This window comes from Oncorhynchus mykiss, chromosome 9 (genome assembly GCF_057628025.1).
Source record: "Oncorhynchus mykiss isolate SJ-2025 chromosome 9, ASM5762802v1, whole genome shotgun sequence".
NCBI lineage: Eukaryota > Metazoa > Chordata > Actinopteri > Salmoniformes > Salmonidae > Oncorhynchus > Oncorhynchus mykiss.
The window spans coordinates 21736463-21808551 of NC_143030.1; the positions used below are offsets into that span (position 1 = coordinate 21736463).

General features: G+C 43.7%; 2 protein-coding genes across 2 annotated transcripts; both read left to right on the forward strand.

Moving 5' to 3' along the window:
- Positions 1 to 17914: 17914 nt before the first annotated feature.
- LOC110531663 (transmembrane protein 256) lies at positions 17915 to 26353 on the forward strand. The gene is made up of 4 exons (XM_021614981.3): positions 17915 to 18507; positions 18905 to 18942; positions 24328 to 24408; positions 25887 to 26353. Exons 1-4 carry the CDS (start codon positions 18426 to 18428, stop codon positions 26028 to 26030), a joined length of 345 nt encoding a protein of 114 aa, XP_021470656.1. The 5' UTR covers positions 17915 to 18425; the 3' UTR covers positions 26031 to 26353.
- Positions 26354 to 34457: 8104 nt separating this feature from the next.
- LOC110531664 (nucleotidyltransferase MB21D2) lies at positions 34458 to 57040 on the forward strand. Its single transcript, XM_021614983.3, has 6 exons — positions 34458 to 34616; positions 35411 to 35625; positions 48646 to 48830; positions 49049 to 49249; positions 49375 to 49758; positions 50399 to 57040. The coding sequence occupies exons 2-6, from the start codon at positions 35424 to 35426 to the stop codon at positions 51002 to 51004; spliced, it is 1578 nt and encodes a 525-aa protein (XP_021470658.1). The 5' UTR covers positions 34458 to 34616; positions 35411 to 35423; the 3' UTR covers positions 51005 to 57040.
- Positions 57041 to 72089: the final 15049 nt, after the last annotated feature.

A 72089-nucleotide genomic window follows, 5' to 3' on the forward strand; every position in this document is an offset into this window, starting at 1 on the left:
TTAATTCCAGGTTGTAAGGCAATAAAATAGGAAAAATGCCAAGGGGGGGATGAATACTTTCGCAACATCACTGTATAGGACAGACACAGTCTAACAAAATCTAACAAACTTCCTTTAGATTTTTAGGGGAGGGGCTATGTTGTTCCATGTAGTGAATCTGTCATTCAATGTGTTTGTATTGGCTTATAACATTACAGCCAAATATAATGTACAAAATCTAAAATCTAAATGATCCTTGGTAAGGCCTTCTTAAAACAATTCCATATAGCTTAGTAGAACCGCTTAGACCGGGCTTAGATTCTTATGGGTTATTAAAGTTAGATCAAGCTGAATCAATGTCTGCAAGATCTCACATAATGATCGTAGAATTCCACATAACAGAACTGGATATTTTACCCATGTGAGAGAGAAATGCTCTGGTGTTTTTGTCTACAGTAATTTCATACTATGCTATCATATTCAGTTCTGTTATCTAGAATACTGTGATCATTATGTGGTTTTGCAGACATTAATTCAGCTTGATCTTACTTTGATCTAACTTCCCCTGAGTAGCTTGTTCTCTGTGCATAAACAATATTGTCGTGACTTTACTTTTAGTAGTCTGATGACTTGTCACACCCTGATCTGTTTCACCTGTCCTTGTGATTGTCTCCACCCACATCCAAGTGTCGCCCATCTTCCCTATTATCCCCTGTGTATTTATACCTGTGTTCTCTGTTTGTCTTTTGCCAGTTCGTCTTGTTTGTTCAAGTCAACCAGCGTTTTGTCTCAGCTTCTGCTTTTTCCAGTCTCTCTTTTCTCATCCTACTGGTTTTGGCCCTTGCCTGTCCTGACTTGAGCCCGCCAGTCTGGCCACACTGCCTGCACCTTACCCTGAGCCTGCCTGCCGACCTGTACCTTTGCCCCCCTCTGGATTACCGACCTCTGCCTTACCCTGACCCTGAGCCTGCCTGTCGTCCGGTACCGTTGCCCCACCTCTGGTTTACTGACCCCTGCCTGCCTTGACCTGTCTAATGCCTGCCCCTGTTGGAATCATGATTCAGTACTTCACTAATTGGTTTAATTATTAATTTAATAGCTAACTAAATAATAACAGAAAAAACATGCACCTTTTACATGAGACAAAGGTCCTTAGTGGGCAGACTAAAATATGACGTCTTGTTACAAGGAATGAAGAGGGGTGAGGAAGAGAGAGAGAACAAAAGGGACATTTATCGTGGATACATTTTCATCCGAAGAGGAGAGGTGAAAAGGATCAGAGGACCAATATGCGGCGTGGTAAGTGTCCATGGTTCTTTTAATACGTAAATGTACACATGAACAACTGAATACAAAAAACAAGACACGTGAAAACCCCAAACAGTGCTATCTGGTGCAAACACAGAGACAGGAATAGTCACCCACAAACACACAGTGAAACCCAGGCTACCTAAGTATGATTCTCAATCAGAGACAACTAATGACACCTAATGACAACTAATGACACACACCCCACCCCCCCCCCCCCCCCCCACCCCCCCCCCAAAGGTGCGCAAAACCTTAACCTATAGGGGAGGGTCTGGGTGGGCGTCTGTCCGCGATGGCGGCTCTGGCACGGGACGCGGACCCCACTTCACCATCGTCTTAGTCCACCTTATTGTCCGCCTCCGTGGCTTTCTAACCAAGGCCACCCTTCTCAATGACCCCACTGGACAGAGGGGCAGCTCGGGACAGAGGGGCAGCTCGGGACAGAGGGGTGGAAGCTCTGGACAGAGGGGCAGCTCGGGATAGAGGGGCAGAAGCTCTGGCGCCTCTGGGCTGAGTGGCTCTGGCGCCTCAGACTCCGGCAGCAGCGCCGGACAGGCGGGAGACTCCGGCAGCAGCGCCGGACAAGCGGGAGACTCCGGCAGCAGCGCCGGACAGGCGGGAGACTCCGGCAGCAGCGCCGGACAGGCGGGACCACCTGCAGGGAGGAGACAGAGAGACAGCCTGGTGCGTGGGGCTGCCACAGGAACCACCAGGCTGGGGAGACCTTCAGGAGGCTTGGTGTTAGGAGGAGGCACCTGAAGGACCGGGCTGTGGGGGAGCACTGGAGCTCTGGTGCGCAGCCTTGGCAGCACTTCCCCAGGCTGGACAACTACTCTAGCCCGGACCCTCCAGAGTGCAGGCACAGGTTGAACCGGGCTGTGGGTAAGCACGGGAGATCTAGTGCTTACTACTCGCACCTCTCCCTTAGGCTCCACTCCCACATTTGCCCGGTACGAGCGGAGCGCAGGCAGAGGACGCACTGCACCATCCCAGCGCCCCGGAGACACAGCACGCAGAGCCGGCGCAGGATACCCTGGACCAAAACCGCGTACCGGCGACCAGACCCGCTGAGCAGGCACCATACGCCCTGGCTCGATGCCCGCACTCGCATGACACTCTCGGGGGGCTGCCCTATAGCGCACCGGGCTATGGACACGTACTGGCGTGCGCTTAACCGCATAACACGGTGCCTGACCAGTAACGCACTGCTTATAATAAGCACGAGGAGTGAGCTCAGGTCTGCTACCTGGCTTAGCTCCACACCTCGTGTGCCTCCCCAAAAAAATTTTGGGGCTGCCTCTCGTACCTGTCGCACTGCTGTGCTGCCTCCTCATATCGCCGCCGCTCAGCTTTCGCTGCCTCCAGCTCTGCTTTGGGGCGGCGATATTCCCCAGCCTGTGCCCAGGGTCCCTCTCCGTTCAGTATCTCCTCCCATGTCCAGGAGTCCTGTGATGCCGGCCGCTGTTGTTGCTGCTGCTGTCGTCGCTGTCTTTTCAAAGGAAAATAAAGGTCAGAACGTGACACTCTGGTCAAAAAGGACGGTTCCATCAGGCTGACATGCCCACTGACCTCACTCAGAGCATGGCTACTTAAGGTGCAAAGGATATGATTGGAGGTTATCTATTAAGCCTCCTAAAATCCCATTCCTACATTAACAAAAAAAATCATATTATATGCACAATGTATTGGATGGAAACTTGACAGATAAAGGGGATATACTTCTGAAGTTACAGTATTTCGTCCATACCCTTTTTAATGACTAATATGACATTAGTTGTCTAATGCTCCCCACTGACCATTCCCCACATTCTTATGTTAGATTTATTGTTCCACTATCCACTTTTGACCGTGTTATAGTTTTGGTGGGAAAAGCCTGATAACAAATACATTCCTCTGGTGGATTTTACTGGAGGTGGAGAAGGAAAGCCTCTTTCTCCTGTAATTTACAACAGGGTGTGAACTGTTGACCACCCAGCAGTAACCATTGCCAAGCTGATCTGACCCATTGTGATCCTCACAGGACAGGCATGACAATATAAACATGTGCCGAATGTGATCCTGAAAAAGTCAGATCCATGGCCACTCCCTTATAAAACAATACAATATGTAAAAACACCGCTGGAGATAGAACTCACCACTGTAACTGTGCCTTCGCTCTAGCCATTTTGTTCACCTCCCTGTTGTGCTGTCTATCTGTCTCAGCATGTTCTCTGCTGTAACTCTCTGTGTCTTCTTCTTCTCTCTGTCTGTCTGTCTGTCTGTCTGTCTGTCTGTCTGTCTGTCTGTCTGTCTGTCTGTCTGTCTGTCTGTCTGTCTGTCTGTCTGTCTGTCTGTCTGTCTGTCTGTCTGTCTGTCTGTCTGTCTGTCTGTCTGTCTGTCTGTCTGTCTGTCTGTCTGTCTGCAAAAGCCTTATACTTTATAAAAGCCAAGTTAACGAGGCTATATTGCAAATTAGTGCCTGTCATATGTGTTCCCCTGAATCAACACCTACCCGAAGTGTTAATTACTGTTACAGGGCTCCAGACTAACATTTTCCCCTGGTGACACTTTTACAGTTGGTGGCACCAGCCTCAGACCCAATCATGAGTAATCATCTCATAAAGTCATTCATCATGCTTTGTTAAGAATGTAAATAGACTATTCTAGAAAAAAGTTGTTTAATCTAACACATCCAAGAAGAAATGCATGACTCAAGATATTTTGTGCAACCTAATCCAGTGATTGTCATGAATTTTGGGTTGCCAAGTAGACTATAGTTGCTATATTTTACTGTCAAAATAGGACTCCTTTCCTGATTTTTTTGGTTGAATAGAGGAATTACATACATCTTTATAATAGCCTATGCTATTAGTACTAAGACCTGAGGAATTGGAAACTCAAAACACATTAACTAGATCATTCACTCTAAATATAATACCCACTGCTAATAGCCATGTATTAATCCAACAGTAAATGTACTGTTATAAATAAATGTTGCAGTTATAGGTCTCATGGGTAGTAGCCTACAGGCCTATGCCCTCACAACATTTTGCGCAATATCACATTTTGTGGTTGTAACATAACTGCTATTGAGCAGAATATTGAGAGGTGAGAAATACTAATTATATTTACAGAAAGCTGAGAACCTCCTCTCTTCGACATGGACAAGGGAATGAAGCTTCCAAAGCTGTGCAACTGCATTTTGAAATGTTATATGATCAGAACACATTTTTCTCTCTAGTAGTCCATGAAGGGAGAGGATAGTGCCTCACTCATTACAGCAAAAGGCCCGAGCAAAACAGGCACAGAGGGAGGGCACACACCTTCATTACAGGAATCATGAAGATAATGCACTTTACTGTTTGACTAAATCATGGTTTTAGATGCCCAAAAATAGGACGTTTTGAGTGAGGTGACAATGTAGAATGTGCTCTTTCTACGTTTATAGGCAACCTTTCCGTTTTTTACAATCCATGATCTTGGCTGTCTAACTGATGACGGAGTTAGAGCAGGTCTCTTCAGAGATACCAAATTTGACTTTAAATGTGTGTTTGTGTGACCTCAGCTCAGCCTATCAGGAAACCGATCAGGAAACTGATCAGTGGGCAACGGCCGGCCCATCTTGGTAGGGGAGCCTGGTTTCCCACTGATCAGCCATTATAGATTAGTATAAAATAGAAATTGAGCAAAAATCTTAACAGGCCCATTTATGTGTTTCAATTTCGACCAGCCCATCCAACAAAAAAACAGTCCAGCTCATCTGGCATTAGCCAGATTTGCCAGATTGCCAATCTGCCCCTGCCCAACAGTAAATCCACAACTCACTTTATGGATGCATGCACAATGTTCCTAGAGTAAATAGTTAACTTTGTCGCCAGACAAAACTTGTGTCCTCTTCTTGCAACCTCAATAAAACTCTGAGCTAGAATGGGCAGGTGCAGTGTCCACATGCCAAGCCCACTGATTGGGCTGAAACCAAAGGGCTGTGATTGTCAGCTGAGATAGATAGATATCTACCCTAAAGGGACAGTGGGGAAAGTCACATGCACAGGCATGGCCTTTTAAACTTCTCCATAACGTATTGGTGTTGTGTCTAGTGTGTGTGTGTGTGTGTGTGTGTGTGTGTGTGTGTGTCCGTGTCCTATGTGTTATCTGCTAAGTGTGTATTCTGTGTAAAGAATGCTGACGTTTTGCTGAGAGAAGAGCTGTGGGGGTCGATCTTTTATTCATGACACGAACATCGTAAAATCACACACACATATACACACACAGACACAAACACACACAATCATGTGGCGGAAAAATGTGCTTGCTCAATATTTCCATGAAGGGGCCTCATCTCTGAAAGACCAAGTGAAATGTTACACACACACCAGTGGTTTAGATTACTGTAGGGGTGCTACTGCACTGATGAGCAGGGCCATGTCCTCCTGGAGGCCTTAAGCAAAATTTGGTTTTGCAAACTTTGCGGCAAAACATTTTAGTGACTGTAGATATCTTGACGGCGGGGAGAAAAGTGTACTGCAATTCTACACATTTTGCCATGGGAGAGAAACTTTTTTAAAGCTAATTTCTTGAAATGTTACAGTTTTTTTCCATGACAAATGCCATGTTAATATGATATCTGAGAGTGACTAAAAAAATCAATGGGGGCCCCTTGGAAGTCAGGGCCCCTGGGAATTTAGTTTAAATAGCTGGCTAGACTAACTTACCAATTTAAAAATATTTTGCTGGCATGGGCTAATTGAGTGACTGTCAGTGACTGACATAAAAAAACAACTGCTTAGGCACAACCGAATTCCTAAAATGTATTATATTGTTCTAACTCTCAACAGTAAGGTGAGACCTGACTGAGTTCCCCCCAAAAAATGTACCTTTTTGAAAAGTAAATAGGCCAACATTTCACAGGAAATTAAAAAGACTGGGTCTGACATAGTGCTGACAGAGGTAATTGTTTTGATTTATTTACTTAATTTCTCTTACATATTTACAGTGGGGCAAAAAAGTATTTAGTCAGCCACCAATTGTGCAAGTTCTCCCACTTAAAAAGATGAGAGGCCTGTAATTTTCATCATAGGTACACTTCAACTATGACAGGCAAAATGAGAAAAAAAATCCAGAAAATCACATTGTAGGATTTTGAATGAACCTGGGTTATCATGCTATCATGGGTGACATTATATGACACCATTGCATTGGATGACTGAACAATTAAATACCGCTCAGGCCTAAACACATTGGTTAGCACCATACATATGATGATCTTAGATCATCTCTTCCAGTGCCACAGTACACCATTTATAAGAGGATACTGATCCAGAGTCAGTTACTGTACAGATAAAGAGTTGGTTCTATTCTATGACACTAAGGCCGCGTTTAGACAGGCAGCCCAATTCTGATATTTTATCCACTTAGTGGAAAATATCTGATGTGAAAGATCTGATGTGATTGGCCACAAAACAAATGAGTGGGAAAAAATCTGAATTGGGCTGCCTGAGCTTGTGCTCCCCTGAATTACTGTGGTACTTAGTCAGAACAGAGGAGCTCCTCTTGCTCCTATTCCTCTAGTCTAGAAATTGGCCTCTTCTTCTTGTCTTGTTCACAACATATAACATGACAGGGAGGCTCAGTGGGCCCACAAATAAGCCTGTCTTTTTTTTCTCTCTCCCCAACATAAACAAGGTGGTGATTGCAGCTGTCTCTGCATTTTTTGTCTCTCTCAACGCTGAATGTGTGTGTGTGTGTGGGGGGGGGGGTATACTGTGTGTGTGTGTGTGTATACAGTTATTGTGTGTGTGTGCGCTTCTGTGTGGTGTATGTTTGTGTATGTTTGTGTGTGTCTGTTTGTCTGTGTGTGTGTATGTTTGTGTGTGTCTGTTTGTCTGTGTTTGCGTGTGTGAAGGCAACAGACAACAGACAACACTGAACTAGGCTTGTACCCTCATCTGATAACCTGTACGTCTACCTGAGACCCTCGAGGAAACACAATCACAACCCTGCTCCTATTCTAATTCACTTATCAAATGGAAGTCATTCTATGGATGAGAGAAGGTAATCATTGCTCTTCTTAGCTATTATCTGACTAGTTAGTTATAATAATATGTGTCTTGGCCTCGTAATTGAACTTGGAGAGACACACGCGCACACACACCTTCAGGAGTCCAGCTGTCTGTCAACATCACGGTGCCCAGATTGAGATATTCAGATGGCCTAATAAGTAAGCAGTGAGTCAGATGGGGTTTCATTAGTGAGAAGGAGGAGTGAGAAGGACGGGAAAATAAGAAGACGGTCCAGGAGAAGTGTCTGATATGGTTGACCTCATGACTATACAGCCCTAAGACAGGAAGTGACTGGATCACCAAACAAAGGGAAGAAACGTCTGGTCTGGTCAGACTTGATTGTCTAACTAGAGATGTAGTTACACTGTAACCACCAAACCATCAACACACTAAGCAGCTACAGTTTGGAACACTATAGGAACATCACACAGATAGACCGATGGATGGATTAAAGGAGCATTATGTCGAATTTTTGCATTGTAATGTCATAAAATGTCCATAATATATCTGCAGTAATAGTGAAATGTGTGTTTAAAATTAAAAATATAATGCTTTGGGCCCTTACAAAATGTTATTAAGAATTTCAGTTTTCCTATTGGTGCGTCTCTTGTTTTCGAATTGGAGGGCTGCACCCTCTCTCGTCGAACAGTGTCACTCGGAGGCATGGTTATCTTCTTCCAAGCACAATCAACATTGGTGGATTTCTTAGGCAAACGTCCAGCCCCACTGGTTGCTGATACAGGTGCCAAAAAAAGGAGAGGTTTAGCCAAGCGACTAAATGATAAGGCTCGGAGAAAAACCTGAGTAAATATAGGTAACAATTTTAATCGCTGGAGAGAAGTTATGGTCCTAAATGGGCTGAATTCTGATGCAGAGATGGCCTGTTTTTTGCTTGACAGGCAACGTTACCAAGATGTTGAGCCAGCTAAATGAGCTATCTAGCTAATGTTAGCTGTGACGTTTGTGAATGGAGAATCGGGGTTAGCTTTGTGCTATCTAAATTATATGGCTGTCTTGATAAATAACTAAGGTTTGCATAGTATTTTACGATCGAAACCAGTCAGGATATAGACATAAGCTTGTATGTTTCGGAGAGTCATGATAATTTAGAACCTACTTAAATTTTTTGCGTTGGAGGCTCGCTACCGTTTCATGTGCATTTCTCCGTTTGAAAGTGATAGAACTGTAATGGCGCTCAGCTAACTAGCTAACATTATGTAGCTCGGTAGAAAGTTGACAAGCAAGCTTACTAGCTAGGTTTTGTGACATACATTAGCAAGCTAGCTGGCTAGTTAGATATAATGTGATATAATACTTGGACATGCGCATAGTAAAAATCTAATTTCTCACCTTCTAGTTAGGCCCCACCACAATCCACTCCAAGGAAAGTGTTACCTCTGCCTGCTTTATCAAGCATTAGAGTGGCATCCAGCACCACGCTGTCAGATATGTGAGAATGCATGCTTCATTTCAATAGGAGAATAGCTAGATACTTTTTTCCTATTCCTTTCAATGATGGCTATTGGGTAGTGTGAACTTTCTTGTGTGTGCATCATTTATGGTTGGTTTCTGTGTTTTTGTGTCCCTCTCTTTGTGCTTACCTTCTTTGAGTAGCCAATGTGGGGGTGTATCTCTCCGGTACTTTCATGTCTCCGTTTCTAGTATTCAAAATATTTGCCAGTAATGAAGATACTATATGCTTGGAGTATAACCGACTGTCTTTTTCTAAAGGGGGATGAGTTTCTGGAGGAGCCTGCAGTGGTTGAGCTAGATGGGAGCACCATGGAGGCGACAGAAGTCGAAAACAAGCTACACTAAAGTTTTTTTTGTTAACTATTCCCAGACATTGTCACCCTATGCAGTGCATTCGGAAAGTATTCAGAACCCTTGGCTTTTTCCACACTTTGTTACGTCACAGCCTTATTCTCAAAAAAAAAATGTTTTATTTTTTATCCTCAGCAATCTACACACAATACCCAATAATGACAAAACAAAAACAGATTTGGGGATTTTTTTGCAAATGTATTGAAAATAGAAAACTGAAATAGTATTCAGACCCTTTACTCAGAATTTTGTTGAAGGAACTTTGGCAGCGATTACAGCCTCGAGTCTACTTGGTCATGACCTTACAAGCTTGGTACACCTGTATTTGAGGAGTTTCTCCCATTCTTCTATGCAGACCCTCTCAAGCTCTGCCAGGTTGGATAGGGAGCGTCGTTGAACATCAATTTTCAGGTCCCTCCAAAGCTGTTTGATCAGGTTCAAGTCTGGTTGGGCCACTCAGAGACTCGTCCCTAAGCTACTCTGGCTTTGTCTTGGCTGTGTGCTTAGGGTCGTTGTCCTGTAGGAAGGTGAACCTTCCCCCCAGTCTGTCCTGAGCACTCTGGAGCAGGTTTTCATCAAGGATCTCTCTGTACTTCGCTCTGTTCATCTTTCCCTCGATCCTGACTAGTCTCCCAGTCCATGCCGCTGAAAAACATCCCCACAGCATGATGCTGCCACCACCATGCTTCACCGTAGGGAAGGTGCCAGTTTTCCTCCAAACATGATGCTTGGCATTCAGGCCAAAGAGTTCAATCTTGGTTTCATCAGACCAGAAAATCTTGTTTCTCATGGTCTGAGTGTCCTATAGGTGCCTTTTGGCAAACTCCAAGTGGGCTGTCATGTGCCTTTTACTGAGGAGTTGCTTCTGTCTGGCCACTCTACCATAAAGGCCTGATTAGTGGAGTGCTGCAGAGATGGTTGTCCTTCTGGAAGGTTATCCTATATCCACAGAGGAATTCTGGAGCTCTGTCAGAGGGACCATCGGGTTCTTGGTCACCTCCCTGACCAAGGCCCTTCTCCCCCGATTGCTCAGTTTGGCCGGGCGGCCAGCTCCAGGAAGAGTCTTTGGTGATTCCAAACTTCTTCCATTTAAGAATAATGGAGGCCACTGTGTTCTTGGGGACCTTCAATGCCGCAGACATTTTTTGGTACCCCCACCAAAAAATAAATAATCCTGTCTCGGAACTCCACGGACAATTCCTTCGACCTCATGGCTTTGTTTTTGCTCTGACATGCACTGTCAACTGTGGAACCTTCTATAGACAACTATGTGCCTTTCCAAATCATGTCCAAATCAATCAAATTTACCACAAGTGGACTCCAATGAAGTTATAGAAACATCTCAAGGATGGTTAATGGAAACAGGATGCGCCTGAGCTCAATTTGGAGTCTCATTGTAAAGGGTCTGAATTCTTATGTCAATAAGCTATTTCTGTTTTATATTTTTGATGCATTTGCAAAAATGTCTAAAAACCTGTTTTCTCTTTGTCATTATGATGTGTTGTGTGTAGATTGATGAGGGAAAAAAAATGTTTAATACATTTTAGAATAAAGCTGTAACGTAACAAAATGTTGAAAAAAGGGAAGGGGTCTGAATACTTTCCGAATGCACTGTAGTTTTTGGAGTTTAATGTTACCTCATTTAATTTGTTTAATTTCACCTCATCACTCGACATTCTGTGTGTCCAGTGGTTAGCTGGTAGACTGCTGCTGTAGCTGTATGAAATGGCTGACTAGCTAGCTAGCTATGCCTATGTTAACAAATCCACAAAGGCGGAGTAACTCTAGGCTTGTTGAGAAAGGGGGCAGGGGTGGGGAGGGGGAGAGTTGTTTGAAAATAGCCTAACTGTCGTTGTAATACGCCTAGCTTCCACAATGTAGGAGAAAAATAGCGTTATCTCCTTTAACATCAGCTCACCATGCTCCTTCACACATGTAGAACCCTCTGTGGAAAGGGTTCTACCTGGAACCAAAAAGGGTTCTAATTGGAACCAAATAGGTTCTACCTAGAACCAAAACGTGTTCTTTAAAGGGTTCTCCTATGAGGACAGCCAAATCACCTTTTTGGTTCTAGATGTCACCCTTGTACAGTACAGTTCATTGATATGGGTCAGGCCAAGCAGAGACATATACAGTAGATGAACAAGTACTATAGCAACTGACATCAATGAGCTACACAATTTAAATCTACAGGTACACAGCTTCATCTAAAATCAGGTACAAACAAACACATCAATTAAGTTTCCATGCCAGCTAAATGTCGATTAAGCATGAGATGATTGAAACCATGGGTTTAGTGTGCTGCTAGATGCTGCTGAGTGAAGAGACGGGAATGTACTTATTTTAATGCAATAACATTTACTTAGCCTGTAACAGAGTTGCTGGCCTGTGCTTTTTCTAATTGGTGCCAGTGGCTAAATCCTATCCATTTGCATCGACCTCCTTTGAAGACAGATGCAGATGAGCCAAACAAGTTCGCTAATTATGCCGGAGCGGAGCACGCCGAGGAGTGTGTGCGTGTGTGCTCTGATTGCAACGGAGTATGTATGCCTGTGTGAGAGAGATAGAGAGAGAGAGAGAAGTGTAAAGTGTATGTGTGTGGCTGTGGAGCCAAGGGGATATACAGCGTGACATTTAACCAGAGTTCACCAGACACACCAATCATGAATGGAATCCCAAATTAAACTAATGCTATAAATTTACATAACTTTATACCACTGCACAAACACACTGCATGTCCAGCCCGGCGACCCCACTAGAACACCCTCAGTAGGTACCAGAACTATACTCAATGGCTGTAGAAGGAATCACCTATTGGGAATATAATTCTGACAAATAAACTTTAAAATACCCCTTATGGACAATATGGTTTTATCCACAAAACCCAATGTTCTTCCATCCCATCAAACCAAACAACAAGCAACAGTCCAGCTAAAATATGCAAATGGACACACGACTCTACACCCCAAGATACCTAATCTCCAGTCATTGGGCTGGGGTGCGTGATGTGCTGGTTGTGTCCTGGCCGTCTAATGGCTGGTGTTGTTTCCCCCAGCACATAGACTAATGGCAGCCTGTGCACTCTGTGCACTCTGGTTGACACACACACACACACACTGTCAAATTGTCCTGGAAATTCTAATCAATAATGAGGAGAGACAAGGTCAATCACCAATCAGAATATTACTTTATTCAGAACTTATTAATAACAGAGATTAATTATTGCAATAATGAAGCTTGTCGACGACCCGCCAGTAGGTGATTCATTGAGAAGCCCAACGAGCGGATTTTAGCCTCGGCATTTCATACTAAAGTTCATCCTCCTAGATGTTCATGACAAACAACATATGTATGGAATGGGTCACAATGTTAAAATTTGTACGAAAGATACAAATAATTCACAGCAAACAGCATCTGCAGTAAAGACTTCTCCTTGTGTAGAAACCAGGGCCTGGCCCAGAGCCATCTCTCCCTGGTACCTTTCAGTCAGGCACACAGACACTAATCATGCTATGGAATGTTGTCTTTATCACCAATCCATTGTAAATCCACTGTCTGTGGTAAATCCCCCAGAGGCCCACTTTCAGTTCACACAGACACAATAGAGTTATAAGAACCCTCTATTCTGTTGCATAAAACAACCATTTGATGCAATAATAGTATTATAACATAATCTTGTCATTTCTGTTCTCACACACACACACACACACACACACACACACACACACACTCCACTGTACATTGGGCTTATGTGTGTGATGTATAGTGAAGCAGCGAGTGAGTGTAGAACAAGCAAAGTGGTGGCAGGATGCTACTGATACACTAGGAGCAGGACAGTGAGATGTTAACCCCTCTGGAAGATTTACATGTGACACATCGTTAGCACTCACAATTGGATGCAGTCTGCCCTCTAAAACGTATGCAAAATGCATTCTCCCGAGAAAATGCTTAGACATCTTGGACATCTATCAGCATCTTGATGAGAGAACATATTTTAGAGAGGATCTACCCACTATGGAACATACTAAAAGTGATAGTTACCCTTTCATTGTCAAGGCATTTCTTTGTTCAGCTGTCAATGTATTGTTAATGCTTTTTATTTTTTTGAAGAGTAGCTGCTGCAATAGCAACAGCTAGCGGGCAGCCTAATAAAATAGCTATATAAAAAAATAATGAAATAACTTAGGAGTTCATTTGATTGACGTAAAGCAGGTCAGGCAGAATGAAGAGAACTAGTAGAGGGCTACTTGAAATGACACATACACACAAAGCTGATGTAAGCCTATTTAATTCCCAGGAACAACTATTTAATAACATTTCTGTTACAAGACAAAAATAGTGCTTTTGTTTGCTATGCGTATTGAGCTCACTGTTCAGTTCATTCCCTGGTAGTTTTTTATAGGCAATGTTCTGTGTCGTGAGCTTCATGGCTTTACTCGTGTTGAATGGCTCTTTGAATAGCTCCATCACGACAAGGCAGGCTCACACCACGCACACGCACACACACACACACTCACACACACACACACACACACGCCAGGGGCAAATTGCCTGAAGATATCTGCCGCTGAACTGAAGAGCCCTAAGACGGAAGAAGAGAGGCTCTCTGAAGTGGGATATATGTTTGCTTTTGAGGAACCTTACAGGAGACAGCTGCTGTGACTTACAGACCATTTGCTGCTTGTGAGGGAAAACAAGATGTAAAGCAATACTTTTCTGTGGTCCTTCCTCCGTCTGTGTCTGGCTGGCACGGGCCAAATTGAAAAGAACCTGTGGACTGTAATGAAAAGAGATAGGGTTTTGTGGTGTAATCGTGCAAGCAGGGGACATATATTGGCTACACACATGCAGACACTGGCAGGATTACACACACAACTCAAACATATGCATATACACCAACACACGTACGCACCCACACACCTACACACGCGTTAACGCACACATGACACACTTACAGGGATACAATGAAGCCCTTTATCTACTTCCCCAGAGTCAGATAAACTTGTGGATACCATTTTTATGTCTCTGCGTGCAGTTTGAAGGAAGTTGCTAACTAGCACCATCAGTAACTAGTGTTGGGGCAATGATCGGAAGTCTAACGCCAGTTAGAATTGGCTTGCAAAATTACCTCTAATTTATCTCATTCACACCAATGCAAACTAATCATGACACACGAACACACTGCCAGACCCCCTCAGACAGATATAGGAGAGAGAGAGAGAGAGAGAACGAGAGAGGCCTATCTCACAGATGAGGGAGGACGGGAAGCCACAAGGCTTGTTTTTAATTAAAAGCTCATTAACAAGTGTTAATGACAAACATTGTATTAACATTCCTTACACATGCTTCTCAGTCACCCAGGATTTGATAGGATTTGATAATACATGACTGTTTTTTGGGGGGTTCTCAGCTACATGTATGTGCTGTGACCCTCATTAACATCAAACTGCTAATTGGCAAGGATGTAGGCCTACCCACATGGAAAAATACTATAATGTATACTATGTAAGGAATACTATAGTGTTCCCTGTAATGTTTTTTTCATGTGGGTAGGCCTACATTATTACAGTTGTATTTACAGTTTCCTGTAGTATTGTAGTATGTATTTTTTGTTGCATTTTCTATGGTAATTACTGTAGTGCTTTAGTGGACAGTAGTATACTGTTGTATTTACTGTAGTGCTTTGTAGACTGTAGTATACTGTCTGATGTAACCTTGATGAAACCTACAAGAGAAATTTTTAAAAAATGACATTTTCCATAACCTGTAGGTAGGTAGGTATGGGTTCTGAACGGAGAGTTCAGAGCTCTTTTTATGCGTTTTTGCAGACTGTATTGTTTTTGAAAACATTCCTGTAGTATTTACAACAGCATTTTGTTGGGGATAATACTCTAGAATTCTACAGTATACTACAAAATTCTATACTAAGTGCTACACATGATCGAGGGATACTACAGTGTATAGTATAGTATTCTACAGTATACTACAGTTGACTAAAGAATCCTATAGAAAGTACTGTAGTATTCTGTAGTAAAAGCTTTCTGGACAAATCTGCACAGTGGTTGAGACAGTAAAATAGCGCCCCCAGCTGGTCAACACAATTGTTCCACTTCTCAAGCAGGAAGGATACAAGCAAATGTTTATATGATGTGGAAAAGTAAACAACATTATCTTTCCAACATTTCCTGTTGACAGTGAAAATAGCCTATATTCAAAATGTATCGTAACAAAGAAAAGGAGCTCACTGCTTCTGAAACATTAGCATTTTGAATTGTAATTGTATGAGCCATGAAGTGAACACTAACGCAACTCTCTTCATTGAGTCCCTGTAACTTTGTCAAGTTTTAGTGTGTAGTCTGTAAGGCAATAATGGAGGGTTGGACAAACTAAGCCTTCTCTAAAGCTGGGTAACGTTTTAGAGTGAAAATGAAAATGGGAGAGTAGTGCTATAAATAATTGATGTGAACTGCATTGCTGTAATTCAAGCAGTCCTATGAATTATGGATTTCAAATGTAGCTCTTAAAACAGTCAAGGTAAAAAAGTTTGTTTTATATTTGTATTTAATTTTATTTTAGCTGTGAATTTGAGGTTAGGCGGGTCATAGACAAGAGTGTGAAAGCTTTTATGCAGCCACTCTCCAACTCCCAAGGTTAACATTTTTAAGGCCATGCTGAGACAGGTCCCATTTTACCTGTGTACCTACAGTACATTGTCCAGCAGACAAAGGACAACTATTGCCTACGCTCACATGACTGTGTTTTGTTGACTGTGCATAAGGCCCATTCAGAGCTAGGGGAAAAAAGTGTTCAAGGTCTCAGCCGCTTCCGCTTGAAACGAGCTTCAAAATGTCCTGAAATTACAGGAGATCGTCCCTTTAAATGAGTTTAAAGATAGAGTAAACACGATGATGGAAAATTAAGTGGGGGGATGTCAATGTTTTGACCCCTAGTTGGCCCCCCTAGACCCCCACACCTCCCCAAAACCATCTTTCTGCTCCATATGGAAATGTTTTTAAACTGCAGTGCTTTATGTTTCATGCTGTATGTAGCCAACAGTTTTTCAATTGAATATTCCGAAGTCTCTATAGAAAAAAAAGTGTATTTCCATCGAATTAACTTGTTGCAGATAAAAGGCTGTGCGTGATGACATTGTCGCATACAAATAACGTTTGCAATTAAATGCCCATGTACCAAATAAAAAATGCAAGTTAAATGGGTTTTCATTGCATTTTGAACTCTACTGAGGGTTTTGTTACAAAATAATGTTATGTTATGTAGCGGAACGTGCCCACTCACGTGCACTCTAACCAACAGCTCGCAGATACCGTGTGAGTATAGCCTACATGAGGAGATTTTATTGACAAAAGAGTGATATTATTTGTACTTGTCAAACGGCAGCCAAGCATCGATCATCATGTCACCAGAATGAGACCCTCGATATTTATTGGAAAGAAGCATCGAGCTCATCGCCATGCACCTTCACCACCCTATGAAGTTCATCACAACTTATTTAATATGTACGTAAAGGTAGACTCAGCGATAGGACGTAGATGCAGAAAGTAAACAGCATAGTGGATCAATTCCGGTAACAACTAAGAGCGTGGAAGCTTGAGTCTCAACTTCTCCTCTGTTTTGGTGCCTGGATACCATGCTGTGAACAGCGTGAAGTGAACCCTGGCACATGCACATACAAATCAAATCAAATCAAATCAAATTTTATTTGTCACATACACATGGTTAGCAGATGTTAATGCGAGTGTAGCGAAATGCTTGTGCTTCTAGTTCCGACAATGCAGTAATAACCAACAAGTAATCTAACTAACAATTCCAAAACTACTGTCTTGTACACAGTGTAAGGGGATAAAGAATATGTACATAAGGATATATGAATGAGTGATGGTACAGAGCAGCATAGGCAAGATACAGTAGATGGTATCGAGTACAGTATGTACAAATGAGATGAGTATGTAAACAAAGTGGCATAGTTTAAAGTGGCTAGTGATACATGTATTACATAAGGATACAGTCGATGATATAGAGTACAGTATATACGTATGCATATGAGATGAATAATGTAGGGTAAGTAACATTATATAAGGTAGCATTGTTTAAAGTGGCTAGTGATATATTTACATCATTTCCCATCAATTCCCATTATTAAAGTGGCTGGAGTTGAGTCAGTGTCAGTGTGTTGGCAGCAGCCACTCAATGTTAGTGGTGGCTGTTTAACAGTCTGATGGCCTTGAGATAGAAGCTGTTTTTCAGTCTCTCGGTCCCAGCTTTGATGCACCTGTACTGACCTCTCCTTCTGGATGATAGCGGGGTGAACAGGCAGTGGCTCGGGTGGTTGATGTCCTTGATGATCTTTATGGCCTTCCTGTGACATCGGGTGGTGTAGGTGTCCTGGAGGGCAGGTAGTTTGCCCCCGGTGATGCGTTGTGCAGACCTCACCACCCTCTGGAGAGCCTTACGGTTGAGGGCGGAGCAGTTGCCGTACCAGGCGGTGATACAGCCCGCCAGGATGCTCTCGATTGTGCATCTGTAGAAGTTTGTGAGTGCTTTTGGTGACAAGCCAACTACACTATGTGTGACTGTGTGAAAGCAAAGTCTTGCATCTTGCATCTTGCTCATCTCAATATCTGCGTTGCTGCTCGAGTCAACCTAAACTGCATGCTTTCCCGAATATTAGTGGGAGGACCACACAACATCGCTTGACTCCAAGTTTGCTTCGATATATGATAGTTATTATATCAACATTTGCACATAAAGTCATTTCCACCACCATTTCTCGAATTATTAATTTTACATGCCTTTTCCATCAGACCTGTCATTACATTTTTTATCCGACATACTTTACTCAAATACATTTGTAAATTTATTGGGGGGGGGGGGGGGGGCGTCATGTCCCCCCATCCCATGAGGCAATTTCGCCTGTGATAAATAGCATAACTTTATAACAATGTCTGAAGATAACAGAAAATAACTGTTTATGTGCAAATCAGTGTCGTGCTAGTGGTGCCATTCCATACGGCTTTGTCTGAAGAGATCTGACAATATTATTAGGCTATACAAGGATATTTTCATTTGCCATAATGAGCCACACTTATATAAAAGTTATATAAAATGTATGCCGGACATTGGAAACCGTAACACGATGAGCGCCATTTTGGTTCAGTAAACAATTCTACCGGCGGATGTTCTCTCCCAGAAGAGCGCCCTACTGCCTGCAGTTTCCTTTATCTTTCACAGTCATTTAGCGCCTTGTAAAATTGAGCAATGACCGCGTCTTTGGTTGTGCAGAGGTTAGCAGGAGTGTCCGGGGCGCTTGCTGTCACGGCTGGGGCATACGGAGCTCACGGTAGGATTTCACGTCTTCGTAATTGTGCGGGGCATAACAACCAGATTAAGTGATTGTGTAACGTTAGTGAACTTTAAAAGTTAGGCATGTTGTTGTGTATGCGCTGCAGGACAGGCTTATGTCACTCATTGGGCCATGTCACTAGTGCTAAATAATAATGTAATTAGCTATATGTAGCCTACAGTGTGCTTTCCGGCTGCAGTTTTCATGCTACTGTAAATGATGCACATTAACCGAATGAAAAGGTGTATATTGCAGGCTCCTGATGGCTAAACATAAAGTTACACAAATAGGCTTCACTGTTCTTGATATCACATGACATGACCACCTGTTTTGTGGTGCTGCTATTACTGTAGCTGTCCTGGCCCTTTACAATATCTCCTATTTGTTTATTTAGGTTTCAAAAACAAAGATCCAGGCGATTACTCGATCGTGGTAAGTGTTGTTTCATATGCTATTTAAGTAATAAGGCACAAGGGGGTGTGATATATGGCCAATATACCACGGCTAAGGGCTGTTATCTTGCACAACGCAACGCGGCCGTGGTAAATTGGTCATATCACACCCCCTCGTGCGTTATTAATGCTTAAAAAGCATTTGCTATTATAAACTGGTTACCAATGTAATTAGAGCAGTAAAAATAAATGTTTTGTCATACCTGTCATACAGTTGAAGTCAGAAGTTTACCTAAACCTTAGCCAAATACATTTTAAACTCTGTTTTTCACTATTCCTGACATTTAATCCTAGTAAAAATGTCCTGTTTTAGGTCAGTTAGGATCATCACTTTATTTTAAGAATGTGAAATGCCAGAATAATAGTAGAGTGATTTTATTTCAGCTTTAATTTCTTTCATCACTTTCTCTGTGGGTCGGACACTCAATTAGTATTTGGTAGCATTGCCTTTAAATTGTTTAACTTGGGTCAAATGTTTTGGGCAGTCTTCCCACAATAAGTTGGGTGAATTTTCACCCATTCCTCCTGCCGAGCTGGTGTAACTGAGTCAGGTTTGTAGTCCTTGCTAGCACACACTTTTTCAGTTCTGCCCACAAATTTTCTACAGGATTGAGGTCAGGGCTTTGTAATGGCCACTCCAATACCTTGACTTTGTTGTCCTTAAGCCATTTTGCCACAACTTTGGAAGTATGCTTGGGGTCATTGTCCATTTGTGACGAAACTTCAACTTCCTGACTGATGTCTTGAGATGTTGCTTCAATATATCCACATAATTTTCCATCCTCAGGATGCCATCTATTTTGTGAAGTGCACCAGTCCCTCCTGCAGCAAAGCACCCCCACAACATGATGCTGCCACCCCCGTGCTTCACGGTTGGGATGATGTTCTTCGGCTTGCAAGCCTCCCCCATTTTCCTCCAAACATAATGACGGTCATTATGGCCAAACAGTTCTATTTTTGTTTCATCAGACCAGAGGACATTTCTCCAAAAAGTACGATCTTTGTCCCCATGTGCAGTTGCAAACTGTAGTCTGGCTTTTTTATGGTGGTTTTGGAGCAGTGGCTTCTTTTTTTGCTGAGTGCCCTTTCAGGTTATGTCGATATAGGACTCGTTTTACTGGGGATATAGATACTTTTGTACCTGTTTCCTCCAGCATCTTCACAAGGTCCTTTGCTACGGGGGTGGCAGCATCATGTTGTGGGGGTGCCTTGCTGCAGGAAGTACTGGTGCACTTCACAAAATAGATGGCATCATGAGGGTGGAAAATCTGTCAAGAAGTTAAGCTTGGTCGCAAATGGGTCTTCCAAATGGACAATGACCCCAAGCATACTTACAAAGTTGTAGCAAAATGGCTTAAGGACAGCAAAGTCAAGGTATTGGAGTGGCCATCACAAAGCCCTGACCTCAACCCTATAGAAAATGTGTGGGCAGAACTGAAAAAGTGTGTGTGTGATCAGGGAGGCCTACAAACCTGACTCAATTATACCAGCTCTGTCAGGAGGAATGGGCCAAAATACACCCAACTTCTTGTGGGAAGCTTGTTGAAGGCTGCCCAAAATGTTTGACCCAAGTTAAACAATTTAAAGGCAATTCTACCAAATACTAATTGAGTGTATGTAAACTTCTGACCTACTGACCTAAGACAGGGAATTTGTAATAGGATTAAATGTCAGGTATTGTGAAAAACTGAGTTGAAATGTATTTGGCTAAGGTGTATGTAAACTTCCGACTTTACACACACACACACACACACACACACACACACACACACACACACACACCAGTCAAAACTTTGGACACATCTACTCAAGGGTTTTTCTTTATTCTTTTTTCTACATTGTAAAATAATAGTGAAGACATCAAAACTATGAAATAACACATTTTGAATAATGTAGTAAACACATTTTGAATAATGTAGTAACCAAAAAAAAGTGTTAAACAAATATATTTTAAATTCTTCAAAGTAGTCACCCTTTGCCTTGATGAAAGCTTTGCACTCCCCTGGCATTCTCTCAACCAGCTTCATGAGGTAGTCACCTGGAATGTATTTAAATTAACAGGTGTGTCTTGCTAAGTTAATTTGTGGAATTTCTTTCCTTCTTAAATGCGTTTGAGCCAATGTGTTGTGACAAGGTAGGGATGGTATACAGAATATAGCCCTATTTGGTAAAAGACCAAGTCCATATTATGGCAAGAACAGCTCAAATAAGCAAAGAGAAACGACAGTCCATCATTACTTTAAGACATGAAGGTCAGTCAATCTGGAAAATTAAGAACTTTGAAAGTTTCTTCAAGTGCAATTGCAAAAACCATCAAGTGCTATGATGAAACTGGCTCTCATGAGGACCACCACAGGAAAGGAAGACCCAGAGTAGAGGTCGACCGATTATGATTTTTCAATACCAATTTATTGGGGGTCCAAAAAAGCTGACACCGATTTTAAATAAATAAATAAATAATAATACAAAAAATATATATTTGTAATAATGACAATTACAACAATACTGAATGAACACTTATTTTAACTTAATATAATACATCAATAATATTAATTTAGCCTCGAATAAATAATTAAACATGTTCAATTTGTTTTAAATAATGCAAAAACAAAGTGTTGAAGAAAGTAAAAGTGCAATATGTGCCATGTCAGAAAGCTCACGTTTAAGTTCCTTGCTCAGAACATGAGAACATATGAAAGCTGGTGGTTCCTTTTAACATGAGTCTTCAATATTCCCAGGTAAGAAGTTTTAGGTTGTAGTTATTATAGGAATTATAGGACTTTCTCTCTATACCATTTGTATTTCATATACCTTTGACTATTATATGTTCTTATAGGCACTTTAGTATTACCAGTGTAACAGTATAGCTTCCATCCCTCTCCTCGCTCCTACCTGGGCTCGAACCAGGAACACATCGACAACAGCCACCCTTGAAGCAGCGTTACCCATGCAGAGCAAGGGGAACAACCACTCCAAGTCTCAGAGCGAGTGACGTTTGAAACGCTATTAGCGCGCACCCCGGTAACTAGCTAGCCATTTCACATCGGTTACACAAGCCTAATCTCGGGAGTTGATAGACTTGAAGTCATAAACAGTGCAACTCTTGAAGCACAGCGAAGAGTTGCTGGCAAAACGCACAAATGTGCTGTTTGAATGAAGGCTTATGAGCCTGCTGCTGCCTACCATCACTCAGTCAGACTGCTCTATCACATCAGACTTAGTTATAACATAGTAACACACAGAAATACGAGCCTTAGGTCATAAATATGGTCAAATCCGGAAACTATCATCTCGAAAACATGTTTATTCTTTCAGTGAAATATGGAACCGTTCCGTATTTTATCTAACGGGTGGCATCCCTAAGTCTAAATATTCCTGTTACATTGCACAGCCTTCAATGTTATGTCATAATTACGTACAATTCTGGCAAATTAGGCTACCAAACTGTTGCATATACACTGACTCTGCGTGCAATGAACGTAAGAGAAGTGACACAATTTCACCTGGTTAATATTGCCTGCTAACCTGGATTTCTTTTAACAAAATATACAGGTTTAAAAATATATACTTCTGTGTATTGATTTTAAGAAAGGCATTGATGTTTATGGTTAGGTACACATTGGAGCAACGATACGCACCGCATCGTTTATATGAAACGCAGGACACGCTAGATAAACTAGTAATATCATCAACCACGTGTAGTTAACTAGTGATTATGATTGATTGATTGATTGTTTTTTTATAAGATAAGTTTAATGCTAGCTAGCAACTTAACTTGGCTAACTGCATTCGGGTTACAGGCAGTCTCCTCGTGGAGTGCAATGTAATCAGGTGGTTAGAGCGTTGGACTAGTTAACTGTAAGGTTGCAAGATTGAATCGCTGAGCTGACAAGGTAAAAATCTGTTGTTCTGCCCCTGAACAAGGCAGTTAACCCACCGTTCCTAGACCGCCATTGAAAATAAGAATGTGTTCTTAACTGACTTGCCTAATTAAATAAAGATTAAATAAATAAAGAAAAAATTGGCCAAATCGGTGTCCAAATATACAGATTTCCTATTGTTATGAAAACTTAAAATCGGCCCTAATTAATCGGCCATTCCGATTTAATCGGTCGACCTCTAACCCAGAGTTACCTACCTCTGCTGCAGAGGATAAGTTCATTAGAGTTACTAGCCTCAGAAATTGCAGCCCAAATAGATGCTTCAGAGTTCAAATAACAGACACATCTCAACATCAACTGTTCAGAGGAGACTGTGTGAATCAGGCCTTCATGGTCAAAGAAACCACTAATATAGGACACCAAACATGAGAAATGGACATTAGACCAGTGGAAATCTGTCCTTTGGTCTGATGAGTCCAAATTTGAGGTTTTTGGTGTCTTTGTGAGATGCAGAGTAGGTGAATTGATGATCTCTGCATGTGTGGTTCCCACTGAAGTATGGAGGTGTGGGGGTGTTTTGCTGGTGGCACTGTCAGTGATTTATTTAGAATTCAAGGCACACTTAACCAGCATGGATACCACAGCATTCTGCAGAGATACGTCATCCCTTCCGGTTTGGGCTTAGTGGGACTATCATTTGTTTTTCAACAGGACAATGACCCAACACACCTCCAGGCTGTGTAATGGCTATTTGACCAAGAATGAGAGTGATGGAGTACTGCATCAGATGACCTGGCCTTCGCAATCACCTGACCTCAACCCAATTGCGATGGTTTGGGATGAGTCTACCGCCAAGTGAAGGTAAAGCAGCCAACAAGTGCTCAGCAAATGTGGGAACTCCTTCAAGACTGTTGGAAAAGCATTCCAGGTGAAGCTGGTTGAGAGAATGCCAAGAGTGCGTAAAGCTGTCAAAGCAAAAGGTGGCTACTTCAAAGAACATAAATCAAAAAAATCAAAAAATAATATATATATATTTTTTTGTTACTACATGATTCCGTATGTGTTATTTCATAGTTTCGATGTCTTTGCTATTATTCTAAAATGTAGAAAATAGTACAAATAAAGAAACATTTGAATGAGTAGGTGTGTCCAAACTTTTGACCAGTATTGTGTGTACACACACACACACACACACACACACACACACACACACACACACACAATTATAAAACAGGGAAGTTTGGGTACTTGATGCTGATTGGCTAGAACAGCATTCCAGCTGTGTTTGTCAGATGATATACCACAGGTATGATGCAAAAAGTTTATAAAGGCAATAAGGGGTTTGTGCAATATGGCCAATATACCACACTCCTTCTGGGCTTATTGCATTAAAATAACCAATATGAATATAATGCAAAGTTATACAACCCTGTCAACTTATTTGTCAGACAGTTCTGGTCTCTAATGTATCTACCTCTCCTCAGCTGTATGAGACGGCCAACAAGTACCACTTCTACCACAGCATAGCTCTGCTGGGGGCCTCTCGCTGTCGGAAACCTGCTGTGGTATGTACTGTATACCTCGCTCCAATTCTAATTACAGAATTAACTATCGAACTCTAGTGTTGTAACAGAACATACGGTGTCTTCAGAAAGTATTCCTACCCCTTTAGACTTATTCCACATGTTGTTGTCACAGTCTGAAATCAAAATGGATGAACCATCTACACACAATACCCAATAACGACAAAGTGGAAACATGTTTGTTGAAATTAAATCCAGAAATATTTACATAAGTATTCACACACGTTGGAATCACTTTTGGCAGTGATTACAGCTATGAGTCTGTCTGGATATGTCCAAGTGCAAGTAACTGGCAAGTAACTCCAGTGTATGTTTGGCCTTGTATTTTAGGTTGTCTTGCTGTGTGTGTCTGTAAGGAATGCAGAATGAACCAGGTTTTCCTCTAGGGTTTTGCTTGTGCTTAGCTATATTCCATTAGATTTTTATCCTAAAAAAAACTCCTTGCTGATGACGATCAGACCCATAACATGATGTAGCCACCACCATGCGTGAAAATATGGAGAGTGGTATTCAGTAATGTGTTGGATTTGCCCCAAACATAACACTTTGTATTCAGGACATAAAGTGAATTTCTTTGCCACATTTTTTGCAGTTTTACTTTTGTGCCTTTTTGCAACCAGGATACTTGTTTTAGAATATTTTTTATTCTGTACTCTGTAAAGGCTTCCTTTTCGTTCTGTCAGTTTGGTTAATATTGTAGATGAACTACAATGTCGATCCATCCTTAGTTTTTCCCTTTGACAGCCATGGAACTCTGTTTTTAAAGTCACCATTGGCCTCATGGTGAAATCCCTAAGTGGCTTCCTTCCTCTCTGGCAACTGAGTTAGGATGGACGTCTGTATCTTTGTAGTGACTGGGTGTATTGATACACCATCCAAAGCTATTTTCAACCCGTCTACCAATAGGTGCCCATCTTTGCGAGGCATTGGAAAACCTCTTTGGTTGAATCTGTTTGAAATTCACTGCTCGACTGAGGGACAGATAATTGTATGTGTGGGGTACAGAGATGAGGTAGTCGTTCAAAAAAATCATGTTAAACATTTCTTGCACACAGTGAGTCCATGCATCTGAACTTATTCAGGCTTGCCATAACAAAGGGGTTGAATACGTATTGACTCAAGACATTTCAGCTTTTCATTTCTAATTAGTAAAAATGTCTAAACAATTTCACATTGACATTATGGGGTATTGTGTGTAGGCCAGTGACCCAACATATACATGTTGTAACAACAAAGTGGAAAAAGTCAAGGGATGTGAATACTTTCTGAAGGCACAATAATTATGTATCTCTGTGGTTTATTATAATCCTCCGTCCGCATGTATTCTCCATTTTTGTTTGCATTAGTGATTTGATGTCCAAGTACATGTATTTTCAGATACTGTATGCCACATTCTGAGAAGGCTGTGTGTACGTCTTAAATGGTCAGCACACAGTCACTTTCCCCTCTTCTCTCTGCAGGCGGGCGCCCTCCTGGTAGTGGGCATGGGGGCGTTCTGTGGCGCCCTGTATCACCAAGCCCTGACGGAGAACCCTGTCCTGAGGAAACTGGCTCCTTACGGGGGCATGTTCCTGATCGCTGGCTGGCTGGCCATAGCCATCTGAACTCTGTCATTTTATCCACTGACCCCATACTTGGACCCTACTGGTGGTGAATGACCTTTCTCTACAGGACACAAACTGACTTATGTTCAGAGAAGAAGGGGCGTTGGTAAAATGTCACTTATCTATACCCTGCTGTTGTTCTGTCATGGGTGTAAAGAGAAGATAAGGTTGTGAGGGATCACTTTTGAAAATGTTGACGTACTTGTGACTTAAATTTCTCTTGTTTTTGTGTGTGGGTGTTAACGCACCCACGTTTCAGTTTGAATGGATCCAAAAGAGTAATGTATATTAATCCTTAATCATAAATAAACCTTTTGAAAAGAGTTGTCACTTCTCTGTAACCCCTTATTTGTTCCTACTGAGGAAGCCTTCTGATAGTGAATGTCTCTGGCCCATCAGCATTTAATCTTCTAAGTACCGGTGTACAGAGAACACGGAGTTCATTAACCACTGGCCTCACTTTAGCCGGGGCTACGTTCCTTCAAACCTATCTGTATTCAAATTGGAAGTGAAATCCATTGAAGCGCTAATTCCTTCCTTCATTCCATCCTCCCGTTTCCTGATTGTAGGCTGTGTGTGTGAAGGCCGTCTGCGCGAGGATCTTTTGAAAATTGCTTTATAAATCTCCAGGTCAATTTGCAGGGGGGTGGCTCGACGCTCATAAGCCAGCCGACTGACTCGGGAGTCCATTGAAAGTAGAAATCCTATTGACTAAAGCACATCCCAGTGAACTTTGATCACGACTCATAAAATGCTCATTAGAAGGCTGATTAGTGGGCTTTGGGGAAAACGGGGTCAGGCTATCAAACTGCGATTGTTATCTCTGGAATGGAAACACTGGTTACACAAGTTAGTTCATTTGGGCTCCTGAGACAAGGAGAGGAGGCAGGAAAATGTATGTACTGTTTGTGTGGGAGGGCTGCTGGAGGCTCATGTATGCGCATTTTAAGTTGATAATGTGAGATGGTGCCACGGACAAAGGAGAGAGATCTGCACCATCATAATGTGTTCAGAATCCATTCACACTCACCCAGCCACATCACATTGTGCCTGTTTCCCTCCACCTCCTGGTTGCTGACATTTTGGGCGTGCAGCGTTGGGACTACACACACACACTCCCAAACAGTCACTCATTACTGAAGCAGCACAGTGTCCCCTCGTTAGAATTGACAACCCTGATCACAACGTTCTGCTCCAATACGCTGTGTTTAAACTCCCTTTTTTTGGTTTCTCAATCTCTAGTCTCTCTTTCTCCCTCTCTCTCAGGCTGTGTCCCTCGCTCTTGGGCTCAGTCTCTCCCTCAGGGCCTGTGCTTCACACTTTCTCTTTTCTCTTTTGGTCTCTGTTCACTATCCCAGTCTTTGTTTTTGCAGGCCAAAGAAATCACTGGCCTATGAGGATTCACCCGGTGAGTTTATTGCCTCAGCAATAAACTCTGCCGTTTATTCTGTGTCCTCACTCTGCTTTTATTATCCTAATGTTGTGAGGCTGGGCACAGACTGTAAAGCAGGTTGCAATGCAATTAGCCCTTCGGCTAAGGGGTTAGGAATGGTGTTCTAGCTATAACTGGACCTCTCTGGTGTAGTGGGCGGGAGAGATTGTTAATTGTATCTCAAGGGAGTTTTGCTTCACAACCCTCTACTTTTGTTACACTGTAGAATGTATTAATTAGTTTAAAGTATATATTTTTTTGTTTCTCTCTCACACCACCAAACTCGGTTAGGTAATTACCTCAGAACTGGGCTGTGTCCCAAATGGCATATTCCCTGCATTGTGCACTATTTTTGACCATGGCCCTTAGTGCTTTTGTCAAAAGTAGGGCACTCTGAAGGGACTCTACGGCCAATTGATATCTTTTTTTTGGCATGCAGAACAAGCTTCTTTAGGGAGAGCTCTACGGCCAATTGATATCTTTTTTTTTTTTTTTTGAATTTTACCCCTTTTTCGTAGTATCCAATTGTTGTAGTAGCTACTATCTTGTCTCATCGCTACAACTCCCGTACGGGCTCGGGAGAGACGAAGGTTGAAAGTCATGCGTCCTCCGATACACAACCAACCAAGCCGCTGCACACAGCGCACATCCAACCCGGAAGCCAGCCGCACCAATGCGCCGGAGGAAACACCGTGCACCTGGCCACCTTGGCTAGCGTGCACTGCGCCCAGCCCGCCACAGGAGTCGCTGGTGCGCGATGAGACAAGGACACCCCTACCGACCAAGCCCTCCCTAACCCGGGCGACGCTAGGCCAATTGTGCGTCGCCCCACGGACCTCCCGGTTACGACAGAGCCTGGGCGCGAACCCAGGGCTCTGATGGCACAGCTGGCGCTGCAGTACAGCGCCCTTAACCACTGCGCCACCCGGGAGGCCGGCCAATTGATTTCTTGGTTGTGGTCAGAATGAGCGTGAAGCTGGGCTGGTGTAAGACTATCACTCACACAAATACAAATAGTCTGTCTGAATGCTGGTGGGACTGAGAGGAGAGAGAGACTGACGACTAGGTGGGAAGATGTGCTTCTCAGGATATTTTCCTCAATAAAAGTGTGAAATGAAACTATGCCTATACCACCCGACACGATTACCCAAAGCCTCTCTCTAATACATTGAACACACACTATACTATTGAGAGAGAACAGCAGCAACTAATCCTCTCTCTGAAGCATCAATTCACAGTACACAGCAGCCCACACATTGAAGCGGAATAAAATGTAATGGCTGTTCAAAGCTCTCACACCACTGCTCCCTCCTGACCTTTACAGACCCTTAAATGGTCAGCACTATCACACTTTCAGGTAGATCATCATCCCCTCACTTCAATGGGCACCGCGCCTCCGCATTAAACACTGGCCAAGTCCCAAATGACCTACATAGTGCGCTACTTTTGACCAGGACCCATAGGGTGCCATTGAGACTCAGCTACTGCCTCTTTCAGAGCAGCGCACACCTTTCTCTCTATCCCATTGTATTACTGCAATTGAGGCTTCTATACAGGTTAGACACACTGCATGTCAGGCTAAGAGGAGTATGTATGAAAATGCATATAAAAATACCCCCAGCAACCACCCAATGATTGCTACCTTTGATGGAATGACTGAGGCTGCAGAGTAATGTTGACAAATAAATAGACAGCATTCGCACAGAAATCGTATGTCATAGACATAAACTGTAGCTATAAGTGCTGCCCCTCTCTGCCCTGCACCTCTCTCTCTCTGTCTCTCTACCACTTTCCTCACTTTGTCTTTGATGAATTTGCTGATGGATAGAAGAATTTTGAGAAGTGGTTCAACAGATTCCAGTTCCTGGTTGGCTCTAGGTCCTCTCGAGTCTCTCCTCCATTACCTCCACTGGGCAAATTATCTGCATTGTCAGCCTCTCTCTGATATGGCTTCAAAGGAGGAGGTATTTCAAGGTGACACCGGCAAAGATGGGGTGATGGAGGAGAAACTGGCAATGGTTTGAAGATCTTTTGATCACTTTGCAAATCTCTCCCGTCCTGAAGAAAAAGGGCAAAGGAGGAGAGGAAAGAGTTCAGAAGCTGTGAGAGGCAGAGCATCTCGTTCTGCAAGGGGAGCCTGTGGTGTCCCTTTGTCTTTTAAAAGCAGAGGGCTAGCTCAGGCGCCATCTCGCCCCCTTGTTCTGCATACGAGTAGAGGTGTCACTTCACGTCAGCTGTATGGAAGCTTTATTTTGCATATTAATTTTTTTATTTAACCTTTATTTAACTAGGCAAGTCAGTTAAGAACACATTCTTGTTTACAATCATGGCCTACCAAACTCCTTCCGGCTTGGACGGGGGAATAAAAATATAGGACAAAACACACAATGACAAGAGACACCACAACACAACCTAAAGAGAGACCTAAGAAAACAACAGAAGGTAGAGACAACAATACATCATGCGTAGTAACCACAACTGTCAATAAGAGTGATTGGGTCTTTGAATGAAGAGATGGAGAAAAAAACTGTCCAGTTGGAGTGTTTTTTTTGCAGCTTGTTCCAGTCACTAGCTGCACCGAACTGAAAAGAGGAGGGACCCAGGGATGTGTGTGCTTTGGGGACCTTTAACAGAATGTGACTGGCAGAACAGGTGTTGTATGTGGAGGAAGAGGGCTGCAGTAGGTATCTCCGATAGGGGGCAGTGAGGCCTCAGAAGGTTTTATAAATAAGCATCAACTTATGGGTCTTGCAACGAGTTTACAGAGATGACTTGTTTACAGAGGAGTATAGAGTGCAGTGATGTGTCCTATAAGGAGCACTGGTGGCAAATCTGATGGCCGAATGGTAAAGAACATGATCTATAATGATCTATCTATAAATGATGTCTCCGTAATCTAGCATGGGTAGGATGGTCATCTGAATCAGGGTAGCTGGGGTGAAAGAGGAGTGGTTACGATAGAGGAAACCAAGTCTAGATTTAACCTTAGCCTGCAGCTTTGATGTGTGCTGAGAGAAAGACAGTGTACCGTCCAGCCATACTCCCAAGTCCTTGTATGGGGTGACTACCACAAGCTCTAAACCCTCAGAGGTAGTAATCACACCAGTGGGGAGAGGGGCATTCTTCTTCCTTTGTTTTGGAGGTGTTCAGAACAAGGTTAAGGACAGAGAAAGCTTGTTGGACACTAAGAAAGCTTTGTTGTAGAGTGTTTAACACAAAATCCAGGAAGGGGCCAGCTGAGTATAAGACTATCATCCAACTGCTTGAGCTATGTTGTTGATGTAAGTTGAGAAGAAAGTGGGGCCTAGGGTCAAGCCTTGGGGTACTTCCTTGGTAACAGGCAGTGGCTGAGACAGCAGATGTTCTGACTTTATACACTGACCTCTTTGAGAGAGGTAGTTAGCAAACCAGGCCAAAGACCCCTCAGAGACCCCAACACTCCTTAGCCGGCCACACGAATGGATTGGTCTAGCGTATCAAAAGCTTTGGCCAAGTCAATAAAAATATCAGCACAACATTGCTTAGAATCAAGGGCAATGGTGACATCATTGAGGACCTTTGAGGTTGCAGTGACACATCCATAACATGAGTGAAACCAGATTGCATACCAGAGAGAATAGTATAGACATCAGGAAAGCCAGTCAGTTGATTATTGACTGTTGAAGTTTTTCCAACACTTTTGATAAACAGGGCAAAATAGAAAGGGGCCACCTTGATCTCCCCCTTTAAATAAAGAACGCAGAGCTGCCTTACAAGCAATGGGAACCTCCCCAGAGAGGTGAGACAGGCTAAAAAGGTCAGAGATTGGCTTGGCGATGATAGGGACTGTAACCTTAAAGAAGAAAGGGTCAAAACCCTCCGATCCAGATGGTTTCTTGGGGTCAAGTTTAAGGAGCTCCTTTTGCACCTCAGACTCAGTGACTGCCTGCAAGGAGAAAGTTTGTAGCTGGACAGAGGAAAAAGAGGGAGAAGCATCAGGGCTAGTCTCATAAGAAGGGGTGGGAGATGAGGAAATGTTGGACGGGCAAGGAGGTATGGCTGAGTCAAATAGGAATCCTGACATAATGAGGTGGTGATTAAAGAGCTCAGCCACGTGCTCCGTGTCAGTAACAACCACATCATCAATATTAAGGGTCATGGGCAGCTGTGAGGAGGAAGACTTATTCTTTAACCGTTTTCCAGAACTTCTTAGGGTTAGACCCACAGAAAGAGAACGGCTCCTTAAAGTAACTAACTTTGGCCTTCCGGATAGCCTGAGTGCACTTATTTCTCATTTTCCTGAATGAGAGCCAGTCAGGCTCGGCACATGCATACTCAGGCTATCGCCAAATGGAATTCTTCAGGTGGGTTAACTCAGATCACAGTCGAACCAGGCGCTGAACCTGTTTTTAATTCTAATTTTGGGGGTAATTCTAATTCTAATTCTAATGTGGGGGTGTTTGTTAACAATACCCCTGAAAATGTAAAAAAAAGAAAGTCCAAGCATCTTTGACAGAGCTAATTCTATACCAATTTACAGAGGCCAGGTCATGAAGGACGGCTTGCTCATTAAAGTTTTTTAGCAAGAATCTTTGACAAATCAGGATAGATTGTTTTACTGATTAGCCATTACGAACACAGGTTTTAAAACAGTGATCACTAAGGTCATTACAGGAATCACCAGACTGATACATGTCAGGATTATTTGTGAGGATAGCATTAAAGAGAGTAGCATTTTCTGGGTATTTGGAGTCATACCTTGTGGGATTGGTAAAAATCTGAAAAAGAGAGAGAGTCCCATTGTTTTAGGACTTGGTCATGTGGTTTAAGCATGTCCCGGTTTACGTCACCCAGCAGAACAAATTCAGACTTAGTGTAAGGGGCCAGGAGAGAGTTTAGGGCAGGTAGGGTACAGGCCAGTACTGATGGTGGACAATAACACCCAGCAACAGTCAACAAAGAACAATTTGAAAGTCTAATGCTTAAAACCAGCAAATCCAATTGTTTGGGGACAGACTTGGTGGAGACAACCGAGCACCGAAGGTGTTCCTTGGTCAAGATTGCTACTCCACCACCTTTGGAAGATCTGTCTTGCTGAAAAAGTTATAACCAGTGTTCAAAACACTTTCTTAATCACGTCTCAGTAATGACCAACACATCTGGATTGGAGCTGTGAGCCCACACTTTCAATTGATACATTTTAGGTAATTAGCTTCTAGTGTTCTAATGTGCAGGAAACCCAGGCTTTTACGAGAGTAGAAATCAATTAAGCAGATATCAGAGCACAAGTCACAATTGAGCACAAGTCAGAATATCATCAGCAGTAATACAATCAGGGCACGGCAGAGGACACAGAGAGCTCTGCAGTGTTCATTTTTTTTATGAAATTTGAATGTGCATCAGCAGCAAGATCATATTGTATAGCAATTTCAACAGGTAACATGAGTACCAAGCAGGTGAGATGTGGTTAGAATAGGATGGGAGGCCAAGAGTCTGTGTAACCAATAGAGTGTCCCGAGTGTGGGAACAAACCGTCTGTTCTATGGTCAAGTAAACAAGCAAGTTCATAGTCAACAAGGCACACAGGAGACATGAGGCAAATCGCATAAAGCTCAAGAAAAAAATATAACGACTTGGGGTTAGCCATTGTAAGTTCAAAGAGTCACTCGACCCCAACAGTGCTTGTGTGCTGGAGGCGAGCGAAAGCTCGGGAGAGAGGGGGTAATGTGATGGGGGTACCTGTACCAGACAGGGGGAGACAGGCCAGGGCAGACCGTGAACAGATCGCCAGGTGAAATCCAAGCTGCAGTGCAGCAGGCAATGGAAGTAGGTGTCAAACCCACTTGGGAGAAGCTTTTCTTCGGGAGGCAGATTCCTTGTAGAAAATCCCAGCTAGCTAGCTAACGTAGCTGGCAAGTCTCTGTCCACCATTTTTTTTCACATGGAAAAGTAGGTTGTTAGCTAGCTATATCTCTTCAGCTTCGGTGAATGTCCTTTATGACATCCAAACAAGGTTTGGACAACAGTCCTGTGGCTGTTGTATTTTGGAGACTGCGAGGAGGATGTTTTCTGATGTGATCAAAGCAACAATATTGTTTTCTTATTGAGGTAATTTACAACTGAAGTGTCCTGGCTGCATATCAGTTCAAAATAGAGATGAATCCAGGGGTTACTATATTGTAATGACCTCTGCACAGAGGGAGGGGGCTTCAACGGCCTCTGCATTTGGGTGGGGGAGGCTGTGAAATTATCCTGCCATTGTTGGGCTCAAGGGCTTTGACACCTCTCACTTCAAACCTAAGTGCTAATTGAAGTTGCAGTCAGATCTGTTCTGTCCTAGCAAGCTTGGTAGCCTTAACTTAGCATTCAGCCCTTATAAAGTAAAATATATAATTGTAATGTATTTTTCTGCTTGGCTTTAAAAGTAGCTTCAGAGTAAACATTACTCACTCAGTTCCAAGTTGAATGGTGTTTTCAGGTTTCTGTTGTGCTTCTTTTGCTGGTCGTTGGTTTGCCAGAGCATTTGCTGTATTGACATTGGAATTATCATGTAAATTATAGTCCTATTAATTGCATGCAAATGCTTTATAATCATGTTAACCACCATGTTCTATTGGGAAATAATCATCTTGATTTTTAATTGTATTAGATTTATTTTTAATCGCATTAGACTCCAACAGATTTGATAATCATAGTACCCTATCAAATCTCTGACCAGGGCTGTGCTGCACTGTCCTTATCTCAAGTGATCCACGTTACAAGTAGTCCAGGGTTTCCCAATCCCCCAGCACTACACAGCTGTTTCAGATAACCAACTCATCCACCAAGCTTTGATTATTTTAATCAGCTTGTGTAGTGCTAGTGTAAAAAACAAAACGTGCACCCAGGTGGGGCCTCAGGACCGAGCATCGGGAAAACCTGCAGTAAACTACAGTGACACAAATGTAATCATAGGCTTCAAATCAGCTTTGTAGTTTTGGGGCGATATGACAAACACTACTAATCCCAAGATTCTCAGTGCAGCGCCGTGATTTCCGGGTTCTGTGTTGCTAGGGGGAAGGTGGCGCAGAGGACCTGTTGGAAATGACGGTAGAAGAAGTCGGATTTCAATATAAAGTCCAAAACAGTAAACCTGGAAGATAGCAAAGAAACTTCACCAGACCTGCGTGCTAAGGGTGTGTGTGCGCGCGCGCTTGTTCAAATGTGTATTTGTGTAGTCAAATAATGCAACGCTGCGGTGTGTGAAGGAATCGCTGTCTCGCTTGCTGCTAGCTCAGCTGTGTTGTTGCACTTATCCCCACCTGTGTGGGTAACACGCCAACCGGCTAGCTAGCTAATTTATTATCGAAAATCGACTCCGGTGTCTTCTCCGAATAATCTGAACTAGTTAGGAAGTCTAAACTGTTATCCAAATATGGCTGTTGTGTTAAGCTAATTTGCAGTTAACTTGCTTCCTAGCTAGCTGAATAACTGGCTAACGTTAGACTCATAAATTAGCCAGCTAATTAGCATGCTAGCCAGTTAGTTAACTAGCTAGCTAATTGACCTAGTTTTGAGGACAACGCCCATGCTGTCACTGCTTGACTACTGTATACGTAGTGTATGAGATTAATATTACTTTTGATGTTCATTTGAGGTCTGCGTTTACTGTGGATTAACAGATCAAAACAATGACACTTAGTTTAACTTGTTAGCTAGCTAGGTAAAATAGTTGATATGATTAGCTAATAATCAATGTGTGTGTGATTCATAATCATAACAATGGTTCACAACCCTCCAAGTTCCTGGTGTCACGCCCTCAGAATTCCAATTAATCCAGTTAGCCAGTAGTCAGTGCTAGGACTGAGTGTAACAACAAAGTTAACAATCAACTTTGTTTGCCTCTCACACACAATATGCAAACAACTGTCCTCTCCCCTCCATGATAAACATTCCTGACACCCGTCTGCCCCTTCCCTCTCCTTCATAGGGTGTGACTCACCATGGAGTCCCTGATGAGTGCGGTGGCCCCCCGGACCCCGGCCCTGTTGAAGAAGGCCTCTGAGGTGGACTTCCGGTCGGGGGCCACGCTGGAGCAGCTGTCGGCCCAGGTGTCTGAGCTGGTCACCCTGGAGCAGGGGGACTTCGGGGACCAGCTCGCCCTCGAGGTCCACACGGCCAAAGACTTCATCTTCAACATGCTGGGTAAGACTCACCCACAGGCAGGATTTGGGTTAATACATTTTTGATTCACTACTGATATAGACAGCATTATTATAAGCTGGGTGCTTCGAACCCTGAATGCTGATTGGCGGACAACTGTGGTATAGCAGACCGTATAGCACGGGTATGACACAACATTTATTTTTTCTGCTCTAATTTCACTGGTAATCAGTTTATAATAGCAATAAGGCACCTCAGGGGTTTGTGATATATGGCCAATATACCACGGCTAAGGGCTGGATCCAGGCACTCTGCTTTGCGTCGTGCATAAGAACATTCCTTATACCGGGTCCATTAATGCCATATACAGTATATAAGACTTTGACCAAGGCCTATTGTGTGCTTGATAAAAACGTATCGTGAGTAATGTGGTTGTGGATAAGTACAGATAGAGAAAAGGTGGTGGCTCAGCTGTGTTTATTTTCTGTGTCATGGATCAAGGTCCTAATATGCTTATCAGCCAGGTGAAGTGAGGTTCTTTGTCCAATAGGTGGCACTATTCCCTCTCCCTCTGTTCCTCAAGCTCTGCCTTTGCCTGCTCCTACGCTCTCTCCTCTCCTCTCTGCTTGTCCCAGTGCAACTGGAACCGAAGTCCCTTTTGGCCGGGATCCCTCCCTCTCTTGAGCCGCATATCCTCTCCTCTATTTCACTTTCTTCTGTTTTACTACTCTACCCATCTCTCTTTCTTTCTCTCTTTCTGTTTTGCTTACCCCCCCTCCTTATTGTGCCTGTTTGTTGATCATGTGCAGTTTGAGTGGGAAGCACAATACAAACAAGCTAACTAGCACTAAGTCCACTCCCCCTGTAACTATAGCTGTGAATAGGAGCCATGGTTGGCAGTGAGTATTGTTTGCACTAAAATATCATAACAGCACCTTCTTCTAATCCGGTCAAATATTGGATTAGTTTACTGGCAACCCTCCTGTATCTCTCTGCCTCTCAACTTCTGCACTAGATAGCCTAGCGTCCTCTTTTCCGCTCTCGCCACTCTCTCTAGCTCTCTCTTCTCTTCCTCTTTGCTCTCCTCATCTCTTTCTCCCCTCTCCACTCTCTCTCTACTCACTCTCTCTCTCTCCTCCCTCTTTCTCTCTTCACTCTCTCAATTTGTACATGCCTGAGAAACCCCCCCCCAAAAAAAACAGTCATCTGTGCCTATTATCATCCTATTAAGCCTGGTGACTGAGAAGCATGTGTAAGGAATGTTAATACAATGTTTGTCATTAACACTTTTTAATTACTGTTGAATTAAAAACCAGCCTCATGGCTTCCCGTCCTCCCTCATCTGTGAGATAGGTCTCTCGCTCTCTCTCGACCATTTTGCACTCTCACTCACACACTTAACCCTCTATCCCGATTGAATGACTCCCCCTGCCCCTCTTTTCCTGCGCCTCCCCTTTTTTTTGTATTAATTAACTCATCCACTTTCTGTCGCTGTCGCCGTTGTCAGTCAGGCTGACGGCTCTTTAATTTCCAACCGTTTGCCATTAAAAATAATATCAATTTGCACCTTGACAGGGAAAAGAGATGGTGTGAGTGTAGGATTTAAGATGATTTGTAAATGCACGGTGTGTGCATTAGCGAGTAGCACTGTGACACCGTGTTTTTGAAGAACCTTGAAGAGGGAGCCCAGGCAGTTGAAAGGAAACATCTCCCCAACTACTAGAGCTCTTTATATGGAACATTTGCAGTGGTGTCTGTGTGTGTGCATCTCTATGGCTGTGTTTACACAGGCAGCCCAATTCAGCTCTTTTTTTTTTTCCCACTGGTAAAAAAATATTTATAAATCACATATTTTTTTGAGCTGATCTGATTAGGCTAAATACCAATTAGTGACAAGATCAGAATTAGGCTGCCTGTGTAAACGTAGCCTACGTGTCTGTATCCGTGTGCATGTTAGCCCGCGTGTGTGTGTGTTTGACTTTCTTTTCTAGTTGGGTCTTTGTAAAAGTTCTCTCTAGCCTAGTTTGAGAAGCAGGAGGCTCCCCACCGGGAATTCAGTGCTGACAGAGAGGGAGAAGAGAGGAGGCGATGCATTGCACCACACAGTGAAACAGATCCACAGTTTGACAGATCCAAGGAAGGAAAAGACACTTATTTACCCGGTAGCTCTTCAGTAAACAGTGTTAGGCTGGCCTATAGCATGCCTGTGGAAACATGGATCTAGAATTCCCACAGGACTATATGGGTTGTGGAAATGTAGAATAATGACCAAAGGCTGGTTTGTACTTGGTCTAACAACATGTCTGTATACCACAAGTGATTTTAGCTTATTTACGGTTAGATAATATATCTTATTATTGTAGAGGTGTAGCTTAAACCCCCTCAGGTTGATGTGAAATCTAATTAGTATAAATAAATAAATCCCCTTAATCTGCCAGTTTAAGGTAGAGATGCAGTGCATTCGGAAAGTATTTAGACCCCTTGACTTTCCCACATTTTGTTAAGTTAGTCTTATTCTAAAATTGATTTAAATGTGTGTTTTTCCTCATCAATCTACACACAATACCCCAAAATAACAAAGCGAAAACCGTTCTACATTTTTTGGGGAAATCTATTAAAAAAATCAAAACCAACGTCAATTACATACGTATTCAGACCCTTTTCGAAATTGAACTCCGGTGCATTCTGTTTCCATTGATCATCCTTGAGATGTTTCCTCAACTTGATTTGGAGTCCACCTGTGGTAAATTCAATTGATTGGACATGATTTGGAAAGGCACACACATGTCTATATAAGGTCCCACAGTTGACAGTGCATGTCAGAGCAAAAACCAAGCCATGAGGTCAAAGGAATTGTCCCTTGAGCTCCGAGACAGGATTGTGTCAAGGTACAGATCTGGGGAAGAGTACCAAACAATTTCTGCAACATTGAAGGTGCTCAAGAACACAGTGGACTCCATCATTCTTATATGGAAGGAGTTTGGAATCACCAAGACTCTTCCTAGAGCTGGCCGCCTGGCCAAACTGAGCAATCGGGGTAGAAAGGAGGTGACCAAGAAGCCTATGGTCCCTCTGACAAAGCTCTAGAGTTCCTGGGGGATGGGAGAAACTTCCAGAAGGACAACCATCTCTGCAGCACTGAACTAATCAGGCCTTTATGGTAGTGTCCAGACAGAAGCCACTCCTCAGTAAAAGGCTCATGACAGTCTGCTTGTAGTTTGCTAAAGGATTCTCAGACCATGAGAAACAAGATTTTCTAGTCTGATGAAACCAAGATTGAACACTTGGGCTTGAATGCCAAGTGTCACGTCTGGAGGAAACCTGGCACCATCCCTACAGTGAAGCATGATGGTGGCAATATCATGCTGTGGGGATGTTTTTCAGCGGCATGGACTGGGAGACTGCTCAGGACCTCAGACTGGGGTGAAGGTTCACCAACAGGACAAATTCTACAGATTCTAAACTTTTTAAAATGTATGTTAATTAAAATCCATAGATTAAAAAAAAAAAAATAGTAACAATAACATTTGACAACAGATTTACTTGAACAGTGCAGATGCAAAGTTTGGTAACAGCATGATGGTTTGTGCCGTAATTCGTCAGTACCAAACTTTGCATCTACATTGTTCTTCCATTAAGTTGTCCTTGCGCATAAACTTTTAAATCAATGGATTTTGTTTGGCATACATTTTAAAGTGAAAAATGTGAGTCTCAGCGTAATTACGTTAGAGTGGATTTGCCGTCTAGTAGCGCTTCATTCACTGAGTTTCCATGTAAAATCACCACAGGTTCCCTCCCCATCTTTGACCCCCACATCCTGTCTTAAGTTGTATCCCAAATGGCTCCCTACTCCCAGTTTAGTGCCCCTTTGGCCCTGATCAAAAGTAGTGCACTAGATTATGGGGCCATTTGGCTTTAGATTTGCACATTCTCTTTGTGTCTCTGACTACGGCTGACCTCGCCTTCCCCATAGAGCTCATTAAACAAGCCTATGTTTTATTTATTAATTTACATTGAACCTTTATTTAACTAGGCAAGTCAGTTAAGAACAAATTCTTATTTACAATGATGGCCTACCCCAGTCAAATCTGGACGACGCTAGGCCAGTTGTGCACCACCCTATTGGACTCCCGATCACGGCCGGATGTGATGCAGCCTGGATTCGAACCAGGTACTGCAGTGACTCCTCTTGCACTGAGATGCAGTGTCTTAGACCGCTGCGTCACTCGGGAACCCCTTTTTATACAGCGTTAACGTCGGTTTAATTCAAACACAAAGAAGGCCAGAGGGTTGGAAACAGGAAGGGAGCTCCATTTCACGTTCAGCCGACACAAAAACTAAGAACGGGGCGCAAGTCAGCCGTTGTCTCTTAAGAAGTCCAGACCCACAGAGTTGAGGCTGAAAGACTAAACAAAACCAAAACGCCCAAACAAGGGGTTTTGTTTCTTCCCACAGAGCTTGTTTTTTGTGGTCTGCGTTTCGGCTCGTCCCTCTGACAGTGGTTTTCAATGTCATAATCTCTTTCATATTGAATAATATTTGATAATATAACTTTTCACTAAAATCAAGCTAGCTAGATTGATTAAAGATTTCTAGCATGTTTCTCTGTCAGTAATGCCAACCCAATCACTGTCAGAATGTGAACTGAATATTGAGTTATTGTTTTTATGGCTACGGGCTAGGCTGTAGCAGCTACTGTCATTCAGCCTGTGTTCAGGTAATGATCGGTTGTGTAATGGTTGTGTTGACTGATCCCAAGTTGGTCTGTATTTTATAACTTCTGTTCTCAGGGCGTCGCTCCCACTCGCATACTTTTTGAGGAATGTCACTGTAAATACCTACGGTCCACTGTAGCTCTGGCAGCCGGCAGACACAGCAGCTCACGCTGGAGCCCTTGAGGTGAATTCAGATGAAGCCGCCGTGAAAGAGTTCAGTACCGTCGCTTATATGGGAATGAAAATTTGGCGCGTGTGTCGCAGGCTTTTGAAGTTCTCCCAGAGAATCTGAAAGGTCGGTTAGGCCTCGTTTGACATGAGCAAATCACTACAGAGAGTGGGAGTGTTCCCAAAGAATATTGTTGGTCTCACGTGGGGACACGGTGCATCTCGGTATGGAGTGCAGTTCACTATTCATGTATCATCTTATCAGCTGATTACTTTTTTTGTGACCAATACATTTGCTCCCGCATAGCCTTTCAGCAGGCTACACAGTAATATCCTTGCTTTAATTAAACCGGTGCGCACTCCATTCAAATAGCATTTCTGGGCCTTGTTAACTGTCAAGAGTAGACCCACTGATCCAAATGGTTGCCTAATCGGGCCTCGGCTAGATGCAGTTTGAATGAAACATGCATTCAAAACGCAGATCTTTTGAGCGTTTTATTTAGAAGACATATTCACTGTAGTTTACACTACAGACTAGTGTTGTACTCACTCGAAAGCGACAATACCGTTCTTCGTTGCGTTGTCTTTTGGGGGAGATTTTCAAACTGCGTGCTCTGACTGTGAGCGCACCTGTCATTTCATAATCTAACTAGTTTTTTTCTTGCACTGTGCTATGTCAATTTAGCCTGTGTGTGTATGCTCTGTTCTTAAAAAGATATGGAACTATGCATTGCGCAGGTAATACACTCAATGCCGTATTAACCTTGTGTTTAGCTCATGTATGATGGGTTACTATGCATAAGCTTCTAACTCATCTAGTCGATGTCTTACTGTTCTCTGACGCGTTAGGAATACACACCCCTGCTCTCCTCTTGTGCAGTCCCAGGAAAAGCTGGACTATAATAGGTTGGACATTTTAAAGACTTTTTTACATTTTTTTTTAAATGTACTAATATACTGTTCGAAGAGCGTCGCAAGCTTGCTCTTTTTTTTGTTGTTGTTGCTGAATGTAAAATACTTGTGCAGTTAGAAAGCGAGAATGAGCGACGCGTAGAGCAGACAGTTATTTATTCAGACCCATAGACATTAAGCTCTCGTGAAGAGAGCTCTTTTGATCTTATTCTAGTCCCGTGTTATGAGCGCAAGAGAGTCAACCTATGAATTATTTAAATAGGCCCTATTATAATTTAATATCAGTTGAAATGAACTATCCTGTAATTGTAACTTTGTAGGCTGCATGTCCTGCACAAATCAATGAACTATCACCGTTGCGCGTTCTCTCCCAGCTTCATGGTTTGACAGTGGTGTGTAATTCTACTCCATATACTACAGTACAATCCACACCCCCAAAACTATTTTTACTAGAGCTTGTTTAATTTATTTACCCAAGAGTGCATCCATCTATTATTTCTGTGGTGCGTAATGTACATGGGACTGGTCTAAATTGCTAGTTGGATCATGGGGTGGGTGCGTTCTGATGAGTTGGGTCTGGGGGGAGTCGGGATGGAATTGATTTTCAACTAGCCTTAGTCACTCACTGTCATAGCAGCTCCGCTAGCACCATCGTTGTTCTGACTGCATCTCCTCCTACGTTTGCTAAAGCACACCAAGTCTCCCGTCTATGAACTGCTCTGTGTGTGTGTAGCGACCCTATCCATATGACCCTGTCCCTCTGGTGTAGGGTCGTATGGGCAGCAGGAAGGTTACAGCTCATTAACGGAAGACTAACTGATAATTAACCATGCGAGTGCCGTCGTATGGTTGAACTGCTACAGCTAAATGTACATTACTCTCTCCCTCTGGGCTCTCTTTCTCTGGTCTATCTCTCCCTCCATTTAGTGAATCACTTTTAATGTACATTACATGAAAAGCAATTTGACATTTGCCATGTGTGAAAACCCAAAGGGACATATTGTGTTCAGATTTTTAATAGCCCAATCTGATCTGTCCCTGAACACGACCCATCGCTCTATTCAACTCTGCACTACAGAACTCTATGGATCACACACGCACACCTTTCAATAACCTTGGTTATGCTGCCCAGTGTTAGATAGCCTTTGACCCTCTTCAGCTTCAAAAGGGGGTTTCTCGTCGCTCTAACAATCCCAGACATTACACCCAATCGGATAAAATGGGAACAATTTCTCAGTCTGTTTTATTTAAAGAATGAGCGAGGCCTATTTTAAAAGCTTGATGAGAATTCATAAACATGGGAGTCGGCAGGGAGCAACACACACACAGCAGAACCTACCTATGACTGACAACTACATGTGTGTGTTAATCCACCTCTGTCTGAAAGCACATTCTCTTTAGATGGCTGATAATGCCTTTCTGGGGCTAATTGTTTGCTCTTTAAAAGAGCAAATGAGTGTAAAGCAGAGAGAAAGCGCTCCATGGTAATTGAATTGGTGAAACGCTCTCTGTTGGCAGGATCTGTGTTTCACGATTTATTGGATGGTTTGGCCTGTCTTAGCTTTAAAAATAATTGAAAGGCCTACTGTCCGGCATCCCAACTTTTCCATTGGGTGTCGATGTATTTACACAGCTACTCTTACCCTTTGTCTTTTACTCTGCATCCCTCTCTTCTCTCTTTTACTCTACATCCCACTCTCCTCTCTTTTACTCTACATCCCTCTCTTCTCTCTTTTACTCTGCATCCCTCTCTCCTCTTTTGCTCTACATCCCTCTCTTTTGCTCTACATCCCTCTCTCTTGCTCTACATCCCTCTCTCTTGCTCTACATCCCACTCTCCTCTCTTTTACTCTACATCCCTCTCTCCTCACTTTTGCTCTACATCCCTCTCCCCTCTCTTTTGCTCTACATCCCTCTCTTTTGCTCTACATCCCTCTCTTTTGCTCTACATCCCTCTCTTTTGCTCTACATCCCTCTCTTTTGCTCTACATCCCTCTCTCTTGCTCTACATCCCTCTCTCTTGCTCTACATCCCTCTCTCCTCTCTTTTACTCTACATCCCACTCTCCTCTCTTTTGCTCTACATCCCTCTCTCTTGCTCTACATCCCTCTCTCCTCTGTTTTGCTCTACATCCCCCTCTCCCTCAGAATGACATTACTATGTTTATACTGTAGCACCATATAGGCTACGCTACTGTGAATCTGAACATGGCAACACACTTTGAATGGTGATTCAAAGGTTTTCATCACTCTCTGCACTGTCCGTTATGGGGAGTTTGTCAGTGTGACATTTTGTGTGTGAGACCGCAATCTTGTGCAGCTCTCCTGTGCTAATCGTCACAGTTCCCCGACTGGCTCTATGGAAATGAGATCCGCTATGATTGACCTCCCAGTTACCTGCTGTGTGTGTGTGACCTCCCAGTTAGCTGGGTGCATCGCACTGGGGCTGTTTTAAATGACAACTGGATTCATTAATATCAGTACTCCTCAAACACAGAGGGACTTTTTAGTTTTGAAAACTAGGCTAGTGTGGTCCTTACTGTAGAGTTTCTCATCCAAGCTCCAAAGCTTTTTTGGACCTCACCTAAAATGATGTAACCTAAACTGTTGGCCACAACCTTTGTAGACTTGTTTCCATGTACGTCATGGTTTGCCTGTGTTTCTGTATGCGCAAAGGAGACAGTAAGTGGCCCATGGGATTAGAATGTAGATTGTGTTCTCTGGAACAGCCTCACATCTCCTCTGGGTCAAACAGACTAACATCCAGGGCCTCATTAGTGGAGAGAGAGAATCTGTCTCCCTCTCTTGTCTCCTTCCCCATCGTTCTCTTTCGAGCTTTCCCTCTTTCGTTCCTTCCCCATCTCTCTCTTTTTCCCTCTCCTCTCTGAGCACCACACTAGCTACTGGAGAGATGAGACAAAGATCTCTGCTCCCCATTTGACCCAATTGATCAACTGTAGAGAGAACAAATCAGAGGAAGTTCCTGCTCGCCAACTCTGCCCTTTGCCTGTCTGTAAGATATTTTCTCGACCTCCGATGTACTTGGCTTCTCAAATTTTTGGGGGGAGGGGAACTGACAGATTTGATTTCTCTGTCTGATTATTGCTTGGTGCTCTGTATGCTCTTTCTTCCCCTCTCTCTTTCTCTGCGCTCATTATGTCCTTTTCTGTCAGTAATACACACTCTGTAGAAAAAAACAGCCTGGATTTAGAGCTACCATAGTTGAGAACACAGCTAAGTACTTGATTGGCTGCAGTATTCTTCATAAACTCTTTATAGAGTTTTTGGTTGTGATGGGTGGGGAAATTGTTTCCCAGAAGCTAGATGATAGAATGCTAGTAGTGTGGCGTTAAATATTGTACCATTTTTATGTCGGACTCATACTGAACAAAAATATAAATGCGGCATTACAGTTCATGAGGAAATCGGTCAATTAAAATAAATTCATTAGGCCCCAATCTATGGATTTCACATGACTGGGCAGGGGCGAGTCATGGGTGTGCCTGGGATGACATGGGCCCATCCACTACTTTTCTCAGTGTAGCAGACTTTGTCCTATAAAATGCCAGATTAACTTCAAGGAAAAACTTTTAGGAAATGTAGCTGGCTACATATATTCTATGAACAACATTAGAAATAGGATGGCCATGCATTCATTGTTTTTTGCCCCCTGAAAAACTTGCCTTTTCATTGTTATCTTATTTACTTGCGTGGCTGCTTGCCAAATGATAGCGTGGCACTTCTGTTCTCATTTGATGAAAATGAAGCTACACATGTTTTTTTATTTCCTAGTCTCCCACTCCTTTCCCCCTCTGTCTAAGCAGTTGGCACAGTCAGTCTGGCTGTATTCAGTAAAGACTCCCTCTTGGAGAGGAAAGCCAGGGTTGGTTGGTTGAGGACAACCAGCTAATTTGGAGAATAACAATCAAACTTTCATTAAATGCAAGATAGCAAATTAATGCTACACTTGTTGTGAATCCAGCCAACATGTCAGATTTCAAAAAAGGCTTTTCGGCGAAAGCAAACGATGCTATTATCTGAGGATAGCACCTCCGTAAACAAAGAGAAACCATATTTCAACCCTGCAGGCTGACACAAAACACAGAAATAAAAATATAATTCACGCCTTACCTTTGACAAGCTTCTTTTGTTGGCACTCCAATATGTCCCATAAACATCACAAATGGTCCCTTTCTTTGATTAAATCCGTATCCAAAATGTCCATTTATTTGGCGCGTTTGATCCAGAAAAACACCGGTTCTAACTTGCGCAACGTGACTACAAAATATCTCAAAAGTTACCTGTAAACTTTGCCAAAACATTTCAAACTACTTTTGTAATACAACTTTAGGTAATTTTTTAATGTAAATAATCGATGAAATTGAAGACGGGATGATCTGTGTTCAATACAGGAAGAAAACAAACTGAAGCATGCTTTCTGGTCACGCGCCTCTATCTAACAGTACACTTCAAGTGACCCTCGTTCAAGATGGCCGTACTTCATTACACAAAGGAATAACCTCAACCAATTTCTAAAGACTGTTGACATCCAGTCTAAGCGATATGAACTGCAAGAAGGTCCCTTAGAAATCTGGATTCCCAATGAAAACTTATTGAAAAGAGTGACCTCATAAATATAAATCTGAATGTTTTGTCCTCTGGGTTTTGCCTGTTAAATAAGTTATATTATACTCAGACATGATTTAAACAGTTTTTAGAAACTTCAGAGTATTTCCTATCCAAATCCTATTAATAATATGCATATCTTATCTTCTGGGGATGAGTAGCAAGCAGTTGAATTTGGGCATGATTTTCATCCGGATGTGAAAATACTGCCCCCTGTCACCAAGAAGTTAAGAACAAATTCTTATTTACAATGACGGACTACCGGGGAACAGTGGGTTAACTGCCTTGTTCGGGGGCAGAACGAGAGCTCGGGATTCTATCCAGCAACCTTTCGGTTACTGGCCCAACACTCTAACCACTAGGCTACCAGCCGCAGTCACGAAGGGAGCTGTGTAGACCTCATATGACCCAGCAACTATGTTCAGTCTTATGTAGCAACATTCCATTTTTTTTTTAACATTGGATAAAACTACAGACTCTGCTACAAAATGGTATATCATACACTGCTGTTGAGGAACTTTTGAGAAATGGCCCTTGAAAAAGTTTTGGTTCCCTTTTTACACCTCTTTGTTCACACCCATTCAGCCGGATTCACACCCTAGTAAGCTTTAGCCCCTCCCGTCTCTTTAAGGATTCACATGTGAGGCCATGTGCTGAACAGAGTAAGGTATTGCAGTAAACAACCAAAGATTTCAAGACTAAAAGTGGCGAGTAGTAGTTAAAATACACTATCTTGGCCTATATCATAATCTGACGTTGGTGCAGGTCATGTTCTTCACCTTACTGTCTCTGGTCAAATCTACGTTTTATTTGTCACATGCACAGGATAGACTGTGTGAAAGGTACAGTGAAATGGTTACAAGTTGTTATATTTTTGATATGACTAGCTATGACAATCGTAATCACTCCCTGGCTAACTTGATGGGTCATGTAATCATCTGGCAAAGTGGATTTTGTTTTTGTTTACACATGCAAGTTAGCTAGCTAGCTAAACAATAATCTCAGCTCATACATTACTAGCAATACAAACTGATTGTCATAGCTAGCCACCATTCATGAAATGCTGTAGTATGAATCTGCAGGTAGCTAAAGCTAACCAACTAGGTTCAAAATTAGGCTATAATTAGCAATGCAAATGTAACCTAGCTAGCTAATGAACCATAACCGTTTATTCCCCATCACTGTCATCAGAAGAGTCCAACTTTTTCCCACTGATCTTTTGTCGATAGCACTTGGTAAATTCAGGGCAGCAATGTTGTTGAGAGCAGTAGCAACACTTTTGCAGTTATCCATACATTTCCAAAAATCTGCGGTAGCAAGGATTATCTACACCTACTGAGCAGCTCATGTTATGGACAGAGGCATGCTACGTGACAGACCAATCCAAACTCATCTCTCGGCATGTCTAGACCATCCATTATCTCAGCCAATCATGGCTAGTGGGAAGGTTCCTGACTTTTTACGTGGCTAAATCAGCTGGGCTTGTAATTTAACCTGTTTGGGCTAGGGGGCAGCATTTTCACTTTTGGATGAAAAGCGTGCCCAGAGTAAACTGCCTGCTACTCAGTCCCAGATGCTAATATATGCATATTATTAGTAGTATTGGATATAAAACACTCTGAAGTTCCTAAAACTGTTTGAATGATGTCTGTGAGTATAACAGAACTCGTATGGCAGGTGAAAACCTGAGAAAATCCAACCAGGAAGTGGTTGGACAAAAACTCGAAAAAATGGTGCCTCACACAATTTGAATTATGAGATTTCTGTTGTTTTGAATTTGGCGCCCTGCAATTTCACTGGCTGTTGGTGAGGGGTTCCCCCGTTCCCAGACAGGTTAACAATTATATTCACAGGTGGCTTACACGTTTAAGGCACATGAAAGTTTACATGTTTCAGAAGGCATTTCTGGCCCAAAATGTTGCTTTTTGATGAAAAAATTGATGTTTACGTTCAAATGCCTCTCCTGTGAAGTAGTGACGTGCGACAGACGCCTAGTTTCCTGTAATGAGTCAAATCTACTTGTTTCATTGTGTAGGTGTTTACCCCACTCATGTTCACCCTTGTACATACTTTTGTATATATAGTGTATGTGGACACCCCTTCAAATGAGTGGATTTCAGCCACAACCATTGCTGGCAGGTGTATAAAATTGAGCACACCGCCATGCAATCTCCATAGACAAACATTGCCAGTGGAATGGCCTTACTGAAGAGCTCTGTGGCACCGTCATAGGATGCCACCTTTCCAGTTTGTCAAATGTTTGCCCTGCTACAGCTGTAAGTCAACTGTAAGAGCTGTTATTGTGAAGTGGAAACATTTAGGAGCAACAACGGCTCAGCGTTGTTATTCAAGCACATGAAAGTTTACATGTTCCAGAAGGCATTTCTTTAATAAAAAACACATTTGGATAATAAAATAATAAATGTACATTCAAATGGCTCTCCTGTGAAGTAGTGACGTGCGACATACGCGTAGCTTCCTGAAATGGTTCACACATACTTTTGTCAGTATCACTACTGCGCTTTTTCATGAATACTTAATGAATGTATGCATTGAGTTTGCTTCTGACCAAGAAGAACTGCTCAAGGTCTGCTTTTAGAATTTCATATTATGCTCATTCTTTGTGTGTTTTCTTCCTCCAGGCCTTGTACAGAAGGTGGACCAGCGTCTCCCGGTGGCCAATGAGTACCTGCTCCTGTCTGGGGGTGCCAGGGAGGGGGTTCTGGACCTCAACCCAGAGGAGCTGGGGGACTACGCTAAGGGGGCCGATTTCGACCTGGACTTCACCCTCCTGGTGCCCGCCCTCAAGCTCCATGATCGCAACCAGGTTGGTGCAGTACGGATGGAATGGGAAACGTTTCATTTGTTTTGTATGTGTCTTATTGATATTAAGTTGTGTTTTTGTGATGTATGTGACGTTTTTACTGTGCCCTTTTTTAAACGTTTTTATCTATGTTGTGTCATATGAAGTTTGATGCAAAACAAATACTAGTGTTTTCTCAGGAAAAAGTGTAATGAAGTATTGTTTCTTCTAATGTCAACCAGCCGGTCACCCTGGACATGCGCCAGTCGCCCCCCTGCCACTCCTGGCTCTCCCTGCGGCTCTGCGACCCCAACACCCAGGCAAGATGGAGGATCTGCTGCCAGGAGGAGACAGACTCACCCCCCGACGATGATGATGATGATGAGGAAGAGAAAAGGGAAATGGGTCACAAAGCCTCTGGTGCCGTCCCCCCCTCACTCTACGTAATGCGTTTTCTAATGTTCTTCTCTTTTAGTGCTTTTAGTTTTGTATTTGACTGTGTTATTGTATTTTACTGTCAGGTGTGTTGCATTGGTTTTAATGAAGTTCAATTTGTATTTGATTCTAGTCGCCCCACCAGTCTCTGGATGGCTGCTACATGTCCCCGGCGCTGGTGGCTGACTGGTTCTGGGGAGTGGTGGGTGAGGCGGTGGATGAGCTGAGGCGTTCCCCCAAGAGAGGCATCCCCGTCCCAGAGAGGCTGGAACGCAACGGGCCCCTGACCACCCTCATCCTCCAGGCGGGCTCCAGCCGGGTGCTCTATGACCTGCTGCCAGTGGTGTCCTTCCGGGGCTGGCCCGCCGTGGCCCAGGGCTGGCTGACGGCCAACCACTTCTGGGACGGGAAGATCACAGAGGAGGAGGCCATCTCTGGGTTCTACCTGCTGCCCTGCCCGGCTCCGCTGGGGGGGAGGCCCGACCGGGAGTGGAGGCTGGCCTTCTCACGCAGCGAGGTGGGTAGCTAGCTGCACGTTGTAGTTGGCTAGTTAACCATCGGGTAGCTTCTTCTTTTGAATAGCTGTATAGTTAGTTAGATTGGGCATGGGATTTCTGCTGGACAACAATGGCCAGCTAGCCTAATTTGTTCAACTAAAACTCAGCGGTATGTAATTGCCACAAGCAGCCAAAATAATTGCAGATAAACTCGATGCACTCACCCAGAGTATGTGCACAGGTGTGCTTCATGCTGCTACAACATGATAGCTGCGGGACCAAAACAGCATAAGTTTTAGCCTTCTGTGTCATACTCTTAGTCGTTGCCGAAGTCCGTCCTATTCTGGTGTTTACTTTGTGCACCACTGACCTTACTGTTAAATAAAACTGAGCGGAAGTACAAGTTCACTTACCGGTGGAACATTTTAAATATGAAAGTAGTAAGGTTCTTAACGGTCTTCAAGTGCCGTTGACAATGACTCGGTATAACATCGATCCAGGCTGTGTCTCTGGGGCATGCATGTGTACCGTCTGTTAATGCTGGTTGCGTCTTGCTGGTGACAAATCTGATTACCCCTCGTGGGATTAATAAAGTGTATTTGATTCAATTCAGTCTGACCTGGCTGCCATATCATTGTCTCCTGTCATGTCTGTCTCCAGGTGCAGCTGAAGAAGTGCATCCCGTACCCCATGGCCCAGGCCTTCCAGGCTGCCAAGGCTGTCCTCTCCCGCCTCCTGGCTCGCCCCCGCACTGGCCTCAGCCCCTACCACCTCCGCACCCTCCTCTTCTGGGCCTGTGATCGCCTACCGCCCGCCTACCTCTCCTCGCCTGACCCAGAAACCCCTGCCCGCCTCCTCCTGGGCCTCCTGGATGATCTGGCCCACTGCATCCTGGGTAAGAACTGTCCCAACTACTTTCTGCCCCAGTGCAACATGCTGGAACACCTGTCGGACAGCCAAGCCCTGCTGGTGGCCCGGAAGCTGGCCCATGTCCGATCTGACCCGACCGAGCACCTACGTGCGGCCCTGGACCAGGCCAGACAGGCGAGCCAGCTGAAGAGGGAAGCGGCGAGCGCTACCAACGGGCACGGAGGGTCGCCCAGGCAAGGTTACCCAGCCAGCGGCATCATCTCGCCCTCGGACGACAAACTGGCTGCCAGGCTGCAGCAGCTGGTGACCGAGAACCCCGGGAAGTCGATTTCTGTTTTTCTCAACCCCGATGATGTCACAAGGCCGCACTTCCGCATCGATGACAAGTTCTACTGACCTGAGAGTAATGGTGTGCTATCAACACACACTCTCTTCAAAACACATGTAAAACGGCGAGTCAACTAGGAAGGCTCGAGAGTCAAAACACTACAGAGCCTCACTGCTCTCCTATCCCACCCCCTCCTGGAGGCTAACGACAATGATGCTAACGACGCTGCTGAACTATGACACTACCAAAAACACCTTTGCACTCTCCCAGGAGCAGGAGGCTGACCCTAGAGAGCCCTAGGCTAGAGAAACCAACACTCTTCTATCCATTTAGCAGTGAGTGATGTCATAAAGAGACCTCACCACAGGAAAAATGCTCGTTGAGTTACCACGGAGACTGATGCTCTTTTATGAGCTTGCTGTAAGGAGATGTTTTTTTTTTTTTCAGAATAAAGAACCGCTTTAGAATGAAGAAAGTCTGCTGCTGCTCCCATTCAATGGCATGGCTTACCCAAAGGATTTCTCCTCTCCACACTAATGAGAAACTGTATTTGCCCCTTTTTCCCCCCCTGCCCAATCAAAGTGGGTGATAGTACCAGGATTCTCCATTTGTTTTTATATTCAACTATGATGTATCTGAATGTAATTTGGTGTGGGGCAATGTCTTTGAACAAATAGTATTTTCTTTCTATATGTTTTATCCCTTTTTCTGTTCGCTCTCTGCCCCTCTCTCGTTCTCATACTTCCTTTCTCTCTCTTTCCCCCTCTCTCTCAGGTATTTTTAACGTTGTTCATTGTTTTTCTATGTGACTCCAGACTCCCTCTGGGAGGGTTATGGTTCCCCTCCATCGATCTTGAATGGTACAACCCAGGGTTGTCCTTCCATTTCAACACTTACTATGTGACGTAACGCACCAAAGAGCCACTGGATGGGTGTTTCGAGGAGCCTTTGCTTCTTCAATCTACCACCCCATAAGAAAGGTATCTGTACTCACTGACCCAGAGTCAGTCTGTACTCTTAAAGGAAAGATTCACCCATTTTTGAATGCTATATTATTTTTGTTCATCTCAGCGACGTTATCTCTCTTCCCGGGGTAATTTCATGTTTATCTGAGCTATTGCAGTTCAAGCAGGCCGAAAATAAAGCCGCTCTCACTACACTGGAAGTTAATTTGAATACGACTTTTCGATCGCGAAAACGTCTATCATGCATGTCACATTTCAATACTGGCTTGATGTCATGTCGCGGGAGGTTATTTTCGGAATTTCTTATAAGAGGGTCCACCACATTTCTCCTATTTGTCTGCTTCTTCAGTCCAGAGTGCATTGTATGGTGCCGTTGCATGACCATCTCTGTGAGGTACATCGATCTGCAGGTTGAACATGGTGAGATTGTATACTCCTAAATTCATAGTGCAGTTTCGGTGATTTTTACAGCCAACTCGCTACTTCACATGCTGATAGTCTTTGGTGTTGTTGTGGCTAGCTAGCTACCGACCAAGCCAGCCAGCCAGCCAGGCCATAGAGGGAGCATTGCATTGTGGGTTTGGTTGTCGATCTGAGCTGCAACAGATTTCCACATGTTGCTACCAACCTTATTATAACGAATTGACGAAATGAAAATTTGTTCAATATTTCTGGTGATCTCACACAGTGTTATTTAACACTGTAAATTATACCAATTAGTGGTTTTGGGTGGATTTTGTCTTTAACACTCATATTCCCCACCTTTACCTTCCAGACCAACATGCTCCTCAGCGGTCGCCTCATCAATTTGCCTCGATTCAGAGGGGTTGGGTTAAATGCGGAAGACCCATTTTTCAGTTGAAGACGTTCAGTTGTACAACTGACTAGTTATCCCCCTTTCCCTTTATCCCATGAAAGCTTGAAGCAGCAGTTTATCATCAAATAAGGGTAATATCACAGGGGCTATAAACTTTAATTCAGTTATTTTCTTACAGTCCCTTTTGAAAATGTGTACCATGGTACAGTTTACACTGGGGCTTTAATGGTGGGATGTGGTCATTAAATGTTGTATGATATTAACAAACTACCTATAATGGAGGCAAGTTGGTCCGGAAAGGAGGAGAGGTAGGGTTAGCTGCTGAACCGGTTGGCACACTGCTCGATTGTATTCTCATCTTCATGTTACGAAATGAAAGCACTGCCATGGCTTGGCTAGGCTACATCATGTCATCTGTATGAGGCTTGTGTAAGGGCTATTTTCTTTGTTCCACTTTTGTGTGTGTGTATGAAGATTGGGAGGTTTTCATGGTTTGTGGTTGAAACTCAGAGGAAAAGCTTTTTGTCTTGTCTCAGATTTTAATTGGAGGAAACTTGACTGGTTTTGTAATGGTCCCTCTCTCGCTCTTCTGCTTGGTTTGCCTGTTTTAATAAGCTGTGTGTGATCGGACCACTGATCAAGCTCTTTAAATGTGCTGATGGAGAGTTAGAGATCCAGAGAGATGGAACAGGAACAAATGCACAGCAGGACACAAACACCCAATGTGCTAGCCTCCTTTCCACATCCCCTTGTGCCCTCCTCTCTCTCTCTGTGTGAGAGACTTGGGGTCCTTATCTTGTCCACCCAGATGTGTTGGATGGGGAGACGGGCCAGCCTCTGGCCCTTTGTACAGATTAGTGGTAAAGGATGGGGCTGCTGGGAACTGGGACAGCTGCTTGTCTGTCTCGTTATATATCTGTCTCGCTTTCTCATTATATAGCTGCGTCTCTCTCCCCTCGTTTTCCTTCTATAACTTCCCATCCAATGAGTGGAAGTCACATCTCCTGAATACAAACAGTATCAACACCTTTCTATCATCAGATTGGCTCTAATCGGCATTAGCTTAGACTGAGGGTGTGTCCAAAATGGCACCCGATTCCCTATATAGTGCACTTCTGCCCCATGGTCCCCGGTCAAAAGTAGTGCACTGAATAGGGTGCCATTTAAGACGCAAGAGTATCAGAGGTGCTTGTTGAATATCATTAGTGGAACGTCATGGTGGACATCACTCGAGCATCATCGGAACACTAAATCAAATAACATGCGCCGAGTTCAACAGGTATAACCTTACAACAAAGAAGTTTTAGGAAAAATAAGTCTTAGGTAAAAAATAGATAAGTCAGAAATAAAATGAACAAATAATTAAAGAGCAGCAGTAAAATAACAGTAGCGAGGCTATATTCAGGGGGTACCGGTCCAGACTATGTGTGGGGGCACCGATTAGTCGAGGTAATATGTACATGTAGGTAGAGTTAGTGACTATACTTCGATAATAACCAGAGAGTAGCAGCAGTGTAAAACAGGGTGGAGGGACAATGCGAATAGTCTGGGTAGCCATTAGATTAGCTGTTCAGGGAGTAGAAGCTGTTAAGTCTTTTGGACCTAGACTTGGCTCCCCGGTACCGCTTGCCGTGTGGTAGCAGAGAGAACAGTCTGACTAGGGTGGCTGGAGTCTTTGAACATTTTTAGGGCCATTGACAAACCGCCTGGTATAGAGGTCCTGGATGGCAGGAAGCTTGGCCCCAGTAATGTACTGGCCGTATGCACTGCCCTCTAGTGCCTTGCGATCGGAGGGCGAGCCGTTGCCATACCGGGCAGTGATGCAAACAGTCAGGATGCTCTCGGTGGTGCAGCTGTAGAACTTTTTGAGGACCCATGCCAAATCTTTTCAGTCTCATGAGGGGGAATAGGCTTTATCGTGCCCTCTTCAAATGAAATTGATTGATATAGCCCTTCTTACATCATCTGATATCTCAAAGTGCTGTACAGAAACCCAGCCTAAAACTCCAAACATTAAGCAATGCAGGTGTAGAAGCACGGCTGTCTTGGTGTGTTTGGACCGTGATAGTTTGTTGGTGTACAACAAGGAACTTGAAGTTCTCAACCTGATCCACTACATCCCTGTCGATGAGAATGGGTGTGTGTTCTGTCCGCCTTTTCCTGTAGTCCACAATCATCTCCTTTTGTCTTGATCACATTGAGGGAGAGGTTGTTGTCCTGGCACCACATGGCCAGGTCTCTGACCTCCTCCCTATAGGCTGTCTCGTCGTTGTCGGTGATCAGGCCTACCACTGTTGTCGTCGGCAAGCTTGATGATGGTGTTTGCTTCGTGCCTGGCCATGCAGTCATGGGTGAGCAGGGAGTACAGCAGGGGTCTGAGCACGCACCCCTGAGTGGCCCCCGTGTGGAGGATCAGCATGGCAGATGTGGTGTTGCCTACCCTTACCACCTGGGGGAGGCCTGTCAGGAAGTCCAGGATTCAGTTGCAGAGGGAGGTGTTTAGTCCCAGAGTCCTTAGCTTAGTGATGAGCTTTGAGGGTACTATGGTGTTGAACGCTGAGCTGTAGTCAATGACTAGCATTCTCATGTAGGTGTTCCTTTTGTCCAGGTGGGAAAGGGCAGTGTGGAGTGCAACAGAGATTGCGTCATCTGTGGATCTGTTGGGGCGGTATCCGGGAGGATGCTGTTGATGTGAGGCATGACCAGCCTTTCAAAGCACTTGATGGCTACAGATGTGAGTGCTATGGGTTGGTAGTCATTTAGGCAGGTTACCTTCGTGTTCTTGGGCACAGGGACTAGGGTGGTCTGCTTAAAACATGTTGGTATTACCGACTCGGTGAGGGACAGGTTGAAAATGTTAGTGAATACACTTGCCAGTTGGTGAGCGCATGCTCGGGGAACACGTCCTGGTAATCCGTCTGGCCCTACGGCCTTGTGAATGCTACAGGTCTTTGAAAACTTTTCTTTGTGATTTGATATTCTATATTCTCTGGAATGTGATAGAATCACTACTTTATTGGTACTGCATATATTGGGTACAGTACTACTATATCAGTATTGATACTGTTTTTGAATAGCTTCTGTTAGTGGAGTGAATTAGGAACTACTGGTGAATTGTGAGAGTACTTCTGTTCTTTATAGCCTTGGTACAGGTGAGTGTATGAATCAAAAGGACACCTTGACAAACCAAAGAATGTAGTGTTGCTGACAATACAGAAGGATGAACACCCCGAGGATAGAGTTGAGTGCGGGTATGTAAACTGCAAAGTAATCAAATTAAGTGTATTGGTCGTGTACACAGACTTGCAGGTGTAGCGAAATGCTTGTTTCTAGCTCCGACAGTGCAGTAATACCTAGCAATATAACAAAATAAGCACAATCCAAAAAATGTATTAAAAAAATAAATTAAGAGATATCAATATAAGTATAAAATAGAAGTATTTGTGTGTGTGTGGGTGGTCCTAGCACTTTCAAGGTGGTGGTTTTCGACACACCACAGCCTGATGTTGTAATAATGTTCATGAACGTTGCCTTGAGCATTTATGAAAGTTGTCAGGATGGTTGAGACTTCCTTTTGTCACGTTTTTCCTTCCTGAATGCTTCCCTAAGTTTTAAACGCGCCACAGTTCAACGTTGTAGTGAAGTTGATAGAACATTGACAGACTTCCTGAATGCTCCCCTGAAGTTTTAAATTCAGTGCCAGCGTTTTGAAATATGCAATGTCAGGTGAATCTCACTGTGTACTGCCTAGTTAGTAGGCATATACATTAGTATGATGCTTCAGCCTATCTGTGATAAATGGAAACGTACACAATTTGATACTGGTGCCGAATGTCAAGATCAAAAGTTAACAGCAGCAGTGCTATGCAATCGTGTACCCAATCTAACTTCAAATGGACTATCTGCTGCAGAAAGAGCTGTTGTCAGCAATATGAGGTAATTGTACTGCTAAAACGACTAAATGTTATATTATTTTGTGCTTAAACTACTGATAATTGATTTTGATTGAAAATGAACAAATAATGAATGTAACCAATTTTACCTCCTTGACTCACTCAATCAATTAAAATATAGTTGAAAAAAAAAAGAGTTTTCCACTGAATTACCATATAAAAGAGCTGCAATATCGTCAATGACTCCACCCCATATCTGGAAATATTTGCCATTTAAAACTTGACTACGTTCTACTTCCTCTTCCTTCATAAAGTGCAAATGAACTTTATCATGAATGTTTTGCTGTATTTATTTTCTCTGGGTTGTGTTGAATGATGATCAGTGATGGTACTGCTGTAGCATGAAATAAATCTACATCTTGATCACTATGGGTCTGTACAACTTCCTTTTGACTCTGTATGCAACTTCCTTGTAGACTGTCTGTCTGTCTGTGCTGTATAGCCAACTCTTAACATGCTGACCAGACCGCACGCATGTTGATTTTGGTTGAAAAATGGTTGGTTTTGGTTATAATCAAAACGAACTCAAGCAAATATATTAATCTGAGGACAGGTCGAAAAGCATTAAACATTTGTCAATTTAGCTAGCTAGCTTGCTGTTGCTAGCTAATTTGTCCTGGGATATAAACATAGGGTTGTGCATTTCAGGTAAAATAATGTCCTCCGACAATTAATGCACAGATTAAAGGGTAAACCGCGTTTGTTTCTAGTAATCTCTCCTTCAGACTTCTTTGGACTTTATATGGTGGTTGGCAACCAACTTTTTAAGGTGCGTTACCACCACCAACTGGAGTGTGGACCTAAGTTAATCTTTCAATCACCTATGTGGGTATATGCTCCTAAAATCCAATGAGGAGATGTGAGAAGAAGGACTTGCAGTGTGTCAAGCATCACAAAAAGTGAATCGATTCCTATTTTAGCTCCTGGCTACGCAGACGCTCGTTGATGCTCGCGAGCAGTGTGGGTGCAAATGATTGAATACCATGTATGAGTACATTTATTTTGCAGCGCACGCGATGGGGCAGGTTGGTCAGCATGTTAGGTTGGCATGAACAGATCTGGGACAGTGCTAGAGGAATGTTAAGGTTCTGATGGCTGCATTGGTTCAAGCAACATCAATGTTTGTACTTTTGATCTATTCATGGGCTACATTTTGTAGCTGTCCAGGGGAAAAAAAGTCTCACAAATTGAAAGTAGTCATCCCCCTGAATGTTGAGTTTTCTAACTCCTAGGAGTAACACGTCATTTGAAACACCTTGTGAACTTCCATTAATACGGTGGACTTGAAGAAAATAAAAAAAATCCTGAAAAGGTTTTTCCAGGACACCAACAATTATGCATATTAAGTAGCTTTTGGGTAAAACGTGTAAAAATCCTCCGGTTTGGAGTGGAGCTCCCCTTTCTGTCTGGGATGCAGTGCAGTTCCAACAGAGGGCGCTAGGAGACAGCACTTCTGCCTCCAGCACCATGTACTCTGTCCAGCGCTGCTCGTCTCAGATAGTCACACCGTGTGAGATAAGAACATCAGGAGAGGTTACCGAGGAGAGAAGGGGTGTGTGTCTGTGGCCCATATATATACACCCTGACTAACACTGCAGCAATCCTGCTGGTATATTCAGGAGATTACTAGGCCAAGAACTTCTAGGTATGTGTGACACATCTGGCACAGGACATCCTGCCAGTGAACTCAGGACTGACCTCACTGCCAGTTACATCACCCTGGCTCTATATCAGTCACTGGTTTGGCTCAGCCACTCTGGCCTGGCTGGGGATGAGACGGCAGAGGACAGGGGGTTATGTATGACTCTGCCCTTCTGGGTCACTGAAGAGCAGTGGCGATGAGGGATGCAGACAATCCTAGATCCCTTGGATGTTGTATGTACTATGAAGACATGTTTAAGAACACTCTGGTGCCCTACCTAAACAGACAGTCCTGCAGAAAGGGAGCGGGGGAGGGGAAGGCAGAGAGGAGAAGAGGAAGGAGGGAGGGAGTTCTGTTCTCTCCCTAACATCTGCCAGTATGCTGGGCTGCTGTGACCGAGACACTAGTGACTGAACGCTCAGGATATTCACTGCACTCTAGGTATAATTGCCTATAGTCATTATCACAACACCGCTAACTGAATAGGATAAGATGTGTCTACTTGTATATGTGCCCGAGACCGTGCAGTGTTTAACGGCGTAGGATACAACTGCATTCACTTGTCTGTTACATTATTTGATGTAGACCCTTCTGTTTTGAGAAGTTTGATTTGTTAATATCTTTGTTTGTCTTTTTAAATGTGGTCACCAGTCCAGTCTCTCCTGTTCTGTACAGGTGAAGTGGGCCAGTGTAACCTCACCCTTAGACATGGTTACCACCTGGCCTCATTCACTAACTGCAGACAGACCGCTAAAGTAGGCCTGGACATGGACACAACGTATCTCACTCAACAACTCAACAGGCACGTCCTGGTCACTGTCCTATTGTGTGACGTAACAGTCTCTACAGGTCAAGTTGGATGTAATGGTAAATGGTCTCTGTTTCTCCTAGCGGGCATAGTATGTCTCCCATAAATATTTAAAGCATGTACAGTATAGGGATACAGTATAGGCCTACTGTAAAACACTACATAAAGCAAGGCGAGAGGATGTGGAAGTACCTCTGGCATAGATATCCCTAATCATTAAAACCAGTCAATGTAGACTACTACCACCCACTGTTTGCTTGTACTCTACAGTAGTAGCTCTATTTGACGAAGTCAACTTTGACAAAGCAATTTCACTTCAAAAGATTTTGAGGCATGACCAATTTCTTGCTCGACTCTCCAATTCCCTTCAGTAGGACTGTAATTGCTGGGCGATTTTAATTCATATGGGACGAGTGGGGGGGGGTGAGAGTAGGGAAGAAGGGATGAAATCTTTGAACTATCGCTGTATTCAGAGATGCTGTAAGAGGGAGGGATAGGGAGGAAGAACACACTCTGTGATCTCAAACAGATGTTCGTTTCTACAACTGTATACTCCATCTCTTTTTCTCTCTCATGGGCTAACTTTCTCTCTTCTCTCTCGCTCTTCCTCTCTCCCACTCCCTTTTCCCTCTCTCCCAGGCAGTGGAAAGGGGAACGGCAGAAGACAACTTCTCAGTGCTGCGTCAGCATAGCCCCCCTCCAGAGAACAACGACAGAGGAATAATCCACCACTGAAGAATGGAGGGGGATGGGGGGGGGGGGGGTTGTTCAGTCGTTAGGGAAGCGGACAGAGAAACAGCGGTGGCAGGTGTTTCCAATACCAGATACCAGGTGGGACAGTCCAGTGGCTGAGCACCATGGTCTATATTGACATATAAAGTTATACGGTAGATGTAGTGAATTAGCTTTGGGTTTGGTCAAGTGACCTTGAGTTTGCCCAGGGAGAGTCACTACTTGGGTAGTATACACTAGGCACCAAACGGACAAACAGGATGGGACTATACGTTTTCGGTTCCCGTTGCAGAATGTTTTTCTACGGTGTGCAGTAATGAACACTAGACGGGAGGGGAGGGGAGGGGGGGGGGGGGGGTAAAGGTGGGAAGACACCCAGGCCTAGTTTGGTGGCAGATCTGTTTATGTTGTCTTGCCAACATTGCTATGTCAAGACAGCACAAACAGATCTGGGACCAGGCTAACCCAGGCCAGCCCTGGTGTAAAACGTGCCTGTGGAATGCCGCAGCAGCACCAGTAGTAGAAATCTCCTCTCTCTCGTTCTTCTCTGTCTCACCCCAGAAACTCTTAATACACCGGATTCTATAATGGAGATTAATGCAGACTGGCGAAGGAACAGGTTCTCAGAGAGCGAGTGGATTTGGAGGGGAAATGGGGACAAGGATGAAGAATGGATAGAATTAGAAAAAGGAGATGGAGAAATGAAAGGAGCCTCGACCCTCAGGTGAAGAAACACAGTTGAAATAAACAAAAACATCAACAAATAAATAATGAACAACCACAGAGAGATTAATGGCACCGCTGGTGTCCCCGGACGACTCGAGTCCTGTAGCCTGCAACACAGTGGTGACAACCTCCACTTAACACACACACTCAGAAACACCACCAGTAATACATTTAATTCAATCCAATTTAATTAAAAATGCACAATGAAACTATAATTTGTGCATTTAATAAATTAAAAGTTTTGAAAGTCCTGAAATAAACGAAGATAAGGAAATTATTACATTATTCTGGAAGCGACGTCACACACTTTGTTCAGAGGTCTTCCTTATTCTGAAGTTCTCTGTCTCTCCTTCTGTTTGTGAATCCCTTGTTCTCCTTGGAGAAGACCTTTTGGTCTCGCTGCTTCCGCCATCTCAGTTTGATGTCGCCAGGCATCCCCTCGGCTCTCACAGAAGGGATGCGTTCAGCAGGACGTTTTGCAACGTTCAAATAGAAATGTGCTATGTAGATTAACATGCCTCTGACGGCAATTGCGTCGGCTCTATTCATGGCATTTCTATCTGCAGTGTTCTACAATGTTTGGCTAACGGAACAGCCCCAAAAGGGAAAAACCTGCCCATGTGGCACTCAAGGCAGGCTAGAGTAAATGAAATATATAACATAATGTTGAACCCAGGTCTGACAGGAATAGACATCAGTACAGTATGAATGGGCCAGCTGTGGGGAATATAACACAGCATCATTTCTGGGTTATTATTCATCCTCAGATATTAACCTCTTAGAGGGCAGTAATTACCCTACGACCTGTTATCACCTCTCTGTGTTTATTTACCAGTTATTACCATGGTGATTATGGCAGGCGCTCACATCGATTATACTGCTAGAGGAGTAGCTAGTCTGCAAGAGCAGACCCAATGGGCTTTGAACTAGAACTCTCCACATGCGTGTAAACACAAATAGAAAAAAATGTATGTAGGGATGCGTGAAGGACCACGCTGCTTGCTTAGCGAGTACCACTTCCTCCTGATTCGGTTCACACCGAGGCTCAAACCCAGGACCTCTGCCTTGCTAACACACATGACTGCTCTCCTGAAGCGTCTTACCAGTCTGCGCAAGGTGAAAGGCTAGCAATTTAGCGGTGCAAGTAGCAACACATCAAATCAAACTTTATTTGTCACATGCGCCGAATACAACAAGTCTAGACCTTACTGTGAAATGCTGCAAGTCCTTAACCAACAGTGCAGTTCAAGAAGAGTTAAGACTGCATAAATACTCATTCTGAGTAGTAACAGAGTATCCACCCTTCATCTGTCTACCTCCCCTCCCTGTCTCTCACCTCTCTTTTTCTACTCTTTCTATCTCCCTTTGTACTGTACTTCATGTACTTTATTTCTCTCTCTCGCTTGTCCCTCTCTTCCTCATGATGAGTAGGTCCAGTCTTGGTAATGTTGTCCATTAATAATTTGGGAGCAGTCCTGTGTTTATTATTGCACTTAGTTTAATGGGACCAGATTTGAAAGGGAGTGAGGAGTGTGTGTGTGTCGCCAGACGGCCACAGTTGGGAGGATATCACTTATCCCCTCCCTCCCTCTCCTCCCCACCTCTAGCCCTCCCCCCATCAAAAGTACTACCTCAGTCTACTAACTAGAATAATTGATTCTAAGAATGGCAACTCATTGAGAGGAATAAAAATCCATGCCGCGACTTGCCTACGTAAGCATACACACGTGAGCACATACACACGCAGGCACATACACATGCAGGAGCACACACACGCAGGAGCACACACGCGCACACACTGCTGAGTGAAATTAAAATGAGGCACGTGCTGATGGAAAATGGATTTCCTAATGGGACGCCTAATCTGCCTGTACAGTCAGTGTGTCGCTGGCACAGACTGTGTGTTTCTATCTATTGACATTGAGGACGGTGGAGGGCGAGAGGGAGGAGGATTGGGGGGGTGTGTTTGTGTGTTAAGTATTGTCTCCTGTTCTCCTGTCTACACTCCAGACAGACAAACAGGGTAAAGTGACACCAGAGTAATTGTACTACCCTCACCTCCCACTCACTCACACACCTCCAATCCCAACAAGATCTCACGGCTTCACCAATTTTGACTTCAGATTCGGATGTCAATATATCCACGTTTCTCCAAACGTCAAATTTTGAAGTGTTTTTGACGCCCTGGGTTAACTCCTGCTCAGCATCGTTCCATCAAATTTGTCAGTTGAGTTAAGGTTTGGGATAGAAAATGAAAATGTAATAAAAAATAAATGGAGTGTCCACCACTTGGCTAGAACACGCAACCTTTTGTTTCAGAGTCATGGAAGGGAAGGGAAAGGGGGATACCTAGTCAGTTGTATAAATGAATGCATTCAACTGAAATGTGTTTTCTGCATTTAACCCAACCCTCTGAATCAGAGAGGTGGGGGGGGGCTAGTCTAAATCGATGTCATCGGCGCCCGGGAGCAGTTGTTGTTGGGGATTAACTGCCTCGTTCAAGGGCAGAACAGAAGATTTTGCCATCATGCCGGCTCAGGATTCATTCCAGCAACCTATTCAGTTACTAGTGCCCAACGCTCTTAACCGCTAGTCTTCCTGCCACTCATCCGCCACCCCTGTCCACAACGTAAAACCCAAGCCTACTTGATGGTAATAGCACTCACAGTTGCCCCCTAGTGGCCAGTTTGGAAGGCATTCTTCCGACGTCCTCAAGACGTCCAATTTCGAAGTCAATCTTGAGGGATCTGCTTCCCCAATCCCAACACCCTCTCACCCCCTTTTTCAAATGGATTATTCCCTTTACTGGGCTAATGAATTAGGAATCCTATTGTAAGGACATTTACTCCTGTCCTTTACTCCAGTCTGACCTCTGTCATTGTTTACTGATTGTATATTGTTCATTTAGTTTTTCTCCTAGATATCTGAACTGCACATTGGAGAGGAGAGAAGTTCCCAATGGCCCCACATTATACTGGGAGGATGGTAAAGCTGTGAGTAAAATAAAGGTTTAACACACACGTGCTAGACACACACGGTACACTCCTCCGACACTAGAATCTATTACCCTGGCTGCTTTTGCACAATAAATTGCTAAGAAAGCTACTGTAATTAAAAAAAACAGAGGAAGACGAAAAATTGTCTGGGATTGTAGAACAGTCGTGAGATAATTAATAGTGGAAACCGATGAGCGGAGGAGAGATGTAGAGATGTGTACGTTCCTAATATTGCTTTTGTATCAGGGCACTGGTGTGAATGTGTCATTACAACACCAATCCAGTCAGGTGTGTGTGTGTGTGTGTGTGTGTGTGTGTCTCTTCATGCATCTTGCAGGTCTTCTGATGTCATGCTTATAGTGAGACTACAGTAGATAAATAGAGAGGTTTTACTGCTAACCTACAAAGCATTACATGGGCTTGCTCCTACCTATCTTTCCGATTTGGTCCTGCCGTACATACCTACACGTACGCTACGGTCACAAGACGCAGGCCTCCTAATTGTCCCTAGAATTTCTAAGCAAACAGCTGGAGGCCGGGCTTTCTCCTACAGAGCTCCATTTTTTATGGAATGGTCTGCCTCCTGTCTCAGCCTTCAGTATTTATGCTGCAGTAGTTTATGTGTCGGGGGGCTAGGGTCAGTTTGTTATATCTGGAGAACTTATCCTGTCTTATCCGGTGTCCTGTGTGAATTTAAATATGCTCTCTCGAATTCTCTCTTTCTCTCTTTCTTTCTCTCTTGGAGGACCTGAGCCCTAGGACCATGCCTCAGGGCTACCTGGCATGAGGACTCCTTGCTGTCCCCAGTCCACCTGGCCGTGCTGCTGCTCCAGTTTCAACTGTTCTGCCTGCGGCTATGGAATCCTGACCTGTTCACCGGACGTGCTACCTGTCCCAGACCTGCTGTTTTCAACTCTCTAGAGACAGCAGAAGTGGTAGAGATACTCTTAATGATCGGCTATGAAAAGCCAACTGACATTTACTCCTGAGGTGCTGACTTGCTGCACCCTCGACAACTACTGTGATTATTATTAGACAATGCTGGTAATTTATGAACATTTGAACATCTTGGCCATGTTCTGTTATAATCTCCACCCGGCACAGCCAGAAGAGGACTGGCCACCCCTCATAGCCTGGTTCCTCTCTAGGTTTCTTCCTAGGTTTTGGCCTTTCTAGGGAGTTTTTCCTAGCCACTGTGCTTCTACACCTGCATTGCTTGCTGTTTGGGGTTTTAGTCTGGGTTTCTGTACAGCACTTTGAGATATCAGCTGATGTACGAAGGGCTATATAAATACATTTGACTTGATTTGATAAATACACCCTTGTTGCAAACATACAGCCCTTGCACATTACATCAGAGAGAAGACCAGACATGCATTGACACAAGGGTAGCTTAAGTGCAGAACCATGTTCCCACAAGGGTTCCACATATTTGTAGAACACGCACAACACACACTCATGCATGCACAACCACATGATCTCGCCACAGGACCACAGCCAAGGGTATAACACCTTCATCACGCTATAGGTTTCCTTCTAACGGTCCAACATACAACACACGTACCCCTTACCAGGAACCGTGCATATTGGACACATACTGTGTCGTATTCATGGCTACATATAGGTGGATGTGAGAGTCCATCGGTGTCTATTAGAAAAGCGGATGTGTGGGTCAGAGCGGGAGGTTGGGAGGGAGGGCTGTCGGACAGAGCGGGAGGTTGGGAGGGAGGGCTGTCGGACAGAGCGGGAGGTTGGGAGGGAGGGCTGTCGGACAGAGCGGGAGGTTGGGAGGGAGGGCTGTCGGACAGAGCGGGAGGTTGGGAGGGAGGGCTGTCGGACAGAGCGGGAGGTTGGGAGGGAGGGCTGTCGGACAGAGCGGGAGGTTGGGAGGGAGGGCTGTCGGACAGAGCGGGAGGTTGGGAGGGAGGGCTGTCGGACAGAGCGGGAGGTTGGGTGGGAGGGCTGTCGGACAGAGCGGGAGGTTGGGAGGGAGGGCTGTCGGACAGAGCGGGAGGTTGGGAGGGAGGGCTGTCGGACAGAGCGGGAGGTTGGGAGGGAGGGCTGTCGGACAGAGCGGGAGGTTGGGAGGGAGGGCTGTCGGACAGAGCGGGAGGTTGGGTGGGAGGGCTGTCGGACAGAGCGGGAGGTTGGGAGGGAGGGATGGAGGGGCGCCGGGCAGAGCGGTTGGCTGGTGTTTCTTGTCTTTCACACAGTAGGATGAGTCATCTCACTCAGCACTGCACTGAGAATGAAACACAGAGGGGTGGAGACACCTGGAGAGAGAGCGAAAGAGATGGGAAAGGAGAGAGAGAGAGAACTACGGCAGTGGTACAGGACATTGTGTGCATGCCTATACATGTGTATGTGGGCATATGTGTGTGTATGACGGTGTGAGAGAGAATACACGACAGAGGTCTATGAAATCAGTCTGTACTACAGCATCTCTCTCTTTCCTCCATCCCACCATCCCTCCCTCCCTATACTCCATGTGACAGTGGAGGCGAAGCTGGAAGACTGTCAGAGCCAGCGGGAGGGCAGGGCAAGAATGGTACCTGTCACTCCCTATTCCCTCAGACATACATCTCCCCCTCTCCCCTGTCCCTCTCCACACACAGAAGGCCAGTCCTCAGATAGACTGTTCCACTATCCCCTAGGGCCTTCTACTTTCAGATCACAAACTGATGGAGAATACTGTAGCGTATTGAAGAGTGTACTGAGGAACTAGTCCTTGAAGATGACTTGAAACACTCTGCTAGTGCACTCTTTACACACTACTGTGTTAGATCCTGTTACTGTAAATGAGAATGTGTCCTCAGTCAACTTCCCTGGTGAAATAGTAAAGGGTTAAAATAAGTTAGGAGGGAATACGTGTTCAAACAGTTTGAGTCAGAATGTCACATCTCCTATAGACTGACCAAATAAAAGGTCAAATCTCCAATAACCTCCGTTCACTACAGCGTTGGAGATCCATGTCTCAAGACAGGATGTGGTCTTTTATTTGGTATGACACCCTTTTATAACAGAGGTCAATGGATGACTACGTTCCACAATCAATCCCAAAGTCATTTGTGACAGTGCATGGCCCTTCAGCTCTTCAGCAACAGTGTCACAAGGGACTTCTGCATTAAATAACACATTTTGTGGGACAAAAGCAAATTGTTAAATTAGTGACATGAATACAAAATACCAATATCAATAACAGCATCTGTTGTGAGAGACAAAATGAAACAATATATCAAATCAGTGTAATAGAACAGCAATCAGGGTAGTGTAGTATTGAGCTGGGTTGAGTATTGGTAGCTTTGGTGTATTGAAGCCAGACAGAGAGAACCCATACACAAAGACGCGCAGAGAGAGCACACACACACACACACATACACACACACACACACACAAAAAGAGAGAGGACCCCCCCCCCCTCCACACACACACACACAGAGAGAACCCACACACAGACACATAGAGAGAACCCACACACAAAGACAAAGTGAGAGAGAACCAACACACAAAGAGAAAGTGAGAGAGAACCAACACACAAAGACACAGAGAGAACCCACACACAGACACCGAGAGAGAGAGAACCACCACACAAAGACAAAGTGAGAGAGAACCACCACACAAAGACAAAGTGAGAGAGAACCAACACACAAAGACACAGAGAGAACCCACACACAGACACCGAGAGAGAGAGAAAGAGAGCGAGAGAGAGAACCCACATACAAAGACACACACAGAGAGAGAGCGAGAGAACCAACACACAAAGAGAGACAGAGAACCCATACAAAGACCGAGGCAGAGAGAGAACCCACACACAAAGACACAGACATAATTTAGCAATTTATCAGTTTGTTTTTCTGTTCAAGATCCGCAGGCGGGCTGGCAGTACTGATGAAGATTTAGGAGCTTAACCCAGGTGTGTGTGTACGTGTGTGCATGCACATTTCTGTGTGTTTGCGTCTAAGAGTGTGTTTGTGTGTCCCTCTGTGTGTGTCTGTGCATTTGTGTGCTTCTGTCTGTGTATTTTTTCTCTGTGTGTGTCTCTGTCCATCTTTCTGTGTGTGTGTGCCTGTCCATCTCTGTGTGTGTGTCTGTCTCTGTGTGTGTATCTCTCTGTCTCTGTGTGTGTGCTTGTCCGTCTCTGTGTGTGTGTCTCTGTCCATCTTTCTGTGTGTGTGCCTGTCCATCTCTCTGTGTGTATCTCTCTCTCTCTGTGTATGCCTGTCCGTCTCTGTGTGTGTTTCCTGAGCGCTGCTCACTGGTGTAATGGATGCTCACACTGGGGTGGCAGATGTCACACTCACAACTTATGAAGTTATCGTCTATCAAACAGCCAGAGAGACCTTGGGGATGGCTGTCGTGTGTACAGAAGTGTGTGTGTGTGTGTGTGTGTGTGTGTGTGTGTGTGGATCGGTATTGGAAGCCACACTCCCAAAGGCAGTGTCAGGACTAGATTAGTATGATTGGGTAAGAATTACATCACAGGGGGAACACACCGTCCTTGGGATGTGTGTGTGAGTGTGAGGCAGGGGGTGTCAGTTTTGGTAATGTGCAGATTCATCTCATGAGTAATTTTCACGAGAGGAAGAGGGGGGGAGTCCATGGTAGATTGTGTATGCCCAAACGTGTGTGTGTGTGTCAGTGCGTGTGCATGTCTGTGTGCATGTGAACCATATGTGTTTGTGTATGTATATGTGTCTATGATCGCTTGAGTGTGTGTGAAAATGTGCGTATGTGTAAGGTCAATGGAAACGTCTGGAAGCCTCCTAGGGACTCAGTCATAGCAGTGGTCTGTGTTGATAGCTGCTGATACACAGTGACCTCTACAGAGATAAACCCTATGTTCCCTAAAGCACCAGGTAACACTGAAGGTACATACAGTTGAAGTCAAGAAGTTTACATACACTTAGGTTCGAGTCAAACTCGTTTTTCAACCACGCCACAAATTTCTTGTTAACAAACTATAGTTTCGGCAAGTCAGTTAGGACATCTACATTTGTTTACAGACAGATTATTTCACTTAATTCACTGTATCACATTTTCAGTTTACACACACTAAGTTGACTGTGCCTGTAAACAACTTGGAAAATTCCAGAAAATCATTTCATGGCTTTAGAAGCTTCTGATAGGCGAATTGACATAATCTGAGTCAATTGGAGGTGGACCTGTGGATGTATTTCAAGGCCTACCTTGAAACTCAGTGCCTCTTTGATTGACATCATGGGAAAATCAAAAGAAATCAGCCAAATTGTAGACCTCCAAAAGTCTGGTTCATCCTTGGGAGCACGGGGGTGGAAGTACGGGGGTGGCCGTGAAGCACGGGGGTGGCCGTGAAGCACGGGGGTGGCCATCACAAAGCCCTGACCTCATCCTACAGAAAATCTATGGGCAGAACTGAAAAAGCTTGTGCGAGCAAGGAGGCCTGCAAACCTGACTCGGTTACACCAGCTCTGTCAGGAGGAATGGGCCAAAATTCACCCAACTTATTGTGGGAAGCTTGTGGAAGGCTACCCGACACCTCAAAGACTGCAAAGGATTTTGCTGTTACTACAAACATACTGTATCACTGCTGAACCCCGATGAAGGTTGCATGTCAAAACCAAAATATGCCGGTTTTTGAATGAAAAGTATTCTGCAACTTTTGCCGATATCCTCCATTTTCTAACACAAATACATTCTAACACATCCAAGACCTCCAGTGTGACTTCTGTAACTATGAAATAACTCACTCTTCTCTAACATTGATGGACCTTAATGAATGTTATATGTTTTTATGCTATATATTTTCTAGCGATCTTCCATTGTCCTTTTAACCTCTAATGACTCCCTATCCCGCATGAGGGAGCGTAATCATCGCCGGACACTAATTACCATAACGCAACGGACATAAATATTCCTAGTCATGAAAATCACAAATGAAATATATTGAGACACAGCTTAGCCTTTTGTTAATCACCCTGTCATCTCAGATTTTCAAAATATGCTTTACAGCCAAAGCTAGACAAGCATTTGTGTAAGTTTATCAATAGCCTAGCATAGCATTTTGTCCAGCTAGCAGCAGGTAACTTGGTCACGGAAATCAGAAAAGCAATCAAATTAAATCGTTTACCTTTGATGAGCTTCGGATGTTTTCACTCACGAGACTCCCAGTTAGATAGCAAATGTTCCTTTTTTCCAAAAATATAATTTTTGTAGGCGAAATAGCTCCGTTTGTTCTTCACGTTTGGCTGAGAAATCTGAAAAGTGAATTTTGTTGAATTTCTTTCCTTCTCAATGCGTTTGAGCCAATCAGTTGTGTTTTGACAAGGTAGGGGTAGTATACAGAAGATAGCCCTATTTGGTAAAAGACCAGGTCCATATTATGGCCAGGACAGCTCAAATAAGCAAATAGAAATGACAGTCCATTGTTACTATAAGACATGAAGGTCAGCCAATGTGGAACATTTCAAGAACTTTGAACGTTTCTTCAAGTCCAGTCGCAAAAACCATCAAGTGCTATGATGAAACTAGCTCTCATGAGGACCACCACAGGAACGGAAGATCCAGAGTTGCCTCTGCTGTATAAGATACGTTTATTAGAGTCAACTGCACTTCAGATTGCAGACCAAATATCAACTGTTCAGAGGAGACTCGTCAAGCAGGCTTTCAAGGTTGAATTGCTGCAACGAAACCACTACTAAAGGACACCAATAAGAAGAAGACTTGCTTGGGCCAAGAAACACGAGCAATGGACATTAGACCGGTGGAAGTCTGTCCTTTGGTCTGATGAGTCCAAATTTGAGATTTTGGATTCCAACTGCCGTGTCTTTGTGAGACGCTGAATTGGTGAACGGATGATCGCCGCATGTAGTTCCCACCGTGAAGCATGGAGGTGTGATGGTGTGGGGTGCTTTGCTGGTGACACTATATGTGATTTACTTTGGAATTCAAGGCACACTTAACCGGCATGGCTACCACAGCATTCTGCAGCGATACGTCATCCTATATGGTTTGCGCTTAGTGGGACTATCAATTGTTTTTGGACAGGACAATGACACATAACACACCTCCAGGCTGTGTAAGGGCTATTTGACCAAGAAGGAGAGTGATGGTGCTGCATCAGATGAGCTGGCCTCCACAGTCACCCGAGCTCAACCCAATTTAGATGGTTTAGGATGAGTTGAGTGAAGGAAAAGCAGCCAAGTGCTCAGCATTTGTGGGAACTCCTTCAAGACTGTTGGAAAAGCATTCCTCATGAAGCTGGTTGAGAGAATGCCAAGAGTGTGGAAACCTGTCATCAAGGCAGCAAAGGGTGGCTAATTTAAATAATCTAAAATCAAATATATATTTTTTGGTTACTACATGATTCCATATGTGTTATTTCATAGTTTTGATGTTCTAACTATTATTCTACAACAGACCATAGTAAAAAGTAAAGAAAAACACTTGAATGAGTAGATGTGTCCAAACCTTTGACTGGTACTGTATGTATATTTTTTTTGAAGATACTTGGTCTGACTTTAAACGTACTCTTGAAAGTTGTAATAGTAAAATGCACAAGGTGCAATTTCGGGAATTATTTTAATAAAATTCCCTGAGGAGGATGGATGATTTCACTCAGTCACTCACAGAAGTCCCATAGTGACTAGATGCTGGTCATTTTACGTCCTTTGACTTATCTACATTCTGTAAATCATGGGATCATATGAATATTTACACCGCTATCTCTCCCCGAAGGGCATCTTCTTCTACAGTGTGTATGAAGGACGTCCAGGGGCTAATTGAAAGGGGGAACCCCAACGTTTTCATCCCTGGGAAGACATCCAATATTGGGAAACACCAGCGAAAACCCAATTAACATTTCATTTCAAGACGCTCACATTTGATCTCTTCCTTGTCTTTGCCTCACTTTCTTACAATAAAACCTGTTTTGTGAACGCGGATAAGAACTCCCGTGTCTGAATTGTTCTTTGTTCTCTGTTGTCTGATAACAGGATACATTTTCTCAGCTTCAAGGAGTTACTCAGTATTGAAGTGAAGCAACATCCATCAATGCCAGCTCAGACAGCCACCTTTCATTTGGATCAGAATGACTTTTACAGGTATGTGAACTTTCAAGGAGAAAGGACCGGAGTCTGCTCTTATGCAGTCACCATCCAATAATAATCACTAGGCTAATATGACTAGATAAGACTAGGTTGAATAAATAAGAATTTTGTCCACAAATGTGCCAAAATGTCTATCATGTGTTAATAGTTCATGATTAGTGAATGCCATGATGTGGTTATTTTGTTAAACTTCTCCCTGTTAGCTGAAATCTTATTTGTTCAAAGCCATTTTAACTGTTGCGCACTCTGTTCGGTCCGAACAGATTCACAAATCATGGGAATTTGTCATGTTACAGAAGACGTCTCCCTCGAGGTACGTGTTGCTAGGTAACCCCCCTTCACTTGCTTGGGCAGGCCTGCTCTATCAGTGGCCAAAGCCAGTGTGAGAAATGTGCTAACAGACGTTTGTGCTATGAAATAAAATAAATAC

Excerpts from the sequence above, each read along its gene's own strand:
- LOC110531663 (XM_021614981.3), top strand. The coding sequence starts at position 18,426 with ATGACCGCGTCTTTGGTTGTGCAGAGGTTAGCAGGAGTGTCCGGGGCG. Across the intron at positions 18,508-18,904 it reads TGGGGCATACGGAGCTCACG|GTTTCAAAAACAAAGATCCA; the intron begins GTAGGATTTCAC and ends TTGTTTATTTAG. Across the intron at positions 18,943-24,327 it reads CAGGCGATTACTCGATCGTG|CTGTATGAGACGGCCAACAA; the intron begins GTAAGTGTTGTT and ends ACCTCTCCTCAG.
- LOC110531664 (XM_021614983.3), top strand. The coding sequence starts at position 35,424 with ATGGAGTCCCTGATGAGTGCGGTGGCCCCCCGGACCCCGGCCCTGTTG. Across the intron at positions 49,250-49,374 it reads CCGTCCCCCCCTCACTCTAC|TCGCCCCACCAGTCTCTGGA; the intron begins GTAATGCGTTTT and ends ATTTGATTCTAG. Across the intron at positions 49,759-50,398 it reads TGGCCTTCTCACGCAGCGAG|GTGCAGCTGAAGAAGTGCAT; the intron begins GTGGGTAGCTAG and ends GTCTGTCTCCAG.